The sequence below is a fragment of the Oncorhynchus mykiss genome, chromosome 24 (genome assembly GCF_013265735.2).
Source record: "Oncorhynchus mykiss isolate Arlee chromosome 24, USDA_OmykA_1.1, whole genome shotgun sequence".
Classification (NCBI taxonomy): Eukaryota; Metazoa; Chordata; class Actinopteri; order Salmoniformes; family Salmonidae; genus Oncorhynchus; species Oncorhynchus mykiss.
Window position 1 is genome coordinate 2,615,458 of NC_048588.1, and position 62,518 is coordinate 2,677,975.

At 41.7% G+C, this 62,518-nt stretch overlaps 3 protein-coding genes across 8 annotated transcripts in view; 1 reads left to right on the forward strand and 2 right to left on the reverse strand.

Annotated features, from left to right (window-relative positions):
* The window catches only part of LOC118944084 (transcobalamin-1-like), a 17,900-nt gene extending 1,191 nt beyond the window's left edge, over window positions 1-16,709 (reverse strand). The window contains exons 1-3 of one of the 2 annotated variants that reach the window (XM_036961869.1): window positions 16,635-16,709; window positions 159-194; window positions 1-72 (exon numbers count right to left, since the gene is read on the reverse strand). The exon at window positions 1-72 is cut by the window's left edge and continues 73 nt beyond it. In XM_036961869.1, the coding sequence (XP_036817764.1) occupies window positions 1-72; window positions 159-194; window positions 16,635-16,695 (169 nt within the window). In that variant the 5' untranslated portion in view covers window positions 16,696-16,709. Of the gene's footprint in view, window positions 73-158; window positions 195-3,148; window positions 3,210-16,634 lie in introns of those variants that run through there. The other variant, XM_036961870.1, reaches the window with a different exon arrangement.
* Window positions 16,710-27,956: 11,247 nt separating this feature from the next.
* Window positions 27,957-42,355, reverse strand: LOC110503548 (porphobilinogen deaminase). 4 transcript variants are annotated; one of them, XM_036961418.1, is made up of 14 exons: window positions 42,145-42,355; window positions 36,730-36,786; window positions 36,214-36,286; window positions 35,999-36,048; window positions 35,781-35,836; window positions 35,119-35,196; window positions 34,805-34,882; window positions 34,622-34,697; window positions 34,348-34,461; window positions 32,528-32,566; window positions 32,230-32,349; window positions 30,433-30,486; window positions 30,244-30,330; window positions 27,957-30,104 (listed from the first exon to the last, which is right to left on the reverse strand). In XM_036961418.1, the coding sequence occupies exons 1-14, from the start codon at window positions 42,166-42,168 to the stop codon at window positions 29,931-29,933; spliced, it is 1,080 nt and encodes a 359-aa protein (XP_036817313.1). In that variant the 5' UTR covers window positions 42,169-42,355; the 3' UTR covers window positions 27,957-29,930. The 4 variants fall into 4 exon arrangements, with proteins under 4 accessions (XP_036817313.1, XP_021437606.2, XP_021437607.2 ...); XM_021581931.2 differs by having other exon boundaries at window positions 36,730-36,783; window positions 42,145-42,354; XM_021581932.2 differs by lacking the exon at window positions 42,145-42,355 and adding an exon at window positions 36,986-37,112 and having other exon boundaries at window positions 36,730-36,783.
* Window positions 42,356-48,264: 5,909 nt separating this feature from the next.
* LOC110503549 (coatomer subunit delta) lies at window positions 48,265-55,507 on the forward strand. Of its 2 annotated transcripts, none has more exons than XM_036961529.1 (10): window positions 48,265-48,493; window positions 49,637-49,900; window positions 50,172-50,351; window positions 50,465-50,670; window positions 51,725-51,886; window positions 52,052-52,217; window positions 52,478-52,625; window positions 52,751-52,859; window positions 53,488-53,692; window positions 53,832-55,507. In XM_036961529.1, exons 1-10 carry the CDS (start codon window positions 48,491-48,493, stop codon window positions 53,919-53,921), a joined length of 1,533 nt encoding a protein of 510 aa, XP_036817424.1. In that variant the 5' UTR covers window positions 48,265-48,490; the 3' UTR covers window positions 53,922-55,507. The 2 variants fall into 2 exon arrangements, with proteins under 2 accessions (XP_036817424.1, XP_036817423.1); XM_036961528.1 differs by lacking the exon at window positions 48,265-48,493 and adding an exon at window positions 48,506-48,638.
* The last annotated feature ends 7,011 nt before the right edge of the window (window positions 55,508-62,518 follow it).

The window sequence follows — 62,518 nt, forward strand, 5'->3', positions numbered from 1 at the left end:
TGTAGGTCTCATTGGGTGCATTGGAGATGCTGTTGACTATTGTCAAATTGATGGGGTTTGATCCATGTTCCTCTGTAATAAAATTGTAATTAAAAATGAACTACACTGTATAGGTTATAAAGAGAACATTAAAGAGATGTACATATATTCCACATTACTTTCAGTCAGGATCCCAGGAACCAGCAACAGCAGAGCTGTAGAGAGAAAAGATACCATGATTAAACTCATCCTGTATTCAGTTGGGAGATAAGTTGGAAGTGTACAGTGATGCAATCACTCCTTTTTATATTAAAACTTGTAACCACTCCTTTAGTGAGTGCATTCTCTTTATCTTGGCAACATGCTGGCTAGACTGAAAATAATCTGATTTCTTTCCTTTCTCTTGCCGTCGTGCTTGACCTGTACGTTTTGTACTGCCAAACTCAACATTTAGTTTGTGTCATATCTTGTATGTATCACCATCAGTCAACGGTTTCAGGGGACTTTAAAAGGTCAACTTGACCACAATGACCTTGTATTCAACTTTCATAGTTTACTTATTGTACCGACCTATAGTAGCCTGAGTACCAGTCTCTAGTTAACATTCCACAAACGTTTGTTGGCAGATAAACATTTGACAATCCTACCAGTGTCGGAGCTTTTATATTCTAGATCGCACTTTTTTTTCAAAGAGCTCAACCAAAGTAAAAATCTTGTGCAGTGACTAGCCCAACAGCGACGGTCCTGAAGTGGGGTGGGGACCCCAACCAAAACTTCCTTATGGTCCTGAAAGGCTAAGGTCTGTGAACAAAGGATACATTAAACCTTCAGCTTCAGACAACATAGACTGAGAATGGATAACATTAAATCAGAAATCTTTGAAAAGTTGAGTCACTGACTATCAACCTTTGTTTTCCTTGTGTTCAAAATATTCACAAAAACATAATACTGTAATAGAAGCTCCATTGTTATTCTCAGAGTCCGTATTCATGTCATAAGGAATTCCCCTCAACCAAAAATTGGGGAAAACAAACATTTTCCATTGACCCCCATTGTAAGAGCTAACTTCTTCATAGATTTTATACAGAAATAACAAAAAAAATGACAAGTGTGTTGGGTTGTTCAATATGCTGTACGTAACCAGGTCATAAATCCCTTCCTATGGTTCGCAATGCTCCAACATAGGGAAATAGAGCAATCGAGAAGAGCTCTGTGGCTTCAGGCTATTCGTGTGGAAGAGTGGGAAATGTTGGGACAAGTTGTCCAAGGACCTGGTGTCCAAGTAGGCTACGCATTTTTTTTTTCACCTTTATTTAATCAGGTAGGCTAGTTGAGAACAAATTCTCATTTCCAACTGCGACCTGGCCAAGATAAAGCAAAGCAGTGTGACACAAAACAGAGTTACACATGGAATAAACAAACATACAGTCAATAACACAATAGAAAAACAGTCTATACAGTATGTGCAAATGAAGTTAGATAAGAGGTATGGCAATAAATAGGCCATAGTGGCGAAACAATTACAATTAAAACACTGGAGTGATAGCTGTGCAGGAGATGAATGTGCAAATAGAGATACTGGGGTGCAAAGGAGAGAAGAAAAAAAATAACAGTATGGGGATGAGGTAGGTAGATACTGTAGATGGGCTATTTACAGATGGGCTATGTACAGGTGCAGTGATCTGTGAGCTGCTCTAACAGCTGGTGCCTATAGTAAGTGAGGGAGATATGAGTCTCCAGCTTCAGTGATTTTTGCAATTCGTTCCAGTCTTTGGTATCAGAGAACTGGAAGGAAAGGCAGCCAAAGAAGGAATTTCCTTTGGTGGTGACCAGTGAAATATACCTGCTGGAGCACGTGCTACAGGTGGGTGCTGCTATGGTGACCAGTGAGCTGAGATAAGGCGGGGCTTTACCACACAAAGACATAGATGACCTGGAGCCAGTGGGTTTGGCGATGAATATGAAGCAAGGGCCAGCCAACGAGAGCATACAGGTCGCAGTGGTGGGTAGTATATGGGGTTTTGGTGACAAAACAAATGGCACTGTGAAAGACTGCATCCTATTTGCTGAGTAGAGTGTTGGAGGCTGTGTTGTAAATGACATCGCCGAAGTCAATGTGTGTGGAAAAAAGTTACATCACAGATAAGACATTTAAGGACCTGACTGAAGGACAGAGGAGAGGCAGAATGATTACAAGCCGGAGGTTACGGCAAATTCCACAGCACTACGATTCCCTGTTAAAGGTTCGGCTCAAGCTGTTGGTTTTGCATTTAGTACCAACTGGTACTTTAAAAAAATTAGATCGTCCTTACACGGGCCTTTGTTTCTACTGCCTTGGGGAGTGTTGAAAGAACCCCCAATACAGTTTCCTTCTTTTTGTTGAAGTCACATCTCTGCAGCTCATTTTGTGCTATCCCGCTTAGGAACGTGTTAGTGAACGGGTATAGCCTTTGACAATTACTTTTAATGGAGGCTATCAAATCATTCGGAATGGTTTTCAACATCCCAGAAAAGTGATAGGGTTGCATCTTTCGAATCCGGTATCAGGAAGAAAAGTCAGAATATGTCATTAATTAAATTCAAGCAATAAATGGTAAATGCAATTTTCGTATATACGGGCTCTCTGTCCCACCTCGCAGGGCAAACAGAGAACTGACCAGATGTTCGTAAACAGTTATTCTTATACTGTGATAGACATAATTCCAACCCGTCTGTTGGCCTATCACAGTAGAGGCTGAGCGTGGTTTTAGACTTGCTCAGCCTATCGCAGGCGCTCAGACTAGTCCTACCCTCTTGGCGCTCCTTGGAGCCCGACATCAGCTGTTGTGTAGATTAACTCTGTGTTGGTACCATACTCTAGTTGTAACAGTTGCTCAGTTCCTGCCACTGTGTTCAGTATTTTTCCATCTCAGTTAAACCTCGTGATGACCACCCCTCCCTATACCTGATTAACCACAACTTTAACATGCAGCAAGTCACACCATGTGCTCAATAGTCACACACAGACAGGCAAGGCAAATGTAGCAAACAGTACACCGCTTTGCAACATGCAAGTCACACCATGTTACTCAGTTCTTGTCACACACAAAGACAAAGCAGCTGTTTTTCAAACAATTCAATCTTAAGTAATATGGTAGCGGGTTTAAATGCATTAATCCTAAATCCTTACAGAAGACAGTTGAAAGTTCCAATACTTTCAGCAAGTAAAGCATCATAACGCGCAGTTACCCCTGCAAGCTCCTTGTAGTTGTCCTTGTTAACGGAACTTTCCCTCTCATCGTGTCCTCCTAAAAGCATATTCTTGCATGCCCTGCTTTTGTTTAGCTGAACAATCAATGTTCTTCAGGTCACTGCACCCACCTTTCGACCAAGGCTGACTTACCAAATAGACCAGCAATACAGGCGACCTGATGAAAGGCTCCCTGTTAACCATCTATACTTTTGATTCAAGTTAGTATTGAACACCTTTTCATCCGTCTTCATGAAACTGATCAAGCAGAGGTCGACCCTCGCTTTTAAATTTGCACCTTTTCCGTGTACCCCAGAGAATGAAAGAATGGCCATTCTACCATTCTGGTGGAGAAAACTACACTCGTGCTGGTAGCTAGAAAATATATTGCACTAACACAAAAATGAAGTTATAAAACCAAGAGAACTATTTATAATATACATGTCTCCTGTAATTTGAAAAAACTAATTTGAATAATATCCCAAAAATGCTTAACTGTCACTCTTCACTCGTAATCTCTATCCAACAATGTCACCAAGCTTCTCAACACATAGAACCCACAAATGGCTCTGTGGCACAATCCCAATACAACTCACTAGGTTTGTTCTCTGATTCTAATTCTATGATTGGATGGACAACATGTCAGTTCATATTGCAAAAGCTTTGATTGGTTGGAGGATGTCCTGCAGGAGTGGTCATAATTACCATCTATGTCCACGGAAGGGGGTGAGGCCTATGAGCCGCCTAGATTTTGTATTGAAGTCTATGTAGCCAGAGGCCGGAAGCTAGCTGTCCTCTGGCTACACCATGGTGTTACCCCAGACAGTACTGTTGAAGTTACTGTAGACCTTCCTTGCAAAACAGTGTATGTTAAAGCAATTATTTGGTGACATATGAATATTTAGTATAGTTTTATCTGAAAAGGATAACTAAGGTTTCACTATTTACATATTTATGACATTTCACTGAGGATGGTCCTCCCCTTCCTCTGAGGAGCCTCCACTGCTGTACACACAATTTCAGAAATATCCTTATACCACACACACACACGACTCTTTAGTGAATTTAACAATAATGTCTCAAGTAAAAGTCTTGGGTAGTGAGTTGGTACAATTCCAAGTGTGGGAAGTTAAAACCACCCTCAGACTTAGAATAAAAATGAATGTGAATGTTTTGAATGTTGAATGTTTTACATCTCTAGGAGTTTTATTTGCCCATATAAAGTCTTATGGCCGAGTATACATTTTTTTTAAAGAATGTTTTCATTTGGGTAAATGGTATTACCGAGAATAAATATGAAAACTTTGGGAGCCATGCCATTCTGAAGAGGTAAACACTACCTGTAAGATTTTCAGGAATGATCTGCTTTCATATTGTCGGGTAATGGGATAAAGTTCTCTTTAATATTTGTTACTTAAGCATGTTATATTTTTTAATGGTCCACTTAAAGAATTGTTGTAGATCAAGAGTTATTTTTTATTTTCCTATTGCCATTACTTCAGTTTTTCCAAGTTAATTTTATATCCTGAGACTTGAATTCAGATTTTTTTATTTTTTTTATTGGAGATTTCAATATTGGTCAGGTATAATCAGGAGATCATCGGCAAATAAATTGTATATTTTTACGTTTAGTTTGGTAAACAAATACTGATACGTGTCACGTTTGGGTTCTGTCTAATTCTTTCTAAGCTGTTAAATGAAAGCTGTTAAAAGGAAAGGGAGTGGGGACATCCCTGTCTTGTGCCATTTCTAATGCAATTTCTTAAGAAAACTCATTTGTTTATATTTTTTCTTTAGGATATTTATATACCTTTGTTATTAAATTTATTATTTCAGCTGGAAAGTTCAAGGCTTTCAATGTTTTTATTAGAAAAATGCAAGACAGTCAAAAGCCTTTTTGGCATTAAAGCCATTATTGTTAAGTCTATATTTTTTGCGTATTGTATTATAAAGTGTTCTTGTATTTGCTTGTCTATTTTTAATAAACCCTGTTTGATTGATATGTATTCAATCTTAAGACTTGCAATTATTTTGCATAAGCTTTTATATTTTGTTGTTACAATTTATTAGAGTTATGGGTCTGTAATCAGCAGGGAGGGGACTTTAATATAACTGAAATAACTGTTTGATACATGGAACTAGGAAGTACTGAATTGAGTGATGCAATACATGACCACAAGTATGTGGACACCTAATTGTTGAATATCTCATTCCATAATCAAGGGCATTAATATGGGTTGTACCACTTTGCTGCTATAACAGCCATTCCTGGTGCTTTTCTCTGCGTGAATGTTTTGACATTGTCTATTTTTGGGTCTCCATTTTACCTGATTTTTGTGTCTGAGAGTTTTTTCAGGGTTGTCGATTGAGGCTGTAGGAACTGTTTAATAATGATTTATATAGATTTTCATACATTTTTTAAAGTTGTTATCCCGTTGTGGTTTCTAATTAACTAACTTGTATCTTCATCTTAAATTGGTTTGAAATGTATTGATTTTGTGAGGGTTGTGTAATGTTTCTCAGGTTCATTTGCTATTAAGTAGTAATTTGAGTTTAATCTGTCGTTGGCTTTGTTCAAAGGTTAAAGATCATATTCCTGCTTAAAATTGAAACATTTTCTAACTTAAATCTTTACATGTCTTTTTTTAAAGATAAAAATTACAGAAAGAAATGACTCTTTAATTTACATTTCTAACTAAGACTTAACTTTTGAGCCAGTAAATTGTTGAGTGCATTTTGGGAGGAAAAAAAGGTCAATTCTTGAATCGTTTGTTTTACTTTGAGAAAAAAAAGGAGTAGTCTTTTGTAGTTGTGCATAATCTCCAGGTGTCATGTAAATTATTTGTAGATATTACATTTTTCAGCCTCATTGGAGGCTCCTTGAATGCCTTTTTTATTGCCATGTCTGTCAAATTCATTGAATGTGTGATTAAGGTCATCTGCTAAAGTAAGTTCCTGTCTGGATTTGATAGAATTCAAGCTATCAACAACCCCCCAAGAATTGCTGCTGGAGGGATATACAATGAGATCAATGTGTATAATTAAGGTACAACACAACATTAAAAAAATTGCCTTTTTGATACACACATTTATCTGTACATAGTATTAGTAAAGCTCTGTTGCGCTACCCTAGCAAACTTGGGTACTAAATCAGCTTACTTCCTGTTCAGAGCACATTCCCAGTAAAAGCAATATAAAAGAATGGCAACATACAGATGAGCTTCATCTTTCTTACTTACTAGGCTTTGGATAAAGATCAGTCTTTAAGTAGGCACCCTTTGTTTTTGAGTCATTAGTACATGCTTTCATTAATTCAAGTTGTACTTTCTAGAATAATTACGTTTTTACCTAGCCTTCATGATGATGCTAAACTAATGTGTGCTAACTATTGCCATAGTTAACACCCAATGTACTTTCTATCTTTGACACGCAACTTCCTGTACTTTATAATATACTGTATCTGGCTAATGTGCGTGCCTAGGTATCTTTGTTACAAGATGATACCGTTGTAATTATGTTGTATGTATACATAGTACGCGTATTGCTGTTTTAGTCATTTTGTGGCACTTTTCTAGTCAGGTACATTTTCCTCCTTTCTGCAACGTTATTTTGGCAAGCTAGGCCTATTGACTGTATCATGAGCTTGTTATAGTTAGTATATTGGGTCAGGCTGTTCTTTACGTGTATGCACTTGTGAGAAGGTGTGCAGATAAATTTGCAATAATATTTGCTATATTCTGTACTTTACAGTTCTACATTACTTTTTGTAACTAAAAGATGAAAAACGAAACTAAAGATTAATCCTGCATCCGGGCTCTTTAATGGGAGTTGTCAGCTTTATGCCAAGCTTTAAATGTACACATATCGTGAGGGCATAACAATAAAAAATAAAAAAAGACTACACAGCGGGACCAGCCAAAGGAAGAGTGGATCCCTTCTACACGTCTCGATCCAACCTCTTTAGCCATCAGACTCCAGAGTTAACCCAGCTCATTATGAAACAACAAGATGATCAAGGTAACAGACATCCTTCAGCATTCAGACTCAGAGGACAGCACATACACTCTGGGGACCAGGTCACAGTGCTCAAGCTTTAAAGACTAATACATCTGATCTGACATCAGTTAGTCCTGAAGACCGATCTAAGCGCATTAGTTGAGACATTCGAGCCACTCTAACCTGTCATCAGCTAGTGCTGCAACCACCAGGGCTCCTGCAAAAGCAGAGGCTTCCTATGCAACAAGGGAAGCTGACATACGAGAACAGGGCTGCATAAAAGAGGGTTACAGCTGAATTAGCGAGAAGAAAAGCTGAGGTAACAGCACTTACATATTCTCCAGTAGGAGAAAGCTGCCACAGCAGCCATAGCTGAAGCTGAGGTTCTCGAAGTAGCCAGCGATTATTTAAACAGAGAGACACGCTGTTTGTTAGAAACCCAGACGGCACACCTCTCAGCGTAACGCACCCGTGAGTATGCACAAGTGAGTATACACTGCTCAACCACCTCATAACAAAGCCATTGAGACCATCAAAAGGTCCAATTAGCAGGGGTCAACTGATACAGTCAGACTCTACAATACAGAACCAGACCACCAATGTGAAAAAGTCGAGTCTACCTACCCGTCAGTCCTACAGTTCATCCTAAGCAAGCGAAGACGCGCAGCGATCCAAGCCTCACCTTCTTGAACACAGGCGGCTCCAACTCCACCCGAGAAGCATAACAAAGAACACAGAACACCAGTGTCCATACGGAAGACAGATGCCTCATCTGAGTATGAAACCAACCAGGCTAGTCTCTCAGGGAAGAAAGTTGTCCTCTGCACAACAAGCCTCATCCGCTGAGAAGATGCTGCAGCTTCAGGACCAAGACACTAGATTCGTATCTCGAGGACACCAAGTCGTATCTCGAGGACAGCCACGTGTTACAGTTTCAACCAGTCATCTCACAAATTGTGAAAAAGTGTTGCTGTGCAAAGAATGCAACAGTGATAGACATCCACCCACGCTGCATCCGGGGCCAGCCTGATGGAGAACAGAGAACTTTGCTACCAAAGAAAATCATGGTTTGCCGCAAAAGGAGAGTGCAACACGTGCAGTAACCTTGAAGTGCACTGAGATCTGTGGAGATGCAGTCAGCTCTAGCTCATGCGTCAAGATATGCTTAATCAAAGTGTATCCTGCTGGCCACAGACTGTACGCTCTCTTAGACAAACAAAGAAACAAGTCTTTAGCAAGAACGCAGCTCACTCTCCCCAGTCTCATAGAATGTGACATGATGCCAGATCAGAGATCCCCTCACCTGAAGTTCCACTTAATCACCCTCATCTGAAGCCAGTTGCAGACAAGATTCCAGCACTGGACTTAGACGCAGCAATCCTACTCCTGCTTGGAAGAGATACTGAGAATGCGCAAAGTCAGAGAATAGTACAACGGGCTGGACTATGCACCCTACATGCTCCCTACACCCTACACCCTAACAATGCACCCTACATGATTCCACACTCCAAGACTGCTTCCATCACGTGGACTGGGATATGTTTCGTATTGCGTCAAACATTAACGAATACGCTGAGTCGGTGAGAGAGTTCATTAGAACGTGCGTTGAAGATGTCGTTCCCATAGCAACGATTAAAACATTCCCAAACCAGAAACCGTGGAATGAGGGCAGCATTCACGTGAAACTGAAAGCGCAAACCACTGCTTTTAAATCAGGGCAAGGTGACCGGAAACATGACCGAATACAAACAGTGTAGCTATTCCCTCCGCAAGGCAATCAAACTAGCTAAGCGTCAGTATAGAGACAAAGTAGAATCTCAATTCAACGGCTCAGACACAAGAGGTATGTGGCAGGGTCTACAGACAATCACGGATTACAAAAAGAAAACCAGCCCAGTCACGGACCAGGATGTCTTGCTCCCAGGCAGACTAAATCACTTTTTTGCCCGCTTTGACGATAATACAGTGCCACTGACACAGCCCGCAACCAAAACATGCAGACTCTTTCACTGCAGCCGAGGTGAGTAAAACATTTAAACGTGTTAACCCTCACAAGGCTGCAGGCCCAGACGGCATCCCCAGCCGCGCCCTCAGAGCATGCGCAGACCAGCTGGCTGGTGTTTACGGACATATTCAATCAATCCTTATCCCAGTCTGCTGTTCCCACATGCTTCAAGAGGGCCACCATTGTTCCTGTTCCCAAGAAAGCTAAGGTAACTGAGCTAAACGACTACCGCCCCGTAGCACTCACTTGCGTCATCATGAAGTGCTTTGAGAGACTAGTCAAGGACCATATCACCTCCACCCTACCTGACACCCTAGACCCACTCCAATTTGCTTACCACCCAAATAGGTCCACAGACGATGCAATCTCAACCACACGGCACACTGCCCTAACCCATCTGGACAAGAGGAAAACCTATGTGAGAATGGTGTTCGACTACAGCTCAGCATTTAACACCATAGTACCCTCCAAACTCGTCATCAAGCTCGAGACCCTGGGTCTCGACCCCACCCTGTGCAACTGGGTACTGGACTTCCTGACGGGCCGCACCCAGGTGGTGAGGGTAGGTAACAACATCTCCACCCCGCTGATCCTCAACACTGGGGCCCCACAAGGGTGCGTTCTGAGCCCTCTCCTGTACTCCCTGTTCACCCACGACTGCGTGGCCACGCACGCCTCCAACTCAATCATCAAGTTTGCGGACGACACAGTGGTAGGCTTGATTACCAACAACGACGAGACGGCCTACAGGGAGGAGGTGAGGGCCCTCGGAGTGTGGTGTCAGGAAAATAACCTCACACTCAACGTCAACAAAACAAAGGAGATGATTGTGGACTTCAGGAGAAAGCAGAGGGAACACCCCCCTATCCACATCGATGGGACAGTAGTGGAGAGGGTAGTAAGTTTTAAGTTCCTCGGCGTACACGTCACAGACAAACTGAATTGGTCCACCCACACAGACAGCATCGTGAAGAAGGCACAGCAGCGCCTCTTCAACCTCAGGAGGCTGAAGAAATTTGGCTTGTCACCAAAAGCACAAACTTCTACAGATGCACAATCGAGAGCATCCTGTCGGGCTGTATCACCAACTGGTACGGCAACTGCTCCGCCCACAACCGTAAGGCTCTCCAGAGGGTAGTGAGGTCTGCACAACGCATCACCGGGGGCAAACTACCTGCCCTCCAGGACACCTACACCACCCGATGTCACAGGAAGGCCATAAAGATCATCAAGGACAACAACCACCCGACCCACTGCCTGTTCACCCCGCTATCATCCAGAAGGCGAAGTCAGTACAGGTGCATCAAAGCTGGGACCGAGAGACTGAAAAACAGCTTCTATCGCAAGGCCATCAGACTGTTAAACAGCCACCACTAACATTGAGTGGCTGCTGCCAACACACTGACTCAACTCCAGCCACTTTAATAATGGGAATTGATATAAAACATATCACTAGCCACTTTAAACAATGCTACTTAATATAATGTTTACATACCCTACATTATTCATCTCATATGTATACACTGTACTCTATCATCTACTGCATCTTTATGTAATACATGTATCACTAGCCACTTTAACTATGCCACTTTGTTTACATACTCATCTCATGTATATACTGTACTCGATACCATCTACTGCATCTTGCCTATGCCGCTCTGTACCATCACTCCTTCATATATCTTTATGTACATATTCTTTATCCCTTCACACTTGTGTGTATAAGGTAGTTTTGGAATTGTTAGATTACGCGTTGGTTATTACTGCATTGTCGGAACTAGAAGCACAAGCATTTCGCTACACTCGCATTAACATCTGCTAACCATGTGTATGTGACAAATAAATTAGATTTGATTTTTGATTTGACATGCAATGTCTAGACATAGGCTGGGTCATCGGTGAGTTATATCTGGACAGAGTGCTAAAAAAAAACGTGCTGCACAATGGACACATCATTCCTTAGCCCCTGCGCTAACAGCATCCAGATCAAGGAAAGATGGGATAACACAACACTGCGCCAGGGACCTCAGAACTGCATGGAGGCCGCCATCCCAACCACAGATATGGATGACCTCGGATGTAAAGTGTTTGAAAGAACACATGGCGATGACAAGTTGACCTCTTCCTCTAAATCATGGACAGGGAAGTCTTCATGAACGAGTCGAACAGCTGTGTAGCTCCCATACCTGAGGTAGTCTCCCTCAACGATGTTCTCCTCAGTGGACCAGACCTGAACACACTCCTCAGAGTCCTCAGCCAATTCCGAAAAAAAACATTGCAGTCACAGATGTTCTATTGTGTCGTTTTCCCACGAAGACTACCATAGGTTCCTGTGGTATTAAGACAATGACCTCAATCACAGAATGAAGGTGCCTGTGTTCGGAAACAGCCAATCACCAGCTGTAGCCATCTACGGCCTGAGATGAGCAGCCCAGGAGGGTGAAGAGCATGGCACAGGCGCCAAAAAGTTTGTCATGAGAAACTTCTACATAGACGTTGATTTACCTCATTTACCTCACCTCCAGCGATGAAGAAGCTATCAACATCCTGAAAGGAACAAGATAAATGTTAGCGGAGTCTAGCATGAGGCTGCACAAGATAGCCTCCAAAAAGACCTGGATCTAGGGGTATTTAATTTAACTAGGCAAGTCAGTTAAGAACAAATTCTTATTTACAATAACAGCCTACTGGAGAACAGTGGGTTAACTGCCTTGTGTCAGGGGCAGAATGACAGATTTTTACTTTGTCAGCATGGGGATTCAATCTAGCAACCTTTCAGTTACTGGCCCAATGCTCTAACCACTAGGCTACCTGCCACGAAGTCTAGGACTCAGTTGGAATCTGGAAACGGATCTCTTCACCTTCTGAGTAGAGAAGCTGTTCACAAGAAGAGTTGTCCTGTCAGCCTGTACGACACACCTAGGGTTTGTAGCACATATTGCTATGCAAGGCAAGGCTCTAACGAGCAAATTCTCTACTGAACATGAGCAATGTTACTGGGACATACCACTCCCAGAAGAGAAAGTAACTCAGTGGAAGCTGTGGAAAGACACATTGATGGAACTCAAACAGCTCACCATCCACCATATGTCCCTGTCTCCTTGTCCTTCATGCAGCAGAGAGAACTTTGCGTTTTCTCAGACGCATCCACTATGGCCATACCAGCTGTATCATACCTCAGAGTGGTCGACGTCAAAGGACAAAGTCACGTTGGGTTCATCATGAGAAAATCCAAACTTGCTCCACAACCTGCTCACACTGTTCCACGCCTAGAGCTTTGTGCCACTGGGTTTAGGGGTTGAGATGGCAGACCTGATCAAAAATGAAATGGACATTGAGATTCATGCAGTGAAGTTGTACACATAGCAATATTGTGCTGTGATATATTCACAACGCATCTAGAAGATCCTACATCTATGTATCAAACAGAGTTACACATATAAGAAAGTCCACACACCCAGAACAGTGGCACCACGTCAGCATGGAAGTAGGCCTGTGCCAGCAGCTTCCCTCAAGCTCACTAACTGGTTCTTGGGTCCAGCCTTCCTGACAAGAACAGAGACAAAAATGTCTACTCAAAGACCTTCGAACTTGTTGGACCAAGTTCAGACAGATACAGAAATCCGGCAGCAAGTCAACCTTCACTACCAAAGCTACTGGAGGCCAGCTTGGCCCACAGGATTGAACGATTTTCCAGCTGGAAGTCAATCACCCGTGCAACAGCAAAGCTCATACAGCTGGCCAAATCCTTCTCCAGGGCAGTAACAAGTGCAAGAGCAACCATCTTGCACAAGCCAAAACCACCATCATTAAATGCATACAGCAAGAAGTCTTTGAAGAGGAAATGAAGTACCCCAAACACAGTCCACTCAAGAATCTGAACCCAATCATTGAGGAAGACAAGTTGATGAGAATCGGAGGCCGCACATCTGCAGCTGATATGATGTGGGAAGAGAAACACCGCCTCATCCTCCCCAAGAATCGCCACTCTGTTGGTAAGATACTACCACGAGCAAGTTGCACACCAGGGTCATCACTTCACTGAAGGTGCAGTCCGGTCAGCTGGATTGTGGATTGTTGGAAGTAAAAAGTTGGTACCCAGTGTGGTCTATAAGTGTGTAACCTGCAGGAAACTCCAAGTAAAACTGGAAGAGCAAAAAAAGATGTCAAACTTACCTGAGGATAGACTTACCTCAGATTCACTGAGGAACATCACCTCACGCCGGACCAGAGGAGGCAGCGCAAAGAGTAAACGCTGGGCCGGCATGTTCTCCTGCATGAGTACAACAGCAGTGCACAGAGGTGATTGAGTCCGTCTACCCCCAGCTTCATCAACACTGAGAAGAATACCTTGTGACACTCCAGTCATGTAGAAAATGGACAATCGACAAACCTAACCTGCAAGATGTCTTCTTACTGAAGGACACTCAGGTCCACAGAAACGAATGGCTTGATGGAAATTGAAAACTGAACCCATCAGTGACAAAGTTTGAAAGTTTGAAGGTCATGAGACAGGGCACCCCTAAGCCTCTTAGGGAGCCGATCCTGTTAGCGGGATCAAAATCGACAACATCCGGTGAAGTTGGAGCATGCCAAATTCAAATGGACAAAATAGTCATATTAAACATTCATGAACATACAAGTGTCCTACATCATTTAAAAGCTTAACTTCTTGTTAATTCAACCATGTTGTCAGATTTTAAAAAGGCTTTGCGGCGAAAGCATACCATGTGATTATCTGAGGACAGCGCCCCACATCAAAACACTTTTTCAAAACAGAAATCACAAATAGCGATTGAATAAATCACTTACCTTTGAAGATCTTCCTCTGTTTGCAATCCCAAGGGTCCCAGCTACATAATGAATTGTCGTTTTGTTTGATAAAGTCATTATTTATATCCAAAAAAGTCTGTTTAGTTGGCGCCTTTGATTTCAGTAATCCACTCGTTCAACAGGCATACAAACAAATCCAAAAAGTTACTAGTAAAGTTCGTCCAAACAAGTCAAACGATGTTTCTAATTAAAATAAACAATACAATTTAAGACGGAGAACAGTATGTTCAATAGGGAAGATAAATAACGAAGAGTGTGCACCTTGTTCAAGCGCGCAACATGACTACTACTGCAATCTGGGTCCTTTTTTTATTTGTATATCCCATAGACTTGCATTGAAATGGCCTGTGGACCTAAAAAAAAATATTCTGCATGGAGTTTCCTCTGGGTTTTGCCTGCCATATCAGTTCTGTTATACACAGACATTATCTTAACAGTTTTAGAAACTTCAGAGCGTTTTCTATCCAATGCTACCAATTATATGCAAATGGCCCTGAGTAACAGGCCTCTGGGCCTGAGTAACAGGCAGTTGACTTTGGGCACGTCATTCATCCAAACACTGCCCCCTAGCCCTAAGAGCTGCCAAAGTAGTGGCAGGCGAGGAGAGTTCTGATAACTTTAGTATATGTCTATCTGTACATAGTATTATATTGCTCATGTTGGCTAGCTAGGCCTATTGCATTGTTAGCTCGTGATGGTTTTATGTATTGTGTCTGGCTATTCTTTACGTGCAAGCTAGCGAATATGCTGACATTAGCTAGCTAGCTAATCATTTGGCTATGGGCTGACACTTTGGGATTATGGAGAGTGAATTAAATAATTTCGTCATCATCTTGCTAGGTAGTTATCTAGCTGTGGCTATCTGGCTAGTATCAACAAGCGCTTTCTATAAATTAACAACCTTAGCTAGGAAGCTCTAGCTGCGCTAACATAGGAATCTGTGCGACACACACACGGACATGCATTGCCAAACAACGCTAGACCTACTGCCACATTCTGGTTTGAAGTGTTTTAACAAGGCTAAGTGGCGGACGACTTCAAGGTCTTTGCTGTGTAAACAAAAGAGATTAACTGCCGACACAATTCAGAGGAAGGCAAATATTTGTCATTCCTACCAGTGTGTCTGAGCTTTTATATTCTAGATGGATCTCTTTGAAAAAAAGGGTCTACCAAAGTAAAACATGTTTTGCAGTGACTAACGCAACAGCTAAGGTCCCGAAGTGGGGTTGGGGCCCCGGAACAAAACTCACTTGTGGCCCCGAAAAGGCTAAGGCCTGTGAACAATGGATACATTAAACCTTCAGTTTCAGACAACATAAAGGATGGAGAAATGAGAGAATAGATAACATTAATTCAGAATTCTTTGAAAAGTTGAGTCAATGACTGTCAACCTTCCTTGTGTTCAAAATATCCACAAAAACATAATACTGTAATAGAAGCTTATTCATGTCATAAGGAGGAATTCCCCTCAACCACACTCACAAATCAGGGAAAACTAACATTCTTTCCCATTGTAAAAGAGCCAATTTCTTCATAGTTTTTTGTTGCACAGAAATAACCAAAAATGACAAAAGTGCACTGTGTTGTTCAACATACTGTACATGTAACCAGGTCAAAAATCACTACCTACAGTTCGCAATGCTCCCACATAGGGCAATAGAGCCTGCGAGAAGAGCCCTGTGGCTTCATGGCTGCAATGAAAGTGAACTGTGTTTACGTGTGATCAGGGGTGTATTCATTCCGCCGATTCTGTTGAAAAATGTTTCTTATACAGAAGCAAACGGAATTAAACTAAGATAAACATGCCTGAATTTGTCCAATAGAAGACTCGTTTGCAACCGTTGGACTAATGGTTACACCCTAGATCAGCTAGATTCAGGCAAGAATGTGCAATGCAGTATTGAATGTGTCACTGTCTGCCCATGTGTAACGGTCACCTCAAATTTATCTCGACCTGTGTGCACCTACGTTGTAAACTTTCATGCATATTCTAGGTTGTAGCAACCTCATGATGAGTAAAGGGAAAATTTGAGGATCATGTAGTAGCCTAAACCTATTGATGTTACATTGAACTGGATGAATGGATTGTGAATGACAGTCATCCAATATGCTGTAATAGAAATAAGGCCATGCTTATGAAGAAAAATAGTCTTCCTCTCATCTTAAAACGGCACCGACGGCCACTGATATGGATGTCCGTTAAAGTTCTCCAATGTCTGGTAAATTAAAATATTCCCAGTCATGTTGTCCACCTCAGATTTTTGAATATGAGCATGAAAATCTGTCACCAATTGGATGGAAACCTATAGACACTCTAAAGACAAGTGCACTAGTCCAGTGTCTCTTTGATTATGCCTGCACATCATGGTTCACCAGTAGCCACAAACATCTAAAAGAATAAGCTACAGACTAGGGTTGAATATTTTCCTGGCATTTTACAAAATGTTCCATCCTGAGAATCCCTTCTCCCAGGTAACCCAGCATTTCCTGTCCAAACCGGAAGTGTCTTTCTAAAGCATATTAATATGTCTGTATTTTATTAGAGCTTTGAAACTGATGCTACCTGAGCCTGATGAGACATACATTAAATACCTTTTATGAGACTTGACACAATCCTGTCTCGTCGCTCTGCAGACAATTCCTTCAACCTCATGGCTTGGTTTTTGCTCTAACATGCACTATCACCTGTGGGACCTTATATAGACAGGTGTGTGCCTTTCCAAATCATGCCCAATCAATTGAATTTACCACAGGTGGACTCCAATCAAGTTGTAGCAACATCTCAAGGACAATCAATGGAAACAGGACGCACCTGAGCTCAATTTTGAGTCTCATAGCAAAGGATATGAATACTTATGTAAATAAAGTATTTCTGTTTTTAATTTTTAATACATGTTCAACCATTTCTAGAAACCTGTTTTCACTTTGTCATTATGGGGTATTGTGTGTAGATTTGCTGAGGTTTTTATTTCATGTAATCCATTTAGAACAAGGCTGTAACACAACAAAATGTGGAAAATGTCAAGGGGTCTGAATTACCTTCCAAAGGCAGTGTATGTATTTTTTTTTACGGACAAATAAAATCAATAAATCAATCAATCCAAACTGTGCAGAGGAACAAATGGACAAATGGAAAGAGACATCTGTTACAAAACACCTAAAAGTTTAATGACATTCAGAGATTGTCAAGCCAAGCCTTCGAAACTGGGTAAGCCTTCAAGGTAGAGAGGGTTGTGTTTCCTGTTTGTCAGGATTAACATAATATACTTATTGTGGTGTTGAAAAGGCAAACCTTGTTGGTATGTTTTGTTTATTGGTTGTGTGGTGCATTGGCACAGAAACCTGTTGGTGGACAATTCGTTGCATATATTTTATATAATTATAAATATGTCATGAAAATGTTGAAAATCAGATTTCCTCCTATCTGATCATTTAGGCAGGGAGAGTGTGCTCGTCTGTAGAGGTTGGTGAACCCTCAACCTTCTGGCTCATAGCCCTGTGTGGCATAACTGTGCCACAAAAGCTAAATAGATATCCACATAATTCTATGAGGGGGAGGAGGGGGGTTGTTTTACTTTACAGTACAGGGGGGGGGGGGGGGGGTGGGGTCATGTGAAAATACTTTTTACATGGGGGGGTGACACCTTGAATTGAACCAGTACCCCCCCCCCCCCCCCAGTAAATTTTGATCTGTTCCTAGTGAGCTAGCACACAGTGTCCTTTGCTCCTGAGTGGTGCCGTGGGTCAGCTGTTTGTTCACCGGCACCTGTCCGCAACTGCTAATAACCCATCCACAACGCCTGACTATATTATGTGATAAAGTGGAAATCTAAGCCTGTTTTTTTTTTTTTTTTAAGGCAGCAATTTCTGATACTCCATTATAAATGCTGATCAACTGGCATGTTATTGTGTAAGGAAAATAAATACCACATTAATCAGATAATATACCTGTCCATTACAACTGATCAAAGATTTCTGACCAAATACATAGTTACTATGTTTTGCCTTTGTAGGGCAGTAGGCTACAGTCAATGTCCCAGATTTCAGTTTCCATTTATCCCATCTGAACAGTATGCGACAGTTCTCTTGGAGTGCCATAGGCCCATTTGAAGTCCCCATCTTGTGACTGTCAAATTTATATAGAGCCTCACAATCATCACACTGTTATCATCCTCTTTTTCCACTTTACCACATTTTCCCCAAACATGACTTTTCTGGCCCTTCATTATCATTATTTTCAACTCTCCTTTTACAGCTATTCTCTTATTGAAATAAACTCTGACAATTGTCCTTTTTGTCTCTGCGAATTGACATGAACATTTTCTGCCTGTTCCCAAAAGCATTTGGCGTGTAGGCTATTTGGCGTTCATACAGTAAGGCCCTAATATTTTGGTTTATGCACTAATGCAAGATAGGCTACATTAAGATTTTATTTGAGGCTATAAATTGCACAGGAAATATACATTTAATGAATATTTTAAGGTATTGTTTTCTCATTATTCAACCCACCCTTCATCCACACAATATTTAACAACCCTAAACCCGTCCGCCCCAAGGCATCGTTGTCACGGCAGATTTCCTCCTCTTCCTCTGAAGAGGTGAAACAAGGATCGGACCAATACGCAGCGTGGTAGGTGTCCATGGTTTTTGAACATGAACACAAATACAAAATAATAAAGTGAACTGGCAACGAACCAGTCCTGTGTGGCACAAACACTGATACAGGAAACAATCACCCACAAAATACCCAAAGAATATGGCTGCCTAAATATGGTTCCCAATCAAAGACAATGATAGACAGCTGCCTCTAATTGAGAACCAATCTAGGCAACCATAGACATACAATTTACCTAGAAAGGAAACAGCCCCATAAACGTACAAAACCCCTAGACAAGACAAAACACATAATTCTCCCATGTCACACCCTGACCTCACCAAAATAATAAAGAAAACAAAGATAACTAAGGCCAGGGCGTGACAGTCGTTAACAGAAGTGCAGGAAAGCAATGCCTTACAGGCGGGGCTGAAGGGCACAGTCTACCAGTGTCCGAGCGATCTCGTTAGCTAGCTAGCTACCTATCCCGCCTGCTGTGTACCGGAGTTAGGCTGGACAATAGAACGAGTCAAAATTCATGGCAAAATATCATTGGCTAAACTGGAACACTAACACTAGCCCATAGCAAATGAATGGCATCGACCGTTCGCAGAGCCTGTTTTGACTGGAGTGACACTTAGAATTCCATTTCGCCTAAGTGGCACCAACAAATGTATCCCTTTTATTTTACCACTACAACCTGTTCTTAGGACAAAACTGAAAAATAACAACTTGTGTAGAAAGTGAACATCCGCACCTCAATGGTGCCAAGTGTGCTTATGTCTGCATAACGAGGAAGTAGGAACTTCTGACTATTTCTGGTCTAGCATTTGATGTCAACAAAATACACTGCCCAGCCTTACATAATTAGAAAGAGGAGATTCTCATGATTAAAATGATGTCCGACTTGAAAAAATCTAAATGTACACATTGAGAGATATTTTGCGAAATACAGTGCCTTGCGAAAGTATTTGGCCCCCTTGAACTTTGCGACCTTTTGCCACATTTCAGGCTTCAAACATAAAGATATAAAACTGTATTTTTTTTGTGAAGAATCAACAACAATTGGGACACAATCATGAAGTGGAACGACATTTATTGGATATTTCAAACTTTTTTAACAAATCAAAAACTGAATAATTGGGCGTGCAAAATTATTCAGCCCCCTTAAGTTAATACTTTGTAGCGCCACCTTTTGCTGCGATTACAGCTGTAAGTCGCTTGGGGTATGTCTCTATCAGTTTTGCACATCGAGAGACTGACATTTTTTCCCATTCCTCCTTGCAAAACAGCTCGAGCTCAGTGAGGTTGGATGGAGAGCATTTGTGAACAGCAGTTTTCAGTTCTTTCCACAGATTCTCGATTGGATTCAGGTCTGGACTTTGACTTGGCCATTCTAACACCTGGATATGTTTATTTTTGAACCATTCCATTGTAGATTTTGCTTTATGTTTTGGATCATTGTCTTGTTGGAAGACAAATCTCCGTCCCAGTCTCAGGTCTTTTGCAGACTCCATCAGGTTTTCTTCCAGAATGGTCCTGTATTTGGCTCCATCCATCCATCAATTTTAACCATCTTCCCTGTCCCTGCTGAAGAAAAGCAGGCCCAAACCATGATGCTGCCACCACCATGTTTGACAGTGGGGATGGTGTGTTCAGCTGTGTTGCTTTTACGCCAAACATAATGTTTTGCACTGTTGCCAAAATGTTCAATTTTTGTTTCATCTGACCAGAGCACCTTCTTCCACATGTTTGGTGTGTCTCCCAGGTGGCTTGTGGCAAACTTTAAACAACACTTTTTATGGATATCTTTAAGAAATGGCTTTCTCACATGCTGAGCACTTGTTGGCTGCTTTTCCTTCACTCTTCGGTCCGACTCATCCCAACCCATCTCAGTTTGTTTGAGGTCGGGGGATTGTGGAGGCCTGGTCATCTGATGCAGCACTCCATCACTTACCTTCTTGGTTAAATAGCCTTTACATTGCCTGGAGGTGTATTGGGTCATTGTCCTGTTGAAAAACGTATGATAGTCCCACTAAGCCCAAACCAGATGGGATGGCGTATCGCTGCAGAATTCTGTGGTAGCCATGCTGGTTAAGTGTGCCTTGAATTCTAAAGAAATCACAGTGTCATCAGCAAAGCATCCCCACACCAAAACACGTCCTCCTCCATGCTTTATGGTGGGAAATACACATGCAGAGATCATCCGTTCACCCACACCGCGTCTCACAAAGACACGGCGGTTGGAACCAAAAATCTCCAATTTGGACTCCAGAACAAAGGACAAATTTCCACTGATCTAACGTCCTTTGCTCGTGTTTCTTGGACAAAGCAAGTCTCTTCTTATGATTGGTGTCCTTTAGTAGTGGTTTTGTTGCAGCAATTCGACCGTGAATGCCTGATTCACACGGTCTCCTCTGAACAGTTGATGTTGAGATGTGTCTGTTACTTGAACTCTGTGAAGCATTTATTTGGGCATCAATTTCTGAGGCTGGTAACTCTAATGAACTTATCCTCTGCAGCAGAGGTAACTCTGGGTCTTCCATTCATGTGGCGGTCCTCATGAGAGCCAGTTTCATCATAGTGCTTGATGGTTTTTGTGACTGATTTGAAGTAATTTTCAAAGTTCTTGAAATGTTCCGTATTGACTGACGTTCATGTCTTAAAGTAATGATGGACTGTCATTTCTCTTTGCTAATTTGAACTGTTCTTGCCATAATATGGACTTAGGCTATCTTCTGTATACTGTGTGTCTTCTGTATGTGTCCAGCCAACCGGAGTCCTAGCTATCTAGTTAGCACTCAGTCGTCCTTTGCTACCACCTGCCGAACACCTGCCCTTGAAATCGTTAACAGAACTGGGGAAAACATTGCCCGACAGACGGGGGTGAAGTACACTGTCTACCTGTGTGCTAGCTAGCTACCCATCCCACCTGCTGTGTACTGGAGTCCTAGTTAGCTAGTGTCCTTCGCTAACACCTGCTGAACATCTGCCCTCACTGTCATTAACAGAACTGCAGGATAACAGTGCCCAACAGGAGGGGGCGAAGGACACGGTCTACTGTTGTCCTAGCTAGCTAGTGTTGTCACCCTGCCTCTGCTTCTGTGGGGTTTATTAGTGGTTAGCATCCAACGTCATGGAGCATAACCCTGAGAACTTGTTTCACACACAGACTATAGAATGGGAGCATGTCTTCATTGATGTAATGCTATTTAGCCTTTGTCCTACCTTCATTGGGCAAAAAATGGTCCCTCTGTCACATTCCTCTTTTGCAATTGTATCCCAAATTTGTGCATATAGCTTGTCGGAAAATTGCCCCTTGACTCGCACAGTTTTGCATGCCCTTTAGGGCCATCCACACCAAGGACGATAACTAATGATAAACTTTAATGGGTATTATGACACCTCCACGATGGGGCTCTATTCCACATTGGTTCAACATAATTTAATTGAAATGATGTTGAAACAACATGTATTCAACCAGTGTGTGCCCAGTGGGATTAGAGTGTTTAATACACTGGTGGTGAGCATCCACACTAGATGACAGGACAGGTTATCGTTAATCGATCAGTAGCCTACACATGTAGGCCTATCAATCAACTAATCAACTCATTCTACTGCACGCTAGCCTATACAGTGTTTCCAGACCAATCAGTGCTTTCATGGTGGTCTGTAGACATTGTATTAACGGCAAGTAATACTGAAATGTACATTAACTGTAATGAAAGTGACACTTTAAACCTTTATGTTGACCTTTAAACAGGTCAACATACACAAGGCTGCGGGGCCAGACGGATTACCAGGACGTGTGCTCCGGGCATGTGCTGACCAACCAACATGTCCCTGATTGAGTCTGTAATACTAACATGTTTCAAGCAGACCACCATAGTCCCTGTGCCCTAGAACACAAAGGCAACATTCCTAAATGACTACAGACCCGTAGCACTCATGTCCGTAGCCATGAAGTGCTTTGAAAGGCTGGTAATGGCTCACATCAACACCATTATCCCAGAAACCCTAGACCCACTCCAATTTGCATACCGCCCAAACAGATGCTACTGTTATTTTTCACCGTTTTTTTTTACTGTTGTTTTTATTTCTTTACTTACCTATTGGTCACCTAATACCTTTTTTGCACTATTGGTTAGAGCCTGTAAGTAAGCATTTCACTGTAAGGTGAATACCTGTTGTATTCGGCACACGTGACAAGTAAACTTTGATTTGAAGTGATAAATATAGCAATTCAAGAACAAGCACCATGTGGCCTGCACATCTTTGTGTCCGCATGTAAAAGTTAATTGTTGCATCGTGCATGCATCTTTGCTCAAGTGGATTGCGATTTCTATTTTTCTAATGGTTGTCAACTCGCCTGGATCTTATCATTCATTTATCATCACCAGCCAATGTGATCAAACCATTGCATGCGCTCTCTCTCCTTTCAAACTCCGGGAGCTTCATGAAATGGGTTTCAATGGCCAAGTAGCCACACACAAGCCTAAGATCACCATGCGCAATGCCAAGAGTCGGCAGGAGTGATGTAAAGCTCGCCGCCATTGGAATCACGCTTCACCATCTGGCAGTCTGACAGACAAATTTGTAGTGCCAACTGTAGAGTTTGGTGGAGGAGGAATAATGGTCTGGGGCTGTTTTTCATGGTTCGGGCTAGGCCCCTTAGTTTCAGTGAAGGGAAATCTTAACGCTACAGCATTCAATGAAATTCTAGACGATTCTGTGCTTCCAACTTTGTGGCAACAGTTTGGGGAAGGCCCTTTCCTGTTTCAGCATGTGTAACAGTATACCTTTAGACCGTCCCCTCGCCCATACCCGGGGGCGAACCAGGGACCCTCGGCACACATCAACAACAGTCACCCACGAAGCATCGTTACCCATCGATCCTCAAAAGCCGCGGCCCTTGCAGAGCAAGGGGAACCACTACTTCAAGGTCTCAGAGCAAGTGACGTCACCAATTGAAACGCTTTTTAGCACGCACCACCGCTAACTAGCTAGCCGTTTCACATCCGTTACACATGACAATGCCCCCGTCCAGATCAGTCCAGATCAGTGTGGAAGAACTTGACTGGCCTGCATAGAACCCTGACCTCAACACCTTTGGAAGGAATTGGAACGTCAACTATGAGCCAGGCCTAATCGCCCAACATCAGTTCCTGTCCTCACTAATGGTCTTGTGGCTAAATGGAAGCAAGTCCCCGCAGCAATGTTCCAACATCTAGTGGAAAGCTTTCCCAGAAGAGTGGAGAATGTTGGGGGGCCAACTCCAAATGAATGCCCATGATTTTGGAATGCGATGTTCGACAAGCAGGTGTCCACATTCTCCTGGTCATATAGTGTAAGTGTCCTTCAAGCTATTGCAGTTTAGCTTTTCCTGGGACTGCACAAGACCGAAGAGGAATAGCAGAGAGGCAGCGGGGAGGCCAAGTGTGTAATTGGGCTTAAAAACAGTGAAGACAGACAGGCTAAATATGTGTAGCCTAACTTAGAAGAGTATGCACATTAACCCATCATTCATTAGCTAAACTCTGCAAAGCTGCTTCTAGAACATCATTCATGACGGAAAAACGTTAACCTGCAGGCTGTGCTCCCAGCCGCTGGGAACGCAGCTCGAAAAGCTCTCCTATTTATCAGTGGAGACTGTCTATTATAAATTGCATGACCTTCCCCTGTACTGAATTTAAAAACTACTAAACCTCCACCGGACTTAAATTGAAATAGCATGACCCATCCCCCCCAAATTCCTCTGTGTACACCGTTCCATAAATTCCAAAAGGTCCCTAAAGGAGTTAGCCTGGGTACCAGTCTGTTAACATTCCACTCCTTGTACTCTGCGTCATATGTTCAGCATGACAATGAGTGGCAAGGAGTGGAAGGACAGCTAAACAGACTGTAACCAGACTATAAATGAGTGGCTACAAGTCTAGGAATACTGTATAAGAAGCAAGCAGCTTTGCTGTTGCTGGTTCATGGGATCCTCACCGAAAGTAATGTGGAATATATTTACATCTTTGTAATGTTATCTTTATAACCTACACAGTGTAGTTAATTTTTAATTACAATTTTATTACAGAGGCATATGGACCAAACTCCATCGAGTTGACGATAGTCAACAGCATCTCCAATGCACCCAATGAGACCTACAGTGCTGACATTGTGTTCAGAGGGATCCTACTCGGTGCCATGAGGAGACTGCAGCAGACCAATGCAGACTTCAAGTGAGTAGACATTTAGATTCCATTGTCTGATTGATTTCTAGAATAGCTCATATATGCAGATGCAATACAGATGTTAGTTTGAGAAATCGTTTTACATTCTAATTTACAGATACTGTTCTGTAGTTCTATGTGTCAATTCTTGCATGGCATTGAGTGATACAGGATTTTTTTGTTTCCAATGTCAAAAAGTAATGGTGGTTATCTTGCTGTTGCAATGGATAAATGGTATTATAAATTGGCATGTGGTGTGCCAGTTATTTTATATTATGTCAGTAGTCAGTGAGCATTGTTCTTCCAAGTTTACCTACACAGAGGACCTCAACTATGGTCCTTTCCTGGAGAGTGTGAATGGTGTTGCCGGGGACAATGCTGAGCACACTTATTGGGAGCTCCCCTTGTTCAGACTGGGAAGAATGGACCTGTGATCAGACCTGATGTGGGTGAGTCATGATTTAGAATATTTGTCTCTCTCTCTTTCTACAGAATTAAGGGCAAAAGCAAGTGTTATTTACAACAATCTATTTGTCACATTAATTGTGCATCTACTGTAAAACACTACTGACCTATTTGGACCTTGTTTTCACAGGTATTGGTTGTTACATCCCAGAACCAAATGACTGCATCATTCTGAATTTTACAAAATGGTGAACATTCAGAAGCGCCTGACTGATACTGTTTTGTTTTAAAAAGTGCTGTAAAGCAATTTATTATTTTTGTCATGAAAGGAATAACGATTCCAATAATTTGCAGTACACTATTAGAAAAAGGGGTTCCAAAGGGTTCTCAAGCTATTCCCATAGGGGAACCCTTTTTGGTTCCAGGTAGAACTCTTTAGGGTTCCATGTAGAACCCTCTGTGGAAAGGTTTTTACATGGAACCCAAAAGGGTTCTACCTGGAACCAAACCGGTTCTACCTGGAACAAAAGGTTTTTTTCAAAGGGTTCTCCTATATGAACAGCTGAATAACCCTTTTTGGTTCTAGATAGCTCCTTTTATTTCTAAGAAAGTAATGTTAAGCCCGTTTTTAGAATTTAAATTGAAAGCGTTTCACCTTGACATAATTCTGTTATTGTTGTTTTAAAAGAACATCTGGAACAGAAAATAATGGTCGGCTACAGTTTACATCCCTCAGCCTATACCAGAACTATTGTAACATTACATTCTGTATGTAATTACTGTGTAATAGGTTAGTAAAGCACCTATATCTATGGAGTACAATTTGTGTGTTCACTGATTTATATTTACGTGGGAAACAGATTTACAGCAATAGTGGTATGTGCTAGGGATTAACACCAGGATCCTGGGACTGTCCCGGGACTACTCCCGGGTCCACACATTCCCGAAAAAATGTAATGACAAAACCCAGGAAATTACAACATTTCCCCCCCCCCCCCCCCCTAGTATTAACTTAAGGGGGCTGAATAATTTTGCACGCCCAATTTTTCAGTTTTTGATTTGTTAAAAAAGTTTGAAATATCCAATAAATGTCGTTCCACTTCATGATTGTGTCCCACTTGTTGTTGATTCTTCACAAAAAAATACAGTTTTATATCTTTATGTTTGAAGCCTGAAATGTGGCAAAAGGTCGCAAAGTTCAAGGGGGCCGAATACTTTCGCAAGGCACTGTATATTGAAGAATAGGGGTAGGGTTGTAGAGAATCGACGGACCATGAATATAACAAATTAACCTTAAGTGCTGGCTTAAGGCCGGTAGCAACGGCTACAGAATGTCCGGTCAGAACAAAGATAAGGTGGATGTCCAGGTTAAGGGGAGTTTATTGTAAGAAGATGTCCACATTCACACACACACACACCTGGTTGGCCACTCCTGGTTCAGATGACTGAGAATTATGTCCAGGGAGAACTGACATTGACTATGGTTGTTTAGATGCATGCCCAATTAAACAGCCATACAGGGATTCAGTCCGCAGGAAGAAAAGTTCAGCAGGAGGGTAAACTGTGGAAGTGCTCATCAGGATGGGGGAAAGCTATAAGGGCACAAAGCGAGACCCAAATGCAGACACAGGAGGCAGATGGTAGAGCTCCGATATTTTTTATAACAAAGGGAGTAGGCAAAGGCAGGTCGGGGACAGGCGAGAGTTAATAAACCAGGTCAGAGTCCAAACAGTACCAGATGATAGGCAGTCTCGAGGTCAGGCCAGGCAGGGGTCAGAAACCAGATCCGAGTCCAAAACAGTAAAAGGGGATAGGCAGGCTGGTAGTCAGAACAGGCAGAGTGGTCAGGCAGGCGGGTTCGGAGTTAGGACAGGCAAGGGTTGAAACAAGGAGGACTAGAAACAAACAGACTGGGAAAAATAGGAGCCTGGAAGGGAGGCTGGACAATGAGCCTGTCATAGCAGATGTAAGCCATGTTGGAAGGTGAACCTTTGAACCAGTCTGAGTTCCTGAGCTATATACGATTTGAGTCACTTCAAACTGCCAATATGAACAAGCATTTCTATTGTCTGATGGACAGATGGGATGAACCTGCTGTGGTAGAACGACTTCCGTGGAATTTCCACTACGGAGGCCAAAGTTAGCTGAAATTTGTAGTGGCTATTTAAAGAAAACTGAAACATGGATTAGTTTCTCCTATGCCAGATCGCTTTCAGGGTGAGGAACCAACCATCTAACATTAATTTGTAAGCTGAACTTTCCCTTTAAAGCTGTTGAAACAATAACTGTGTTCTCCCCACCCGTTTCAGTAAAAATCTCTCAAACTCATAGACAGAGCTATGGATGCAAGGACTGACCAACCATGATATTACAATTATAGTTTTAACCATATTGAGGCATGTTTGTTTATATTTAATTTGTTTACAAACATAGGAGTGAAAGAAGCTTATAATTTGGGTTCTGATGAGGCACGACAGTTGAACTAAGCTCACAAGGCATTTCTAAGTTATATTCTTCAAGAATCAAATGGGAACATTTCCTTAATTCAGAAGTCCCAAAATGGATGAAGCACCCGCAGATTTGCCCCTTTAAGACCGAGAAGAACGAAGAAAATGAAAACACGGGTGCTCTACCAAACATTGGTTGAATAATAACCTACGAATCAAATTTTAAAAAATACTAGAGAGTAATAAAAACTAGAGAGCAACTTGTGGCTTTTATTTGAGGCTGGCTCCTTTTTATGACACGGAACTCATGAAAGTGACAAAGCAAAGTGTGCCGCTTCCAGATTGCATTACATTTCCACATTCTGTCATGTCATGATGATTGCTACAACAATAAATAGATAGATGGTATAGCAAGTATCATTTGACCAGCATCTTCTTAAAAAATGTCTTGAGCACTGCACCGGAAAAGCAGAAAGCTGCCAAACAGAAATATGGCACAACCACCCTCAAACTATTGATAGTCAAACAACAAAACACCACGTAATGCAACATATGTTACATAATGCATTCTGCTAAATATAAGTTGGAGAGGTCACAATGGGGCGACACTCAGGAAAACCTGTGCAGGCTCTAGGGGTAAAACGGAAAAGGCATACGTGTAGTTCAAGGTAATAAGGTTGTATTAGGTTGGAAGCAAAGCTGTACACACAGCAGCCCCATAGACAACTAAAGTAAGGCACAAAACGATGGTATCCGACAGCATAAGGTTTGTCAACAAAACCCACAAATGATCTAAAAAGGTAGCTTATGACATTACATTCAATTATTTCCTCTATTTCTTTCATAATACACACATATAGTTACCATTGGAGCCATATCTAGTGGTATGGTTATGGAATACTTGTTGAATTCTGACGTTGTTGAGTAGTAGGCTGGATCATACCAAACCTGTGCCAGTATTCAGAAAGCTTCTCAGGATAGGAGTGCTGATCTAGGATCAGTTTTGCCATATTGAATAAGATCACATGGCCGGGGAGTACCTGGTCAGCTCTCCTACTCTGAGACGCTTTATGAATGGAGGCCGTTTTGAAGTAGGCAGATGGCATTTGTTGGGTGTTATTTTACACTGCTTCATATTCATATTAAAATTGGTATAGCAAAAGCAAGCAAGCAATAAAAATCCTCTCAGGATCAAAACACATTGAACTTGTGAACACAGTGAGAGGAAAATGGCACAGGTATCCGACAGTGAGTTTAGTTTTTGTACTGCATCCAGTGTTCCGTTCATCATCTGCATTTTATACGCAGTTTTTTCCTTATCGTCTTGACATCGATCATGGGAAATAGAAAAATAGATATACGCCGAGTAGTAATAATAATAGACGCTCTGGTGTTTTAGACAGGTGGCCTTGGAACTCGGTCTGATAGTCCTCATAAGCTAGAGTTTGTCACTGTAGCCTGCCTGCATGTTCCGGGTCTGTTTAACAGACATCGCTAATGTGTCACACGCGTCATTCATCAAACAAGATTATCAGAGCTCTGTTGATGAAAGAGGTAGCATGATCCCCACTGAGAAATGGAGTCCCTCAATGTGTGCACAGGTAACTGCCAAAATAAAGGGAACACAAACATAAAGTGCCCTAATACGGTGTTGGGCCACAAGCCATGACAGCTTCAACGTGCCTCTATTAGCAGGATGCAACACCCTTATTCCACGAGTAATTCCATAATTTGGTGTTTTGCTGATGGAAAATGCTGTCTCAGGCGCCGCTTCAGAATCTCCCATAAGTGTTCAATTGGGTTGAGATCTGGTGACTGAAACAGCCACGTCATATGGCTTACATTGTTTTCAGGCTCATCAAACCATTGAGTGAACATTCATGCCCTGTGAATGAGGGAATTGTGATCCTATGGCCTGTCCAGCATTTTTATACATGACCCTAAGCATGATGGGATCCTAATTGCTTAATTAACTCAGGAACCAAACCACTGTGGAAGCACCAGTTTAATATGCTTTGCATTCTTCATTTACTCAAGCGTTTCCATTATTTTGGCAGTTACCGGTGCGTTAATGTTCTGGCACGTCAAACAGGCTCAATCAAACTGAACGAAAACGAATACTATTCAAACCCGTGTCTGGTAGTGCTGACAGTGCTATTCTATATCATGAGTACCGGTGAGTGCAGGTTACACCTCCAGACCCAGCTGGGGGCACAAAGTGAGTTTATCGCGCATCGTTAAGTTGCCTGGCCACGGTAAGGATCTCCTTCGCCCCTTTACTCAGCAGTAGATTGGCCAAGTCTAGACCTAGCTTCTCAGATGCATCCTGGGCCGGGCCTGGCATGTTGTTCGCTGTTACGCCAACACGCTGGACCCGCTCATCCACTCGCTCTTCCACCTACCACAGAGGAAAGACGGCTTAAATAAACCAAATAAATACGCCCTGAGAAGGGAGCCCCTTGATGAGCTGATATGTTTAATTGGAAGAGTTGACTGGGGGGGGGGGGGGGGGGGGGGTGAGAAATCATTAGTCTGACCTTATTGTCTGAAGCAATGCTGGTCTGCATGGTCTCCTTGAGGCTGTCTGAACCATCCAGGCTGTACACTGCTCCCGTCAGGTAGAGCTTTGGTAAACAGAACACAACAGTTACAAAGGCACGCACGCACGTAACCACGGATATGCAACGACACACACTCACACTTTAGCAAATGTCATAAGCCCTTACCTGAGAGTCCTTGACTTCAGTGTGGACAGCAACCGGTACACTGCAACCCCCCTCCTACAAGAAGCAAAAGTGATTACACTGGAGTGTCAAATATAATGAGACGTGCAAGCAAACAGACATTTGGTTAAAAGGGGGTAATCTGAGGTTGCTGCATCCATTTTCTAAATGAATCAAATCAAATCGTATTTGTCACATGCTTCGTAAACAACAGGTGAAGACTAGCAGTGACATGCTTAACTACGGGCCCTTCCCAGCAATGCAGAGAAAAAGAAAAGAAAAAGAAAAAAACTACACGTCATAATAAAAGTAATAATAAATACACAATGAGTAACGATAACTTGGCTATATACACGGGGTACAAGTACCGAGTCGATGTGCAGGGGTACAAAGTAATTGAGGTAGATATGTGCATACTGTAAACTAGGAATAAAGTGATTAGTCAGCACGACAGACAATAAACAGCAGCAGAAGCTGCAGACTAACTATACTGAACAAAAATATAAACGTAACGTGCAACATTTTCAAAGATTTTACTGAGTTACAGTTTATATAAGGATATCAGTCAATTGAAATAAATCCATTATGCATGTATTTTACATGACTGGGCAAGGGGGTGCAGCCCTGGGTGGACCTTGCAGGGCATAGGCCCACCCACTTGGCAGCCAGGCCCACCCACTGAGGAGTCAAGCCCAGCCAATCAGAATGAGTTTTCCCCCCACAAAAGGGCTTTATTACAGATAGAAATACCCTCCCATCATCCTCAGACGATCCCGCAGGTGAAGAAGACGGAAGTGTCACGTTGTCGAGGTCAAAACTGCAAATTTTAAAGTGGTTTTTTATTGTCCGCAGCACAAGGTGCACCTGTGTAATGATCATGCTGTTTAATAAGCTTCCTGATATGTCACACCTGTCAGGTGGATGAATTATCTTGGCAAAGGAGAAATGCTCACTAACAGGGATGTAAACAAATTTGTGAAAAAATGGAGAGAAATAAGCTTTTTTGTGCGTATGGAAAATGTCTGCGTTTATTTCAGCTCATGAAACATGGGACCAACACTTTACATAGTGGTTATATTTCTGTTCAGTGTATTTAGCAATCTTATGGCTTGGGGGTAGAAGCTGTTCAGGGTCCTGATGGTTCCAGACAGTGCATTGGTACCGTTTGTCGAGCGGTAGCAAAATGAACAGTTTATGACTTGGGTGGCTGGATGCATGAATTTTTAGGGCCTTCCTATGACACCGCCTGGTATAGAAGTCCTGAATGGCAAGGTGCTCGTCCCCAGTGATATACTGAAAAAAAACACTGTATTGCCTCCAAACACGCTTAAAACTATAACTTTTATATTGTGGATGGTCAGTCCTTGCATTCATAGCTGTGTCTACAAGTTTGTGAGTAGTTACATTTCTCCAGGCCCATCCCTCAGCTTTTTACCAAAATAGAGGTGGGGTAAACGCTTTGTGATTGTTTCAACTCCGGATTGCCCCTTTAAGTACTGTTTATGTGACATAGTTATAAAGCCTAACATTACTTCTTTTTTTCTTTTTTTTTCTTCTTCTTTCACTTGCAATTGCAACTTAAATGGCCGGTTTCCCAGACATAGATTAAGCCTCGTCCTAGACAACAAAAAAAAAACTTTCAATTGTGATTCTCCATTGAGCATGCTTCATCTGTGTCTGGGGAAACTGGTCCGTTATGAGTATTTATATTAAGTAGCATTGACAATGCACTAGCAGCCAACAATTCACAGATACACTGGACAAAACACTATAACATCTACGAGACAGAGTGAGACTTGCCAGTCGTCTGAGGAAGGCTCGCTCTGCTATACAGCGCAGGACCGTGTCGGGGTCGTGCAGAACAGACACCATCTCCAGGATGTCCTCGTCTCTGGCCCGCACCTCGATGGCAAGAGCCCCCTGGAACACAGCCACGCAATGGACCCTCAGTCTGTTAAGACCACACTGAAAATTCTAATCCTCACATACACAGAGCCTTTCAGGGTAAAATATTCAGTTTTAACAACAGTTAGGCGCAGGTATGAGAGTTAAAGAGTTAAAGTTGCCCATTTCTCCTTCATAAAATAAATCTACCTACCTGTCCAACAGCGTACATGCAGTCCTCAGGGCCCAGGATCTGCAAATGCAAAGACACAAATGAAAGGTAACTGCCCAATATTTTAGGTAGGCGGATACATTATGTAGGGCCAGGAGGTTTTCCATGACCATGTGACCACTTGGAAAAACTCAGGGCCCTAGTTATAGGCTATATATAGGCTTACATAGTCTAAAAAACACATACAATGAATCTTGATTAATTAAGATGACTCTTGATTTATCTCTATGTTATGGACAAGGTGTTGTGATGTGGAGTGTTGGAGGTAGCTACAGTTGAAGTTGGAAGTTTACATACACTTAGGTTGGAGTCATTAAAACTCATTTTTCAACCACTCCAAAAATGTATTGTTTACAAACTATAGTTTTGGCAAGTCGGTTAAGACATCTACTTTGTGCATGACAAGTAATTTTTCCAACAATTGTTTACAGACAGATTTCATCACTTATAATGCACTGTATCACAATTCCAGTGGATCAGAAGTTTACACTAAGTTGACTGTGCCTTTAAACAGCTTGGAAAATTCAAAAAAATGATGTCATGGCTTTAGAAGCTTCTGATAGGCTAATTGACATCATTTGAGTCAATTGGAGGTGTAGACCTCCACAAGTCTGGATCATCCTTGGGAGCAATTTCCAAATGCCTGAAGGTACCACGTTCATCTGTACAAACAATATTACGCAAGTATAAACACCATGGGACCACACAGCCATCATAACGCTCAGGAAGGAGGCGCGTTCTGTCTCCTAGAGATGAACGTACTTTGTGCGAAAAGTGCAAATCAATCCCAGTACAACAGCAAAGGACCTTGTGAAGATGCTGGAGGAAACAGGTACAAAAGTATCTATATCCACAGTAAAACGAGTCCTATATCGACATAACCTGAAAGGCCGCTCAGCAAGGAAGAAGCCACTGCTCCAAAACCGGCATAAAAAAAGCCAGACTACGGTTTGCAACTGCATATGGGGACAAAGATCGTACTTTTTGGAAAAATGTCCTTTGGTCTGATGAAACAAAAATAGAACTGTTTGGCCATAATGACCATTGTTATGTTTGGAGGAAAAAGGGGGAGGCTTGCAAGCCAAAGAACACCATCCCAACCGTGAAGCACAGGGGTGGCAGCATCATGTTGTGGGGGTGCTTTGCTGCAGGGGAGACTGGTGCACTTCACAAAATAGATGGCATCATGAGGAAGTAAAATTATGTGGATATATTGAGGCAAAATCTCAAGACAACAGTCAGGAAGTTAAAGCTTGGTCGCAAATGGGTCTTCCAAATGGACAATGACCCCAAGCATACTTCCAAAGTTGTGGCAAAATGGCTTAAGGACAACAAAGTCATTGTATTGAGGTGGCCATCACAAAGCCCTGACCTCAATCCTATAGAACATTTGTGGGCAGAATTGAAAAAGCATGTGCGATCAAGGAGGCCTATAAACCTGACTCAGTTACACCAGCTCTGTCAGGAAGAATGGGCCAAAATTCACCCAACTTATTGTTGGAAGCTTGTGGAAGGCTACCCGAAACGTTTGACCCAAGTTAAACAATTTAAAGGCAATGCTACAAAATACTAATTGAGTGTATGTAAACTTCTGACCCACTGGGAATGTGATGAAAGAAATAAAAGCTCAAATAAATCACTCTCTACTATTATTCTGACATTTCACATTCTTAAAATAAAGTGGTGATCCTAACTGACCTAAGACAGGGAATTTTTACCAGGATTAAATGTCAGGAATTGTGAAAAACTGAGTTTAAATGTATTTGGCTATGGTGTATGTAAACTTTTGACTTCAACTGTACCTGGCTGACTCGGCTATCCCAGCCCATGCGACGGAGTCCAGCTGCAGCCAGTATAATGGCCGAGAAGTCGTCCTTTTCATCCAGCTTCTTCAACCTCGTGTTGAGGTTTCCTCGCTGGAAAAAACGCACTAAGGAAACAAACTCACAACCCTCTACAGATGGTGCTCATTACTGATATGATGTGCATCAGATTTGAAATGAAGATCCTGTTTTAAATCCTTCGCTATACTGTGAGAGTGGCAGTGAGAGAACGTAGCACTGAGAGAAAGGATACAATATCTTTAAACTCCAGGTGGGGGAATCTTTTCTTTAGCTGAGCAGCCCGTCGCAGGGAACTTGTGCCTATCACACTATGAACAAAAAAAAAACATCAAGATCAATGTCAAGCCACTCCTTTAAAACAGATTGGAAAAGAATCATCAAACAATGTCATGAGTAAAATTCAACTGTTTTGTACCTCTTGTCGGGCAGGGTGTCAAGGGATTTTCCCATGTTTTTGGGATGCAAGACCACTGCGTCATGGGGGTTCTCTCGCCTTAAATTAACAGGAAAGAGAGAAAAAAACGATTTACCATGAAAATATTGGAGGCTACTTCATTCCACGGTCGTGGTGAAGAGAATCCGACTTCAATAGTAGATATTCAAAAAGGTTATACACTGGCGCGCTTGGAGTATTCAAAATAAATGTATATACACATAGCCCAGATGAATAAGGACAGTGTGTTTGATTTCCCTGTGGATCCTCACAGAGGCACTATTGTGCCGACTTACTTTAGCACAGCTCCTATGGTAAAGCCAGGAGGTAGAGTCGTGGGCAAGTCTTTCAAAGAGTGGACCACCAAGTCTACTCTATAGGAGACACAGCACAACAGAGTCATTTATTTTGCAACACTTCAGAGCAAAGACTGAGGGGGGGGGGGGACATTAAACACCTGCACAAATCAAAGTCTTGAAGCCATTAATGACATTTTGAAGCTACTCAAAATGCATGCCATTACATTGTAATAAAGAAAGTACCTCCACAGTAGTGGCTTTTCACATTAAGACTAATAGTAATGTAGCATACAGTTTGAATGTATAGTGCCTAGTGAATGGCTTTTCAAGAGGTGCCGATTGTTCATGAGTGGTCGAGCCTCAGTCCTGACTTGAATTTGCTTGCAAATCAGAGACAAGGTTTGAATATTGCTGTCCATCAATAACCCCCACCCAAACTTACTGAGCTTGAGCCATTTTGACAAAAAACTATGAATAAATGTTGCCTTAAGAGTTGTGCAAAGTTGGTAGAACCTTATTAAAAATGATTTACAGCTGTGATGACTATCAAAGGTGAAGACATACGCAATCAATACATCAACAACTTTTTCTTTAGTTTTTCTTTAACTTTGAAAATAAGGAGTTGGTTGTGTGGATCCAGAAGACAAAATGAGACTTACTCGTTTCTCTCCAGAGCAGTCTCCAGTTCTTTGGTGAAAAGGCTCTTCTCTCCAATCTGCATTTAGAAAGCATATAGGTTACTAACTGTTAACCTCATCACATTTTTTAGCTCAGAACTTAAAAGTGTTTTTCGCACACTACTGAGTCAAGTAAAATGAACAATTTGGACAATAATTTAGTTCTGATGAGAAATGCTTTAGTTTATAAACAGATTTACCTTTGATAACGCTGTGTCAAGGATTTTGTCCCCTGTAGTTGTCATGCCAACTGACACAGAAAGACAAGGACATATACAAAGTGATATAGTCGTTGAATTACTGTATTGTACATATCTTATTGTGATGCATTTCCATAGTCAAAGGAAGAGAACCCTTATAGGTTCTAGATAGCACCTTTTTTTCTACGAGTGTATTGCCGGTCACCTGGACTCACCTATTTCTAAGTGGACATCGGGGTACAGTCTCTTCAGCTTCTCTGCAACACTGTCCGTCTGAATACGAGCCAGCTGAGGTCAATAAATTAACAGAAATGAATGCAATTTGGATGACAACTTGTGTGTGTGCGCATTTTGGATGGTTGATTTCTAGCTAGTTCACTCCCTGGATAATACTGAATATCATAGGCTATTCAAGAAGCAAATGTTCAGCCGTGCGTTATCAAATCACTGGGACGTGAACATAACAAGCTGTAGTAAAAGGCTAGACATTATTGGAGCAGTGAATGGACTATCTCTGTTGCAGGAGGAGCAGACCTCCCTGATTGCTGTATCTGAGGGAACAGAGAAGGGAAGCTTATCTGATAAAGAGTTGCCACGCTCTGCGCTAACCTATTCAAACTCCACAGTAGTTTCACTGACACCGGGAAAAATTGTTCAAGTGAAAAATGACATTACCTTAAACCTAAAATCACATGCGATTTAGTTCCACTCAACCACCAAAGGTATCTTACCTGGCTCTTTCGGGTTCCAATTCTTATGAGCCGGCTAACTTTCCCATTAGCATTCTGTTGGAAAAACACAAGCAATACATTGCAACAGCCATTTTTCCAATAACAGAGTTTTTACATTTCCTCATGTAGTTGCAGTTCATTGCAATGATTCCCTTTGTATTGTCCAAACTCCTTTCACTGTAAGCCACATATAACTGCTCCATATCATTATATAAACAAACTCTGCTTGAATTGCTTTCCTCATACCCTGACGTACTTATAAGGTCCCTCCATAGTTCTCAGGAAACCTTAGCTTCTACACGCAGAGCAGCACGTTGTGTCGTCTGTAGAGCTGTGAAAGCCTGCTGTGTCTATGTGGGGAGCAGTGGCAAGTTATACAGCCTAGCCCTAGAGATACTGAACCATGCCTCAACTTCCTACACCCTCATTTCCCTGGTCCTAGCTGATAAGTCAAGTGTGCCGATTCATTGTGGCAGTTATTATGAGCAGTGAGGGGTAGCGATGGTCTTTTGTAAGATAATTTGCCTATTGGCATTTTCCAAATGGTCATGAAATAGACATGTATGTATGTGGAAAGCACCGATATAAAAAGGATAGATTTTTCCGTTTAAATCTGATCCCATTCAAAGCTGACAACCTTTAGGTTTTAAAGGACAAGACAAGAGTTGACGCACTGGATGTTGTAGGCAATGTTCCCTCATCAACAACAAAAACAATCGACACTGAGCAAATTTCAGGTCTGCTGAGCACAAACTTGAATGTTGTAAAAATTCTGTGCAACTTCCAGCACGCGTTTACTATGAACACTGAGGCTGTACCTGCCTTAAGTTACAGTTTTAACAGCGGCCATGTGGGCTACTGTGGCTATTTGATCATAGAGGCCTACTATCAAAAACAATGGAGAAAATGCATCCCATAACATTTTAACATGGGAATAGCTGTTATATCATTCAGCCTACAGTAGCAATGTGTGATGTTCAATGTAGGCCTACATTCCATGACACTTAAAACAAAACATGCAGGGCTTGACATTAACCTGTTTATCCACTTGCCCTTCAGACAAGGAGGTGACTGAAAATGTTGTGTTGTTTGATGCAAGAAACCACTTTACAAAATAAAATGCATTATTATTCCCATACCATTATTACAGGGAATCAGGGAAGCTCTTTACCCGACTCGCTTTTCAAAGATGTCTGTGAATGTTTTATGCTTTTGTAAGAAGCAATCACTCCCCTATTGCTGACTACAAATGATCTATAACTGGGCTAATAACTCACTAACTAGCAAAGGATATGAACAAAATGTGCAGATGTGGCTAGACGCAGCTCTCGCTTTGATCTCAAAACAAGGCATCTACTCAGAACCGCTCATACTGTAAACACAGTCCAGTTCAAAGTAAATGGCACAGATCCATATATGGCAATGGTCTATTTGCATATGCAGCTCTAATTGTTTATGCCGCACAGGTCTGTGTAAAGTTCGGGCTGAGTAGTGTGTGTCAATTTAATGGAATCCTATGTGTTTTGCCTACAACAAAATCTTGCATAGTTAGTTTTGTTTCGGTATGTTGCATTGAAAGTGGATAATATAGCGTTGATTCGATCCCAATTGCCACAGTGAAGGGAAACGTTGATAGTCTTAACAGGAAAACTCTAGAACAGTGGTCAACAACCTTTTCTGAGTCAAGATCACTTTTTGAGTAAAAAAATGTACACCTGTGCAACATTAACCAATTAAAAATAGTTATGTAGCAATGAGGTTTGTGCAGTAAGCTATATGGCCCAATACATTTTCACTGCATATTGGCTGTGCATAAATTGCCCTGCCAATGTATTGTTGTTCAGGCCATTTCTTAAAATTATCTTTCAAAATTTAAGGTAGGCTATATGATCACACCGGCAATAGATCCATTGTTGTATTACTTGTGAGGCACAACTGAGCGAGCATCTGATGGCCAGTCTCAACTAGAGGTCGACCGATTAATTAGGGCCGATTTCAAGTTTTCATAACAATCGGTAATCTGCCTTTTTGGATGCCGATTATGGCCAATTACATTGCAATCCACGAGGAGACTGCGTGGGAAGCTGACCACCTGTTACGCGAGAGCAGCATCAAAAGGACCTTGTGGCTGCAAGGAGTCATGGTAAGTTGCTAGCTACAGTAGCATTAAACTTAACTTATAAAAAACAATCAATCTTCACAAAATCACTAATTAACTACACATGATTGATGATATTACTAAGTGAACTAGCTTGTCCTGTGTTGCATATAATCAAAGTGGTGCCTGTTAATTTATCATCTAATCACAGCCTACTTCAACTTCGCCAAACGGGTGATGATTTAACAAAAGCACATTCGCGAAAAAAAGCACAATCGTTGCACAAATGTACCTAACCATAAACATTAATGCCTTTCTTAAAATCAATTCACAGAAGTATATTTTTTTAAACCTGCATATTTAGTTAAAAGAAATGCATTTTAGCCGGCGATATTAACTGGGGAAATTGTGTCACTTCTCTTGTGTTCAGTGCAAGCAGAGTCAGGGTAAATGCAGCAGTTTGGGCCGTCTGGCTCGTTGCGAACTGTGTGAAGACCATTTCTTCCTAACAAAGACCGTAATTAATTTGCCAGAATTTTACATAATTATGACATAACCTTGAAGGTTGTGCAATGTAACAGCAATATTTAGACTTAGGGTTGCCACCCGTTGGATAAAATACGAAACGGTTCCGTAATTCACTGAAAGAATAAACGTTTTGTTTTCTAAAATTATAGTTTCCCGGATTTGACCATATTAATGACCAAAGGCTCATATTTCTGTGTGTTTATTATAATTAAATCTATGATTTGATATTTGATAGTGCAGTCTGACTGAGCGGTGGTAGGCAGCAGCAGGCTCGTAAGCATTCATTCAAACAGCACTTTACTGCGTTTGCCAGCAGCTCTTAGCAATGCTTGAGGCACAGCGCCGTTTATGACTTCAAGCCTATGAACTCCCGAGATTAGGCTGGCAATACTAAAGTGCCTATAAGAACATCCAATTGTCAAATCTATATGAAATACAAATGGTACAGAAAGAAATAGTCAGAAGTCCTATAATAACTACAACCTAAAACTTATTAACTGGGTATATTCATGTTTTATATGTTCTCATGTTCTGAGCAAGGAGCTGCAATGCTTGAGGCACAGCGCCGTTTATGACTTCAAGCCTATGAACTCCCGAGATTAGGCTGGCAATACTAAAGTGCCTATAAGAACATCCAATTGTCAAATCTATATGAAATACAAATGGTACAGAAAGAAATAGTCAGAAGTCCTATAATAACTACAACCTAAAACTTATTAACTGGGTATATTCATGTTTTATATGTTCTCATGTTCTGAGCAAGGAACTTAAACGTTATCTTTTTACATGGCACATACGGCACTTTTACTTTCTTCTCAAAAACGGTGTATTTGCATTATTTTACCAAATTGAACATGTTCCAATATTTATTTGAGACTAAATTGATTTCATTTATGTATTATATTAAGTTAAACAAAAGTGTTCATTGTTCATTCAGTATTGTTGTAACTGTCATTATTACAAATATATATATATATATATATATATATATATATATATATATATATATATATATATATATATATATATATATATAAAATCGACCATTAAGAGGTATCGGCTTTCTTTGGTCCTCCAATAATAGGTATCGGTGTTGAAAAATCCTAATCGGTCGACCTCTAGCCTCAACGGAGGGAGAGAGCAGCAGACTGAGGATGAGCCTCAACAGCCCCATGCTCTCCCCTTCCTCCACTGACACTGACCAACAAGGGACACCGTCTACCAGCTGTTGGCGAAACCCGAGTCGCACCACATTATTTCTGCCTCATGCACAAATTAATGTTGTTACTTCTATGAACAGAGAAAGTAATTTATTCCTCGATATTAAAAAAGACCCATGTCGCTAATAATATCAACGCAAGCCTATAGATACACTTTCTTACTCATTCATTACCGATGCAGTTCTTGTTGCAGCGCTGAGTTGAAATTGCTTATAAACGTATTTGAATACAAAGTGTTGTCAGTGCTGAGTAAGAATGTACTCAATCATAAAAACAGCAGCTCTTTGCTGTATTCGTTGACAGTCTCTCTAGTCATGGTTTTAAACGTTTTGAAAGCTCAGTATCAATTTGGCTGTAGATTTATTGTGCCTGCTACATTAATGCAGACACGGTAATCTGAGCCACCCGATTGGCCAGCAGTAATCCCATAGTGCACTTGATTTGCTCTCTGGGCCCTCCGGGAAGGCAGCGTTTGTACCTTCAGTCATAAGAAAAGGTTCAAAATGGCAACAGTTCGCCTACCCGGCGCGCAGGGCAGCTGAATAGTGTACACCTAACGCCAGCAGCCCAGACAGAAGAAAAATAGAATACAAGGCTCTATCGTTTTTTTTTTGTTTACATAAATGTTTGGCGATCGAGCAGTGGCGGTTCTAGATGGTATGGCTCCCTGGGAAAAAAGCCCCTTTAGCCCCCCCCCCCGCCAAAAAAAAGCACAACTCTGCACTAAATGTAACGTTTATTCAGACATTTGGAACAACACAAATAAATTATCATAGAGAGACCTTCCTAGGCAGTCGCCTGCCTAGCTCACAAACTAGAATCAGGGCGCCCACTCCGACAAGGTTAATTGACCCACAGTCCCACATGGTGGCAAGATATCATTGACGTGACGTGCAAATAAGCGATAGAAAACCAATTTGTGTTGTCACTATTCCGATTTTTTTGTGCGGGTTTCCCGTGCCGCCCAGGGCGGCTGCCCATGTCGCCTATACCTAAATCCGTAACTGCGATCGAATATGAATGCCTTGGAGATCGACCAGTCGACAACTGCCCTAGAAAATGAAGTGAAGTTCAATCTCGTTCTTCTCTCTGTGGGTTGATATTCCTGCGAGGCAGTCCAAGGGGAGCTGCTCGGCAATCTCGGGGCTACTACACAGGCAACATTGGTTGCAGGCATCGTACAGCAGCCATAGAAGCTCTGACAGGCAGGAACATCATATTATGCTGTTATTTAATGAATTAACACACATCGTTTTTACTACGGGAACGGCCAATCTGTCATTAGAAAGGGAAAACTAAAACATAACCGTTTCTAATCTACATGTTCAATGGATGTAGCTGCTAATGGTGACTGTCGAGGCAGACGTTATTTGTAATGTCAATTATTTGATATATAAGATGTATTCTCCAATGGTAGAGCTCCGAGGTGCAGGAGGGCGCGACAGTAAACCAATCAGCGCGGTCCGGGTTGGCTGTAAAAATGGCGCATGCCTCACTCCGCCAAACGTTATCACGGAGGTATGAACATTATGCTATGCAGAGTGCTAGCTAACTAGCCACGGCTCTCACCTGTGAACTCGTCTCTCCCGACATCTCAGTGATACCGTGATGATCAGCGAGTATTGTCTTTGTCAGTTATTCCCGACGTTCAACCCATGAGACTATAGCTAATTCCTTGTAATCAGGGATGAAAGGGGCATTTGTAACTAGGGTCAATTCTGCTGACTGCCAGTGCCCTTCCGACGTCACTCCACGGAATGTCATTTCACTTCCGTGTGCTTTGGCTGCGTTCACGAACATCTAAAAAAGCTACTTGCAAATGTGTTCTTGGTCACACAGTAACCGTTTGAAAACAGCCCATTTTTTTTATTTTTTATTATTGTTTTATCGATTTAAAGTACATTTCACTAGCAAAATGAGCAAACTTAGTAACAATTGCATTTTTTGTACATTGACAATTTATAAGTAACATGTGCGCAGCTGACCACTGTCTTCTAGCTACTATACCCTTGTCATTGAGCTATAAATGAAGGGCCAAACCTGATACTCTTTTCCTAAATGTCAGAGTATCTATCTAGCCAACTTCTAGTTTTTTTTCTCTGTACCAGAACTTGTTCAAGCCATAGAGATAGATAGAGGACTCACCATGGATATTACCTGCTTTAGCATGGACTTTGCCATAGAGGGCTTCCACTATTTAAAAGTAGTCAACTGAATGGTGATTCCTATAAATTGGGAGCAATCAGCCACTAAAGAAGAAGAAAATTGACTACTTTAAAATGGAGATAGCCTCAATGGCACTGCCCTGGATATCGATTAAGGCAGCCCCTCGCACCTCTCCAATTCATAGTGGTTAGGTTAAATGCGGAAGACATATTTCGGTTGAATGCAACTGACTAGGTTTCCATGCTATCACAGATGCTATAATGGCACAGATACAAAGATGAGTCCTTTATCGAAGAGGCAGGGAAGGATGGTGATGAGCTGAGATGCGGTAAAAGTGATGAGCTGAGATGGCAGACGAGAAAAAGGAAAAAAGTGGAACGTTATGAACAAATATGGAATGGGGGACTGCACAAGCCTTCTGGGAGATCTGGTGAAGGAGAAGATGGTGGAAAAGAAAAAAAGGAGAAAAGTGGAATATGTTTTGTGTGAATATGGAATTGAGGATCTCATAGAACTTTTGGAAGAGCTTAAGGAGGAAAATGAATGTGACGAGAGTGAGGTTGAATTAACTGTTATGGCAGGTGCAGTGAATATCAAATCAAATGTATTTATATAGCCCTTCTTACACCAGCTGATATATCAAAGTGCTGTACAGAAACCCAGCCTAAAACCCCAAACAGCAAGCAATGCAGGTGTAGAAGCACGGTGGCTAGGAAAAACTCCCTAGAAAGGCCAAAACCTAGGAAGAAACCTAGAGAGGAACCAGGCTATGAGGGGTGGCCAGTCCTCTTCTGGCTGTGCCGGGTGGAGATTATAACAGAACATGGCCAAGATGTTTAAATGTTCATAAATGACCAGCATGGTCAAATAATAATAATCACAGTAGTTGTCGAGGGTGCAACAAGTCAGCACATCAGGAGTAAATGTCAGTTGGCTTTTCATAGCCAATCATTGAGAGTATCTCTACCACTCCTGCTGTCTCTAGAGAGTTGAAAACAGCAGGTCTGGGACGGGTAGCACGTCCGGTGAACAGGTCAGGGTTCCATAGCCACAGGCAGAACAGTTGAAACTGGAGCAGCAGCACGGTCAGGTGGACTGGGGACAGCAAGGAGCCATCATGCCAGGTAGTCCTATGTATGGCAGGACCAAATCGGAAAGATAGGTAGGAGCAAGCCCATGTAATGCTTTGTAGGTTAGCAGTAAAACCTTGAAATCAGCCCGTGCCTTAACAGGAAGCCAGTGTAAGGAGGCTAGCATTGGAGTAATATGATCAATTCTTTTGGTTCTAGTCAGGATTCTAGCAGCCCTATTTAGCACTAACTGAAGTTTATTTTGTGGTTTATCCGGGTAGCCGGAAAATGTAGAACATTGCAGTAGTCTAACCTAGAAGTAACAAAAGCATGGATTCATTTTTCTGCATCATTTTTGGACAGAAAGTTTCAGATTTTTGCAATGTTATGTAGATGGAAAAAAGCTGTCCTTGAAACAGTCTTGATATGTTCGTCAAACGAGAGATCAGGGTCCAGAATAACGCAGAGGTCCTTCACAGTTTTATTTGAGACGACTGTACAACCATTAAGATTAATTGTCAGATTCAACAGAAGATCTCTTTGTTTCTTTGGACCTAGAACAAGCATCTCTGTTTTGTCCGAGTTTAAAAGTAGAAAGTTTGTAGTCATCCACTTCCTTATGACTGAAACACAGGCTTCTAGCAAGGGCAATTTTGGGGCTTCACCATGATTCATTGAAATGTACAGCTGTGTGTCATCCGCATAGCAGTGAAAGTTAACATTATGTTTTCGAATGACATCCCCCAAGAGGTCAAATATATAGTGAAAACAACAGTGGTCCTAAAATGGAACCTTGAGGAACATCGAAATTTACAGTTGATTTGTCAGAGGACAAACCATTCACAGAGACAAATTGATATCTTTCCGACAGATAAGATCTAAACCAGGCCAGAACTTGTCCGTGTAGACCAATTTGGGTTTCCAATCTCTCCAAAAGAATGTGGTGATCGATGGTATCAAAAGCAGCACTAAGGTCTAGGAGCACGAGGACAGATGCAGAGCCTCGGTCTGACGCCATTAAAAGGTAATTTACCACCTTCACAAGTGCAGTATCAATGCTATGATGGGGTCTAAAACCAGACTGAAGCATTTTGTATACATTGTTTGTCTTCAGGAAGGCAGTGAGTTGCTGTGCAACAGCTTTTTCTAAAATTTTAGAAAGGAATGGAAGATTTGATATAGGCCGATAGTTTTTTATATTTTCTGGGTCAAGGTTTGGCTTTTTCAAGAGAGGCTTTATTACTGCCACTTTTAGTGAGTTTGGTACACATCCGGTGGATAGAGAGCCGTTTATTATGTTCAACATAGGAGGGCCAAGCACAGGAAGCAGCTCTTTCAGGAGTTTAGTAGGAATAGGGTCCTGTATGCAGCTTGAAGGTTTAGTAGAGGCCATGATTATTTTCATAATTGTGTCAAGAGATATAGTACTAAAACACTTGAGTGTCTCCCTTGATCCTAAGTCCTGGCAGAGTTGTGCAGACTCAGGACAACTGAGCTTTGGAGGAATACGCAGATTTAAAAAGGAGTCCGTAATTTGCTTTCTAATGATCATGATCTTTTCCTCAAAGAAGTTCATGAATTTATTACTGTTGAAGTGAAAGCCATCCTCTCTTGGGGAATGCTGCTTTTTAGTTAGCTTTGCGACAGTATCAAAAATACATTTTGGATTGTTCTTATTTTCCTCAATTAAGTTGGAAAAATAGGATGATCGAGCAGCAGTGAGGGCTCTTCGATACTGCAAGGTACGGTCTTTCCAAGCTAGTCCGAAGACTTCTAGTTTGGTGTGGCGCCATTTCCGTTCCAATTTTCTGGAAGCTTGCTTCAGAGCTCGGGTACTTTCTGTATACCAGGGAGCTAGTTTCTTATGACAAATGTTTTTAGGGGTGCAACTGCATCTAGGGTATTGCGCAATTGAGTTCCTCAGTTAGGTGGTTAACTGATTTTGTCCTCTGACTTCCTTGGGTAGGCAGATGGAGTCTGGAAGGGCATCAAGGAATCTTTGGGTTGTCTGAGAATTTATAGCACGACTTTTGATGCTCCCCTGTTGGAGTCTGAGCAGATTATTTGTTGCGATTGCAAACTTAATAAAATGGTGGTACGATAGTCCAGGGTTATGAGGAAAAACATTAAGATCGACAACATTTATTCCATGGGACAAAACTAGGTTGCAGAGTATGACTGTGGCAGTGAGTAGGTCCAGAGACATGTTGGACAAAACCCCCTGAGTCGATGATGGCTCTGAAAGCCTTTTGGAGTGGGTCTGTGAACTTTTCCATGTGAATATTAAAGTCACCAAAAATGTGAATATTATCTGCTATGACTACAAGGTCCGATGGGAATTCAGGGAACTCAGTGAGGACCGCTGTATATGGCCCAGGAGGCCTGTAAACAGTAGCTATAAAAAGTGATTGGCTAGGCTGCATAGATTTCATGACTAGAAGCTCAAAAGACGAAAAAGTCTGGGTTTTTTTTGTAAATTGAAATTTGCTATCGTAAATGTTAGCAACACCTCCGCCTTTGCGGGGTCCACGGGGGATATGGTCACTAGTGTAACCAGGAGGTGAGGCCTCATTTAACACAGTAAATTCATCAGGCTTAAGCCATGTTTCAGTCAGGCCAATCACATCAAGATTATGATCAGTGATTAGGTCATTGACTATAACTGCCCTTGAAGTGAGGGATCTAACATTAAGTAGCCCTATTTTGAGATGTGAGGTATCACGATCTCTTTCAATAATGGCAGGAATGGAGGAGGTCTTTATTCTAGTGAGATTGCTAAGGCGAACACCGCCATGTTTAGTTTTGCCCAACCTAGGTCGAGGCACAGACATGGTCTCAATGGGGATAGCTGAGCTGACTACACTGACTGTGCTAGTGGCAGACTCCACTAAGCTGGCAGGCTGTCTAACAGCCTGCTGCCTGGTCTGCACCCTATTTCATTGTGGAGCTAGGGGAGTTAGAGCCCTGTCTATGTTCATAGATAAGATGTGAGCACCCCTCCAGCTTGGATGGAGTCCGTCACTCCTCAACAGGCCAGGCTTGGTCCTGTTTGTGGGTGAGTCCCAGAAAGAGGGCCAATTGTCTACAAATTCTTGTGATAGAATTTAAAGCAGTGATGACTGCTTTAAGGAGTTGAGTGTAGAGGGAAGTGGTGTGGTGTGGGAGGTTGGCATCAAGTGCAAAAAGAGGGATATGTGCTCCCGTAGTTCAGAGATGGAAACTGGCGAGAGAGAGGATGAAGTATCTGCGGTGAGGACCGCAGAGTTCGGGCTTTGTCCCGAGGATGATTAGGATGATTCTGGTCCAATGGAGTGAGATTTATAGAGAGAATGGATCCTTGCATTTTGGCTGATCCATATGTGGTGTCAGGTTGGGTGGAGAAGTGGTTGGTGAAGGTAACTTGGAGTGGACTCATGATGATTTATTGTGTTTCGTCCGCCCGGAGTGAGTGGGCGCTCTGGAAAACGCAATTAGGGACAAAAATTGTGACTTGATTTGCTCTTCAGAATAGGGTGCTGTTGAAATGAGTGATAATGAGGGTTACATTAGGTGTTGAGGAGGATCAATTGAAATTGAAGATTCCCTATGTCTGTGACGCCCGCCATTTGATGAGATATAGATCCAGTGGAGAGCATGTGGAAGTGGAGAAGACAGTGTCTGTCATGCTGAGTTTTTGATACATTCTGATACAGTTTATGGGCATGTTGCAGCAGTGTGTAAGTGGGGGATGCCTAGGTGTGAGAAGTGTGCCGGAGAGCATGAGACGAAGGAATGTGTGGTATCGGTGGAGAAAGTTATGTGTGTTAGTTTTGGGTGCCCATGGGGCTGGAGATCAGAGGTGTCCTGTGAGAGAAAGACAGATTGAAGTTGCCAGGGTTAGAGGAGTACAGAAAGTGTTGTATGCCGAAACAGTGAATAGAGTCGTAGAGGAAGATGGGTACAGGTTGAGGGATACTGAGAGCATTGCTGTGAGTAGGCAGAGACCAAAAGAGAGAGTGATGGGAATAATTTGTGCTTCAGTAAGGTGGGCTTTTTGGCATTTTATAGCGGTGGTTATAAACTGTACTGCAGAAATGGATTGAAAGTCACAGAAAATAGAGGTTGTGGTGGCAGAGAAGTACTTGGGATTACAAGGATTTACATCTGCAGAACAGCTGCAGGGTTTGTTGAGTGGTAGTGTTATGTCCTCTCAGACTATTGGTCTGGAGTAAGACTGGATATGGTTAAATAGTGAAATGAGTTGGTGTTTTTTTTTTAGATAGGGCTAATAGTTGGTAGGGCAATTTTCCTTTCCCCCAATTTTGTATTACCACAACAAATAATTTAATTAATGTAGGTTGGCCGTGAATGGCCTCACACACCAGTACAGTAGGTGGCAGTGTATGTGCCTAACAGTTGGATGCGATCCGCCAACCAAATCCCAAAGAAGAGTCCTCTATCTATCTCTATGGATCAAGCACACAGCGCGCAACTTTTGACGGGCTAGTGGTTTATCAAGGAAGCAACTCATCTAGATGGAGACGTGGCTCTGCCCGGCTGCCATATTGAACACTAGCAACACACGCCTTAACTAGCAATTCAACTATATTTTCTTTCTAACGGCGCTTTAGAAACACTGGAACTCGATTGAGCAAACACCATCGGGGATTCAAGATCGTTTTCCTAAAGATAAACTAAAAATGGTGAGCACCGTGTCACATGTCAAGGCTTTATCTTCTTTTCCGCTTTAGCTTGATCATAACAACAAACATTAGCTTGCTAACGTTAGCCCCTTGGCACAATGAAATGAAAAGCAAATCAAACTTCACTTGCCAGACAACCACAAAGGTAACGTTAGCCAGTCAACTTTATTAGCGAAGTTAACTATATAACGTGAATACTACTATTATTTAGCAGCTAGTTAATGTAACTTAATTACCTAATGTCGTTAACTAGCTACTACAAATGTCAGCTCGTTGTTAGTTCAGTTAGCTAACGCTAGCTGGATAACAAACGTTGGTTAAGTAAGTTTACTAGCTAACTAGGTAGCTAGCTACAATTTAACAATCGTGATAGATCTTTGCATTGTACAGGTTGGCTGCTACTGTTGGCTGTCTGTTAACTGTGCTAAGCTATTTTTACTGATAACGTTAAATACTTGGCCTTGCTAGGCGAGTTAACTAGCTAGCTAGTTATCAATAAATGTCAACCAATGGATGTATGACATTGTCATTGATTTGCACTCGGTAATCTAGTAAATTAAGTCGCTTGGATCAATGCGTTATCATGCCTTGCTTTGGTTCTGGGATGGTAAGTGACTGAAAAATACTTTATTTTGTCACCTGTAGTAAATTGTAGCCAGCATATTCTGACCCCATCTTTATACATGTTTACACTGAGTTGCACTGGGGGTCAGAACACAATCATGGTTACATTATGACACCATGGAGCTGGCGTGAGATATGGGTTAGAAAACGTACCTCAATGCAGGGGTGGAATATGCCACTGTACTCCAAATTGTACCTTTCCACACTGATACATAGAGAAAATTGAAATACTGCAATTTTTCCCAGAAAACTGTATTTTCGTCCTCCTGCTAGCTAGGAGCCAGAGCAGTGGCATTCTAAACCCATGTTTTTCGACCCATATCTCATGCCGGCTTCACGTTGTCTTAATGTAACCATGATTGGTTTCTGAAGCCAGTCAGTTCAGTGTAAACAAAAGTATTGGTAGTGTCGAAATCTGAGTAAATTGGCACATAACTACCTTGCTTGGCCAACATCATCATTAATGAAGACATCCCACTTGTGAACGTATGTTTGTGATTCTCTCTGTCCTCCCTGCAGGTGCTTTTGGCAGCGGCGGTGTGCACCAAGGCAGGCAAAGCAATCGTGTCACGGCAGTTTGTGGAGATGACCCGGACGCGTGTCGAGGGCCTTCTGGCCGCCTTCCCCAAGCTCATGGGCATGGGCAAGCAGCACACGTTTGTGGAGACTGAGAGCGTGCGCTACGTCTACCAGCCGTTGGAGAAGCTCTACATGGTGCTGGTCACCACCAAGAACAGCAACATCCTGGAAGATCTGGAGACGCTGCGGCTCTTCTCACGCGTGGTATGATACGATCCAATACATCTTTATTGGTCCATTACACAGAGACAATGGAAATGTATCATTTTGTGGTCATAGTACTTAGGACCCACACACACACACAACAGGCTGGGAGCAACACAGGGGATAACCCAATGCTATAACAGCCCACTGCTGCTTCTGAGTTCAGAATTCATCCATCCCACCAATAACTTCAAATGGGATCATATCCCACTATAAACGTATGACTGTTGGTTTGGTATTGAAGCGTTCAATTGTGTTTTTCTCTTTTCAGATCCCGGAGTACTGCCGTGTGCTGGAGGAAGGGGAGATCTCAGACCACTGTTTTGACCTGATATTCGCCTTCGACGAGATCGTGGCCCTGGGCTACAGGGAGAACGTCAACCTGGCCCAGATCCGCACCTTCACCGAGATGGACTCTCATGAGGAGAAGGTGTTTCGGGCTGTCAGAGAGGTGAGACACTTGTAGCTAAAGCGCCCATACCATCCAGAGGACGTTTATGTGTGTGGCTTTAGCTTATAGTAACCATGATTTGAACGTTCCTCCTCATCTGCTCGGCCCCACAGACCCAGGAGCGAGAGGCCAAGGCAGAGATGCGGCGAAAGGCCAAAGAGCTGCAGCAGATCAGGCGAGATGCCGAGCGCTCTGGGAAGAAGGTGCCGGCCTTCGGCGGGTTTGGCAGCACCGGGATGAGCAGCATGTCCTCGGGGTCAATCATCACAGACACCATCATCGAACCCGAGAAACCCAAGATGGCTCCCGTCCCAGTCAGGTACGCAAATGATGGAATTTAGGTGTTGAATTTGATTATGTGTATAATTGTGATTGGCAGATAGGCCCCAGTTTTTCCTGATAACGTGACCAGGGTTGGAAATTAACTTTTTGGTCCAACAGCCAGTGGCAGGTAGATGAGAATCTTCTAGCCACTCAGTTTCTTTTTTTTACCAGCCCAAATATTTTTGGGACATAATTACACCAAAAATCACATGACAGATGGAGGATGCTTTATAATGTTTCTAAAACAAGAAATGTATTACTAGAAAGAAATAATGTGGTATATTGCTCCATTCAATTTCATTTTTGTGACCCAAGTCTTTTATCCAATCTATGTTCAAATTAATCCTTTAGTTAGAATAGTACAACAAATAAACAGTTCTACAATTAAACATTTTAAGTATCAACAAAGTGCCTGCCCTGTACAAAATGCTAAGAGATACAACGTATTTATTATTATTAGTTCAGGCCTCTAACACGGGCATTTTTTACAAGGAGTACGTAAGTTGATATTTATGAGAACATATTGAGGAGCACAATTAAACTATGAGTGACTAAAAGTTTATGAAAAGGATTTTGGAGTGTTCCATGCTCAAATACAATGTAACCTGAAATATTTTATTCATTCGGTGAGACAAATGTTCAGCTGCCCCTTTAAGGGGTGGGCCATTACTATGGCAACGGCACTCTGTGTTTTTCAGAGATGATTGAGAGTCTCTGCACTAGCAGCAGACAGTTGCAGCAAACTCAAACTAATTTTGAAAAAGACCTAGCATGTGAACAAAACTATGTAACTAGACAAGAAACATGAGGATAGTGTCACACTTGAGTAGCCTTTCGTGAATTTGATCGTCTACATTTTGGATTGAAAAAAACTGTTACCAAATGCTGTGTAACCATCCGTCAACGTGGCTGGTGAAAGACGTTCTTGCCCACCAATGGCCTTCTACCCGCATTTGGCGGGTGTTAATTTCCCACCCTGAACGTGACCTGACCAGGAAAAACTCTGGGCCACAGATAGGCTGGTACTGATGATCATGTGTCTCCCACAGGCCAACCGGATCCAGCAAAGCCCTCAAGCTGGGCGCCAGGGGGAAAGAGGTGGACAACTTTGTGGACAAGCTCAGGGGGGAGGGGGAAAACATCATGTCCAACACAGGGAAAATGCCTTCGCTTGCATCCAATGTCCTACCGCCACCAGTTAATGTGGAGAGGTACTTTATTCCTGTTCTTCAAATGTTCATTTTTGATAGTAAGCCAAGGTTTTGCATCGGTCTTTATCTTGCAATCAATGTCTGTGCTTTACTATTGACATAATTCCCGTGTGTGACGATAAAACCTCAATCTTAACCACACCTGTGTATGTATGTTTTCCTCAGTGTCCACATGAGAGTTGAGGAGAAGATCAGTCTGACCTGTGGACGTGATGGAGGTCTACAGAACATGGAGCTCCTGGGCATGATCACGCTGAGAGTGACCGACGACAAGGTTGGCCGCATCCGCCTGATGGTCAACAACTACGACAAGAAGGGAGTACAACTGCAGGTGAGTTGTTCCAATCCAGACTGACCCATGACCTTTTGTAAAGGCTCATGGGTGGTGTTCATTAGAGCACAACATTGCGAAAAATCCAGTGTTCTTATTTGACTAGTAACCCCAGCACCATTCCATTTCAAAATGTTTCTCCCTGTGTGCTCCTACTGAACACGGCCCTATGTATTAGATTTATGTTACATTAATATATCTGATATGGGATGAATTGTATGTCCACTGTTGAAATTGATTGCATCTCCCCTGGTATTTAGACACACCCCAATGTGGATAAGAAGCTCTTCACTTCAGACTCTGTGATTGGTCTGAAAAACCCAGAGAAGTCTTTCCCCCTCAACAACGATGTGGGGGTGCTGAAGTGGAGACTCCAAAGCACAGATGAGGCCCTCATACCTCTAACCAGTGAGTCTCATTCAACCTGTCATCCTGCCGGCACCATCTGTGATCTGCAGTTATTGTGGTATGATTTATTTTATGCTAACTATAGTACATTTTTAAATGTCATCGCACCTTTGTTTTGTCTGTAGTAAACTGCTGGCCTTCAGAGAGTGCTACTGGCTGCGACGTGAACATTGAATATGAACTGCAGGAGGAGAGCCTTGAACTCAACGATGTAGTTATTGCTATCCCTATACCGTGAGTGCATGGATGATAAAATGTTAGTTGTATTTTATTGTATTGTTGTGACTGTATAACAACCTTGCTGGGTTCTCTATTGTCTGGTTTCCCAGAGACAGATTTAAGTTAGCCCTGGACTAAGAAGCATGTGCAATGGAGTTCCTCCATTGAGGTGTTTTTTAGTCTAAGACTATGCTTCATTTGTGTCCGGTAAACCAATCAATCAAATATATTTATAAAGCCCGTTTTACATCAGCCGATGTCACAAAGTGCTGTACAGAAGCCCAGACTAAAACCCTAACCGGCAAGCAATGCAGGTGTAGAAGCACAGTGGCTAGGAAAAACTCCCTAGAAAGGCCAGAACCTTGGAAGAAACCTAGAGAGGAGCCAGGCTCTGAGGGGTGGCCAGTCCTCTACTGGCTGTTCCCGGGTGGAGATTATAACAGAACATGGCTATGATGTTCAAACGTTCATAGATGACCAGCAGGGTCAGATAATAATAATCAGTGGTTGTAGAGGGGGCAACAGGTCAGCACCTCAGGAGTAAATGTCAGTTGGCTTTTCATAGCCGATCATTGAGAGTTAGAGACAGCCCGAAGTTGATGGTTGCGTTGTTTACAGTATATGGGTGTATTTCCTGGTGTAGGTCTGGAGTTGGGGCACCTGTGGTAGGAGATGTGGATGGAGAGTATAAGCACGACAGCAGACGGAACGTTCTAGAGTGGAGCCTACCCGTCATAGATGCCAAAAACAAAAGCGGCAGCCTCGAGTTCAGTATCGCCGGGCAACCCAACGACTTTTTCCCTGTCAACGTGTCCTTCGTATCCATACGCAATTACTGCGACATACAGGCAAGTTCCCCTTTTTACGTTGATGCTTACTAACTATGCACATTTAGGCCTACAGTCAAAGATGGAACACAATGCTCTTGCTGACATTGCTATCCCTGCATTTCACTCATCACATTACCTTTTTCTCCTATTCCCTCAGGTTGCCAAAGTGACTCACGTAGAAGGAGACGCACCAGTAAAATTCTCTTTAGAAACTTCGTTCCTTGTCGACAAATACGAGATCCTGTAAAAAAAAAAATTATACGTCAAGCTCCGGAGAAGACAAAATAAATACTTGCCCGCCTGTGTAACATTTGAGACTACACATCAACTGGACTCAACTCTTCAAAAGCCCCTCTGGCGGCGGAGCGCAGTATTGGTGTATTTATGTTTGTATGAGAGAGAAAAATCTACTGTGTGTGTGTGTATATATATATATAGAGGCGGGAAGTCAAACCATGACTAAATTGGCAGCAGAGGAGGGAGATGGGTGGTGCTCTTGATTATGTGGTTAGGGGGGGGGGGGGGGGCGGTACTAGCTACAAACAAGCATCAGTGACGTGTTCGTTAGGACGCACAACAGGGAGAGAAAATCCCACCGTTTTGCAACAAAAACGTATCCTTTCTCATTTGCGGAAAACTAAAGTGAGCCTTTTCTAATTCTACAAGTCCAAGGTAGTCCCTCCCTGATTCAGTCAGTTTCCTTCCGTTTGGTGCCTAATGAACATGACCCTGGTGGCTGAGGAGCTGGTCAGTATTCAGCTGGTTCATCGCCCTACTTTTGAGGTTGAGAAATTAGTCATCCCCAACCCCAAAGAATCATGCATCCTCTACCAGAGCCATTTAGTCTTTTATACATTGAACATTAAACATTGGACCAGATTTAAGAAAGCAGGACTAGTCATGTGGTCTTTCATGTTTCTAATCATAACTACATGTTCACCAGAAACCAATTTTAATGCCGCCTGTTTACCCACTAAAGGCAGGTTGTTGGTTTTTTTCATTGGATTGGTTGATCTCAATATGTAGCCTCAGGTGTTGGCTGTGGTATTAAGAAACTTAAGATTGAAAAGAGTAAGCATCCAATATGGCTGCGTAGACCTGTCTAGCTAGTCCTCTAGCAGTTGACATTAACCTGTTCTCTCATTGTGTTTTAACTTGTCCCTTTGTGTTCTGTAGACATACCTAGAAATGCAGTAAACATCAGCACTGTAAATGGTTTTTGGCATTTTCTTTCCCCCCTTTCAAAATTCTACTCATCTCAAGGATGAACTGTTCATCCCTTCCCCACCATAGGCATAGTTATTGAAAACCAGACAAAGACAACCCATGATTTGAACAGCCAATTCACAAGGCTAACCACTGCATTTGTGGCTATAGGAGTTCTTGAAAAGTAACCAATTGAAAGCTCAATACTATTTACAAACTTATGTTGTTGAAAAGGGAGATCCGATCAGTATACTGTGGTCCATATCAGTTCTGTCTTCTGCCTTGAGTCATCAAACCAACATCAATAGAAGGAATACTTTGGTCCTATTGCAAGGATGATTCTGCTGCCAGTGACACCACCTCCCTCTCATGACTCCAGTCAGTCATTTACTCCCACGATGAGCGAATGGTCTCTTTTAAAGTCCACTTCATCATAAGAACAACATGTAGGGGTTTCATTTTTGTTTTTATGTTTTGTTTGTATTCCTGGAATTTCAATGTGGTTGGTTGGATAATGGGTTTTGAAGATGGCTAGATGGGACATTTAACTGTAAAGAAAGAGGGAATCATAACATTCCACTATTTGATGAAAAATATCTTTAATTGATTAAAGTGTATTCAATTTTGTGGTCATTGTTTTATTTTTGTATATTTTTTTTTGGGGGGGGGGGGGGGGGGGGGGGGTAGTTTCAATGTTCATTAATACATTTCAATTACGTTATAGACCGGTAGGTTGACGTGCGCAACTATGGGGCAAAACAGACAGGGTTGGCTTAGGGTGCATTCGTAAATTCGCCCTGGGCGTTTGTAAATTCAGGGTGTTTCACTCTGAGTGTTATGTTAAAGCGCACACTGGCTGGGGAGTAGGGTTTATCTGAGCGTTCTAACCTCCCAATGGTATTCAAACACCCAAGCTAATTGGCTAAAGTTAGCTAGCTAGTTCCAGACAAACGAGAGAACCATTGTACTTGGCCTAGCAGAGCTGGTTATGCTGTTTTCATGTTATCCAGAGAGTTGGTGACTGTAACTGTGCCCCTGGCAACAATTGGAAGTTTTTTTTGCAGATGAAGCGTGTGCATCGTTTGTGACTGTCAACGAACCCTTTTTATACATGACCCTAAAGGCGCCAGCGTACTAGGTTCAGTTTGCTCCTAGCAGAACTCTGAATCGCATACTCCCTTAAAAATCGCATACTCCCTTTGCTAGAAAAACAAGAAAAAAATAGAACTGTGATATTGCTCTTTGTCCCACTTGAGATGCCGTAGCAACAACAGCCAGTATAGTATGAATGAATTTAAGATAAATCAATACATTTTTGCCAGGGAGGTCTTAGTTGTGCAATTTTACATCTAAGATGTTTGGTGCAGTATTTCTCAAGTAAAAAATTGTGCATGTAAACTAGTCGTCTCTCGTTGAATGACAACCAACACTTCTAAGGAATCCCCACTTCTTTGAGTAAGTTTTATAAAAATATTTATATTTAGTTTTTATATTTCTTCTTTTTGTGATGGACAGAAAGTCATCTGTGGGAGGCTAGTGTTGTATAGTTAGTTTTTTGGGATGTCACTTGCCACTGTTATGGTCCCGTAGCTACCACGTAGCGGTGTGAAGCGCTCCCGTGCACATGAACAGATACTCTGTTTGATTGTATAAGAGCCAAGCCTTGCATCACGCTCATCTCAATATCTGCGGTGCTGCTAAAAGAAAATCTACCTTTAAATTATAAAATCAATCTCAATGTGACCCACCAGATTCAGAAGCTTAAAAACTCCATTAGATTTTAGCCAAATGTTTTTTTTTACTAAATCTGAATAGAATTAATGATGGTTTTATATTTTATTTTGGAATCAAAGACAATAGTTTCAGTATAGTTTTTGTTAATTATTTTATTTCATTTGAATAAATAGTTTTTTTTTCATGATTATTTTCAGTTTTAGTGAGTGACAACACTCACAATTTACAAACGCCCAAAGGGCACTCCAGATTGAATGTACGAACACGCTCAAAGTCGTAAAATGTCTTGCTAGTAATTTGTTATGCTAACAAGCTAGCAAGAGGTTGCATAGCAACAGCATCAACTTCCGGTAGACAGGCGAAGCGCTAGTACACTCAACTGAAAGAATACCATTTGTTTACAGTATACTAAAATGAACTAATAGTATATAGTATGTACTCATTAAGTATGTAGTATACAGTATGTTAGTATGGGTATTTGAACACAGCTCAGGTGTAATTGAGTTGTTACTATAGAAACCCAATGACATGATTTCCCTGAACCTCCTTTTGCCATTGGGGCGGCAGGGTAGCCTAGTGGTTAGAGTGTTGGACTAGGTAAGGTTGCAAGTTCAAATCCCCGAGCTGACAAGGTATAAATCTGTCGTTCTGCACCTGAACAAGGCAGTTAACCCACTGTTCCTAGGCTGTCATTGAAAATAAGAATTTGTTCTTAACTGACTTGCCTAGTTAAATAAAGGTAAAAAAAATAATAATTCTCAGTCTATTCAAGTGGGCTTGTTGACACAAATGTAAATATATTTACATACACACCTGATTGGCAAATAGGATTGTCTCTAGACTCTGGAGCAGAGGTGTCAAACTCATTCCATGGAAGGCCAAAGCTGTGTTCGAATACCCATAACATACTGTATACTACATACTTAATGAGTATATACATACTATATACTATTAGTTAATTTTACTATATTGTAAACTAACAGTATGCTTTCAGTTGAGCGTACTAGCTCTTCGCATGTCTACTGGAAGTTATTGCTGTTGCTATGCAAACTCTTGCTAGCTAGTTAGCATAACCAATTACTAGTTAGGCATTTTATGACTTCGGGTGTGTTCTTAAATTGGAAGCTCGGGCTGAGGAGTAGGGTTGTTTTGAGCGTTCTGCCCTTATAACGGCAGTCAATCACCCAAGCTAATGTTGGCTAGCTTGCTAGCTACTTCCAGACACCAATGTCACCGTTCCAGTGCAATGAATGTATTGTTTAGTGTTGTGTTGTGTAGTGGCTTTGCTGGCATGCATTCCACTTGTTTATTATTTTTTGCCCCATCAAGATTTACATGCTTAAGTTGCCATTGCGCACATCACAACTGTAATCGCTGCCAAAGGGAATTCTAACATGTCCTGACTCAAGGGTGTGAATACTTATGTAGGGTAAATTATATATTTCTGTATTTAATCTTCAATACATTTGCAACAAATTCTAAAGGCATGCTTTCACTTCGTCATTATGGGGTGTTGTGTGTAGATGGGTGAGAACATTTACATTTTTTCAATTTTGAATTCAGGCTGCAACAAGAAAATGTGGAATAAGTCAATGGGTATGAATACTTTCTGAAGGCACTGTATGCTGGCCTATGCTGGGGTGGGGTTTTCAGCAGGGATCTTTCTCCTTCTGACACCTTCTCATGGTGTGCATGAATGCATGGACATGCAACACCCATCACCATACTGTATCTCCCTTGATCTTTTAACTTCAAAATCCCCTGTTTATATCTTATATCTCAACAGGCAGTCTTAGCTTTCTTAGCTTTGCTAAATGGTATAGTCGTTGTGCGTTCTCAATGGTCATTGTTAATTCACTCTGGCTATCTACTCCGATTAATTTACGAACGCTCAACACCCAGAGTTGAATATGGCCGGTGTCAGTAAACGTCGGAAAACAAATTATAAATTGTTGCCAGCACAGTCACCAATGCTCTAGATAACATGAAAACAACCATCTCTGCTAGGGCGAGTAAAATGGTCAGAGTGAGGTGTTCTCTCATTTGTGTCTGGAAGTAGCTAGCAAGCTAGCCAACATTAGCCAGTTAGCTTGACTGCCGTTGTGAGGTCAGAACGCTCGGATTAACCCTACTCCTTGGCCAGAGCGTCCAGCATGAGCTCTGAATTTACGAACGGACAAAGTGACAACACTCTGAATTTACAAACGCCCAAAGGGCACTCCAGATTGAATGTACAAACACGCTCAAACTCGTCAAATGTCTAGCTAGTCATTTGTTATGCTAACAAGAGGTTGCATAGCAACAGTATCAACTTCAGGTAGACAGGCGAAGCACTAGTACACTCAACTGAAAGGATACCATTTGTTTACAGTATACTAAAATTAACTAATAGTATATAGTATGTACTCATTAAGTATGTAGTATACAGTATGTTAGTATGGGTATTTGAACACAGCTCAGGTGTAATTGAGTTGTTACTATAGAAACCCAATGACATGATTTCCCTGAACCTCCTTTTGCCATTGAAATTCTCAGTCTAATCAAGTGGGCTTGTTGACACAAATGTAAATATATTTACATACACACCTGATTGGCAGATAGGATTGTCTCTATACTCATTAATAAGTATGTAGTATACAGTATGTTAGCATGGGTATTCGAACACAGCTTTGGCCTTCCATGGAATGAGTTTGACACCCCTGTTCTAGAGTCTACATGCAAACTGAAAGCATACTGTTAGTTTACAGTATACTAAAATGAACTAATAGTTTAAAGTATGTAGTATATACTCATTAAGTATGTAGTATACAGTATGTTAGTATGGGTATTCAAACACAGCTTTGGCCTTCCATGGAATGAGTTTGACACCCCTGCTCTAGAGTCTAAATGCATTTTTCTGCGCTCTGGTTCACTCAGATGAGAGTTCTCTGAAATCGTAGTAGATAGCCAGAGCGAATTTGCGAACGCACCCGAATGTCCATCGACAACCCACGACGACTATACTATTTAACTAAGCTAAGAATGACGGGAATAATCAAGTCAATAAACATTGGGTAGTTAGTTAGATAGCCTATAGTTAATATACTGGGAAGTTTGATGTATAAGTAGCCAACTAACGTTAGGTAGCTAGCTAACAACATACCGGTATATACTGCTGCAATGATACGCTATGTGGTTCGTAAAGACAGCGTAGCTAACACATTGTCAGCCATAATAACGTGTAAGGTAACTTATTTGAAAAGTCATTACTTAATTACATTGCTCGACATTTTCTTAACATTTGTCAAAATTAATTATGGCAATGAATCTGTACTCCCTCTTCGACTGCATATTTTCCGCGATTTTCTTCAAATCTGGAAACGATGTGAAGCCACGCCCCTAAAGGACTGAAATAGTGTCCTCTGCTTGTACATTTAATATTTTGGCGAATTTAGTACAACATCCGGAAACTTTTGGCATACTAACTATATCATACTATGACCAATACGCATACTATAAACTCAATTCACATCACAAATAGTACAGTTAGCGCTGTTAGTATGAGTATTCGAACACAGCTCTAGTGTCTGCAGGTTTCTGTTTTTTTCATTTCAATTAAGCCCTAGACAAACAGGCGTGGGGAGTTCCTTACTAATTAGTGACCTTGATTCATCAATCAAGTACAAAAGAGGCGCGAAAACCCGCAGATCCTCAGCGTGGAATGAGTTAGACGCGTGCTATAGCGCCTACCCAGCTAACCCCTTCATATTGGATGATACATATGCAAATAAAAGATGAGAGGTCATTTGTTAGAATAATCCAATCAGATTGTCATGCTGTAGCCCAAAAACCATCCCACCTGAACAGACTGAAATTCCATGGGCCTCATTTATCAATCATATGTAGGCACAAATCTGCATAAACCATGCATGGGATCATTCCCACGTAAAGTGTGAGATTTATGCCACGTGTTCAGGTGATAGTTGGAACTAGGAAACTCTAATATGTCCTACTTGCTAACTGATTACATGCATAACTATAACTGTGTATAACTACTACCAGTTAGCACGTCGGAAATTTCAGAGTTTCCTAGTTCCGACTAGAACGTGAACGTGGCATTATCAACATGGAACGTTTGCTTGAGAGTGTGTGTAAATTTACGCACAGCCACGACCATGCGTATGCATAGTGACAACTGGTGGAATATGTGGAATAAGGGAACTGCTTGTTAAGCGTAGAATGGGGAACATATATGTTGAACATTTGTGAAATTGTGAGAGTAATCATTTTTCGATTTCATCCTTTACAAAAAAATATTGCAGTTTTGAAACTAGTAAAAGTGCAGTAACTGCAGTCACTGTGGTATTTTGGACGGCAGTAATTGCAGAATAGTTTAACTGCACTCTAACAGTTACACTGTATTATACAGCATTAAAAAAAGTGTTATTTTGGACGCAATATTTGCAGCATACGGCAGTTATACTGCATTTTGACTGCAATTATTTGTCTGAAGGGATTGTATTTCCATTGTGAATTCATGCAACATATTTTGACATGCTCTATAATTTGACGACATCAGTGCGTTTGTTACGATAATCCATGTAAATTACAGGATTTTTTAAAATTAGAGTTAGGTGTGAAAGTTAAACGATTGTTGATATAAAATAAAAGACTGAGATAATGGGAAATCGAATGAGAGATGGCTGATATTGTTGAAGGGAGATATGGTTGATATTGTTGAAGGGAGATATGGTGGCTGGCACACGCTGCAATTCGCAGAGTGCGTTTTTAGAAACGGGTGGGACTTTTTCTGCAGGAAGTACAGATTGCCTCATCAGATATCGTTTCCCAAAACTTATCTTATTTTATTTTAGTGAGGATTTAAGACCTACTTTAAAAAGGCAAACGCGTGCCTTTCCGGTGCACATCGAATCCACCCTCGGGTGTTTGGCAACCGGAGCTTTCTGATTGACATCACACAGTCCTTGATGAGCCAATGTTTACCGATGTAAAGACCGCATCAAATTGGATATTCAACGGATATTCGCGCTTTCAAACCACTTGAGCCACAGACTCCAAATAAGTTTCGTGATGTTAGAAAAATTGGGCAAAATATTGCACAGGTCTTATTTTCACCATTTGGACATTAATTCACTTTCCAAAGCTAATAAACACGTGGAAATTTGAGCAGTATTCCTTGTTGAATTAGTTAGGGAGCACACCCTTTAGTTTGTTCATTTTCATCTCACTAGATGTTACATGATTTTTTCCAAATTAAACATTTAAATTGCTCCTTGGTCATGTGACCTACTGACTTCAAACAAGGTTCAGAATGTACACTCAGTGGGCCTTCAAATTGCACACCCTTTAGTTTGTCCATTATCATCTCACATGTTCTCACATTTTACATACATTTTTCTAACTTTCTAATTTCAATAGCTCCTTGGTCATGTGACCTACTGGACTCAAACAAGGTTCGGAAAGTCCACTGGCTACCCTTCTATATTGAACACCATTTAGTTTGTCCATTTTCATCTCATTCGATCGATTTTACAAATTTTAAATGTCAATAACTCCTTGGTCATGTGACCTACAACCCTCAAACTACTTTAAGAATATCCACTGACTAGCATTATAAACTCAGCAAAAAAAGAAACGTCTGTCTTTCAAAGATAATTTGTAAAAATCCAAATAACTTCACAGATCTTCATTGTAAAGGGTTTAATCACAGTTTCCCATGCTTGTTCAATGAACCATAGACAATTAATGAACAACCACCTGTGGAACGGTCGTTAAGACATTAACAGAGTACAGACGGTAGGCAATTAAGGTCACAGTTATGAAAACTTAGGACATTAAAGAGGCCTTTCTACTGACTCTGAAAAACACCAAAAGAAAGATGCCCAGGGTCCCTGCTCATCTGCG

Bases quoted from the DNA above. Each gene is read 5' to 3' on its own strand.
- LOC110503548 (XM_036961418.1), bottom strand. From the start codon at position 42,168: ATGTCGGGAGAGACGAGTTCACAG. The intron at 36,787-42,144 runs GTGAGAGCCGTG...GTGTTTTTCCAA, and splicing joins CGGGAGAGACGAGTTCACAG to CAGAATGCTAATGGGAAAGT. The intron at 32,350-32,527 runs GTAGGTAGATTT...GCTGTGTTCCAG, and splicing joins GCATGTACGCTGTTGGACAG to GGGGCTCTTGCCATCGAGGT.
- LOC110503549 (XM_036961528.1), top strand. From the start codon at position 48,510: ATGTCAAGGCTTTATCTTCTTTTCCGCTTTAGCTTGATCATAACAACA. The intron at 48,639-49,636 runs GTAACGTTAGCC...TCCTCCCTGCAG, and splicing joins CTTGCCAGACAACCACAAAG to GTGCTTTTGGCAGCGGCGGT. The intron at 50,352-50,464 runs GTGAGACACTTG...TCGGCCCCACAG, and splicing joins TGTTTCGGGCTGTCAGAGAG to ACCCAGGAGCGAGAGGCCAA.